This window comes from Gossypium raimondii, chromosome 4 (assembly GCF_025698545.1).
Source record: "Gossypium raimondii isolate GPD5lz chromosome 4, ASM2569854v1, whole genome shotgun sequence".
Classification (NCBI taxonomy): Eukaryota; Viridiplantae; Streptophyta; class Magnoliopsida; order Malvales; family Malvaceae; genus Gossypium; species Gossypium raimondii.
This window is the reverse complement of record NC_068568.1, coordinates 35,432,698-35,503,332: the sequence shown is the minus strand read 5'-3', so window position 1 is coordinate 35,503,332 and position 70,635 is coordinate 35,432,698. Positions and strand designations below refer to the sequence as shown.

The window sequence follows — 70,635 nt, the reverse complement described above, 5'->3', positions numbered from 1 at the left end:
TAAATTTTGAGTTTTCGACAATAAGACAAAAATAATCAATTTTACGGCCTGACTCTCTTGAACCCCTTCCTCCAGTGGAGTCTCCAAGCTATCGAAACCATCTTTTTGAAATTTTTAAGAAATGGAAATTGATTTTGAAAATGGAAATGGGATTCACCACCGATCTTTTATTAAGGTGTGATCGGTTCACCATTTAAAATAAATTTTAGGTCTGTGAAATTATAAAAAAATAGGTTCGGGAGTCGGTTACGCACGAGGAAGGGTTAGCACCCTCGTGACGCCCAAAATTGGTACCGAATTGATCATTTAATGTCTTAGTGTCGAGGATTTGAAAAGATTTTAAAATACGATCTTTGAAGTTTAAATTTGAGTAAATCAAATTGGATAATAAGACGGACTCATTTTTGAAGAAATAAATTGCTACACTCAGTGAGTTAGGGTGCAACAATTCGATCTTTGAAATTAAATATGCTCTCCCTTTTTTTAGAAAATCATGAGTTTAAAGAAGGTTTCTTGATTGTTTAAGTTAATCGAGAATTCAGAATCCAGTAAGTTAGGGTTCAATCTCTCAAAAATCGTAAACCTCAAATATTGCCCTTATTTAAAAACGAGACAACAAATTGTTGTATCCAGTGAGTTAGGATCCAACATTTTGTAATCTAAAGAATTTTATTATTCGTCGTTGTATAGTTTTATAAAAATGAACATTTGATGATCTAAATACATCGAGAAGAATTAAAGCCCAGTAAGTTAGGGCACAATCCTCTCGAGAACTTACGAACGCCAAACTTTTTAGTAGACTTGAAACAAAACGATTAAAATATTTTGATGAAATGCAATTCTCTCAAACAATATAATCGAGTAGCCACATATAAAGCAAATGATAAATAACAAATTAGATTTACAACATAGAGCAACCAAGTATATAATACATCAACATTGAATAATCCAATGAACTAATAATCAATCCTACAAATGACAAAACGAAGCGTAATTAATATAAAATGATCTAATCACAAGTAAAATATAGAGCCATAGTCTAAAATATATTATTGAGAAATATGAAATACATATTGAATTCTTAAAGTATATTAAGTGTGGTAAAATAAATAATAATGTAGCAAATGAGGAAAATAAAAGTATAAAAAGTTTGTAAATAATATTAAGACAATAGTAAAAATGTTTTTATATATGAATATAATAATAGATTTATTCAAAATAAAAAACTATGAAGGCAAAACAATATATGAAGGAAGCGTTTTTGACATTAAAAATAATAATTTACAAATTTAAAACCCAATTTTCAAACGAAAATAGGATGATAATAACGATTAAAACAAAACTAAATAATTTCAATAGATTCAAAATCTCGATATACAATGGTTTTGAAAAACAAAAAAAGCAAACTTAGACAATAATTTATTATCATTTGGACTATAATAAAAAGCCTAAATAATATCAAAATAAATATTATAAAATATTAAATACTATAATATGTAAAATAGGATTAAAACGACGTTGAATCTTGAAAGGAAAACTAAATTAGTATTAAAATAAAATTTATTTTAAAATGAAGGACCAAATCAGCAATTATGCGCAAATATTAAGATTATTTCAATTTATCATAGAAACGGCAACATTTAAAACTGGATTTAAATGAAAATAGGATTAAATATGATATACAAATTTCAACAAATTAAAGAAATCAAACCATAATCTCAACAAGCACTCAGGGACCAATACAACAAATAAACCAACCAGTCCAGCATGCGCGGATCCTGCCCCAGGTCGGGTCACCACCTGGATCTAATCGTCAAACGACGTCGTTTTGAAGCTATTGTGTTAGTAGCAAACGGCGACGTTTTGGTCCCGAGCTTTAAAACTAAAAGGCTAAAAAAAACCTAAACTTTCATTTCGGAAAATCTAAAGAGACCCCATGTTCCCTGCGCCGTTCCGCGCATTGAGGGAGGGGTTCAAGTGATTTCTGATTCGGACCTGTTCCCTGATGGCAACGGAGGAGGCCCGAATCTCGTCACAAGGTACCTCTTTTTCCTTTCTGACTGCTATTTCTATCTTTAATAAAAAAATAAATGGCTCAACGAAAAGGAACGAAATACGAATGGGAAGGAGAAAAGAAAAACCAGAAATCACCTCTTTGATCTCTTTTTTTGTATTTCTGAATGTGTTTCTTGTTTTTTTTTTCGTATATGCTTACAAAGGCCTCTTTTTGTGCTATTTTATAGGCCGAAAATTTCAAACAAAAAATAAATCGAAAAGAATACAATTTCCTTTTCCTCGTTGCGTTTTTTCATTTACGTTTGTTGCAGGTACGGCCTTACAGTGTCAGAGATGCGGCTTGCTTGGAGAAGGCGCGCATGGACCTGGTGCGGAGGTGCAGCACTCGCAGCTGGGAGGCGTGGTGGTGCACGCGCGAAAGGGGCCCGACCTGCCTGCGACGCAAATTGTTCCAGAAACCCTAGGGTTTCTGGATGTTTCAAACAAATGGGCCACTAGGGTTTGGGCCTGTTGTATTGGATCAGGGTTTAGGCTTGTATTTGGGTTTATGCTGGGTCTTAAGACTTTAGGCTAATTGGATCTGCTAGGATTTGGCCTTATTGATGTAAAGGACTGGACTGTGTTACTTTTTGGACTTTTAATTTTAATTTGGTTTTATTTTATTCATTTGTTTATTTGGTTTATTTCAATAATGGGTCGGGCAAATTGGGCCTATTACAAAGAGCATTTATAAGCTCTGTCAAAGGGATTGTTGATAAGTCCCTTGAATCCTCCAGAGAAGAAATTTTTGCTTCATACTTCTCTGGCAAGGTTGTTATGACTTTCTCAACTACCCTTTGATCACTAAATTCTTCGCCAAGCAACCTCATATTGTTGACAGTAGCCATAATTCTGTCAGCATACTGCTGAATAGTTTCTGAGTCTTTCATTTTTAGGTTCTCAAAGTCCCTTCTCAAGTTGATCAGCTACTGTTGCCTGGTCTTGTCTGACCCCTGAAACTCCTCCTTGAGTTTATCCCAGGTCTGCTTTAGTGTGTCACAGGCCATTATCCTTGTGAAGATAACATCAGAAACTCCACTTTGAAGGCATGACATAGCCTTGTACTTCTTGGCATAGTCTTCACTATGCTGCCTGATCTGAGCTATGGTCGGGTTGGCTCTCAATGGTGGTGGCTCAGTTTCATTAAGAACAATATTCCACAGGTCATGTGCCTGCAGGTATGTCCTCATTTTCACTGCCCAGATGTTACGATTCTCACCAGCAAAAATAAGTAGAAGAGGAGGTGTAAAACTCATTTTCACAGCAAACAAAAAACAACCTCTGCTTCTTTGTTTTAAGCACAACTTGCTTAGTGACAGTGCACAACCAAGGCCCTCAAAGACAACGAGCTCTTGATACCATTTGTTGGATTTTTCAGCAAGAGAAGAGAAAAACTAAAAAATGGAAACTCAACAAAGATGTAACTGAAAAACTTGAATAATTTTCATTCAAAATTTGAATATATGAGAGTTAGACAGGAAATTGGACAGTTACCTACTAGTTAACTGCTCCCACTTAATACATATGCAAAAAATAGCTTAACTTGTATACAAAAGAAAACTAGCATACTAACCATTACATCAATACAAATGAATCAAAACATCCTACTAACTTTGCTATCAAAATACAAAAGAACTAGACAAAGTTACATAGGAACAAATCACTCAAAACAAGTTGCTACATTCGGACCAGCTTCATTTCTTCACTTCTAAATAGTGTTGCTGCTTGACATTGCTGAATTTGTTGCTGTTGGTCTTTTGTTGCAATGCAAGCCAAAGCTCAACAACATCTTTGACTATATTACCACAAAAAGCATAATACAGATCTTTTGTGAGGTGTCATCTTACACTTTTTGCATTCGCTAAAAGGCATTGATTGGCTACTAACCAGAGGAAAACCCTTACTCATTCTGGCCCCTATGTTAAAACAGTAACACCAGTAATGATTATGTTGTTTATGTTTGGTCTGTTGGTCTGGTTAATTGTTTTCTATTGATTTATTAATTAAGTCTTTAGTCAAGGTTTAATTTAATCAGTTGTTTCTATTTTCTAGTTAAATGGTTGTTGAGTCTTTTGAGTATATCCCTAGTTTTCAGGATAGGGGTTTGTGTTAGCACAGAAGGATTAACTCGAGATTGCCGATAGAGAAGATGAATTGGCCTTTGAGATGTTGTGGTGAAAGAAATAAAAATTTTGCAACAAAGAATACAAGGATTTATAGTGGTTCGTCCCCAATTGCCTATTCCACTACCTTAGCTTACCACAACTAAGGTGTAACAACTCGTTTTTCAGTGGTTTCAGGGCCACAAATCTGACAAGTGAGTTCGTAAATATTATTATTTAATATTTACGAGTCTAATATAATATTATATTGAATTTTGATTTGATAATTTTTCGTGATTGAATTAATATTTAAGTACAAGTGGTTTGTTCCTAAAGTCAAGTGGTTTTAGAAAATGAGGTATCGAGACCTTATTTCTATAAACTGAGCCTGTAAATATTTAATAATTAAATATTTACAGAGCGATTATATAGGTATATTGAAATTTGATTCGAAATTTTGATGTTTTGATAGTCAATTAAGGAACAAAGGACTAAATTGTAAAGAATATAAAAATTAATCGTTTTAAGTTTATTTGTATTAAATGGTTATAAAGTATGAGATGAAGGTTTTCAAGTGTAAATAGACTTTAATTGTTATGATGCCCAGTTAGTGGGAGGAAAAATAAGAAATATTATGTGTTAAATGTTTTAATTAAAATATTACATGTTAAAATATTAATAAATGAATAAAACAAAAGTCATTTTCATCACCTTCTTCATTTTCATGGTTTTGAACCGAAAACCATTGTTGAAGAACATAAAAGCTTCGGTCAAGCTTTGCGGGTGTGCATGTAAGTGTAATTTTATCTCATTTCTTATAATTTTTATGTTTTTATGATCGATACAATTAGGTCCAGCTAACTCTGATGTTAAATTACAAAAATGTTAAATGTTTTGACTTGTTCAATTGTTGAATTTGTGAGATTTTTGAATTTTTATGATAGTTTTGTAAACTTGATAATTAAATAGGACTATTTTGTAAAGTGATTTTAGTTAATTTTAAAGTTTAAGGACTAAGTTGTTAAAATAGTAAAATTATATGAAATTATTATAAAATTTGTTAAATATGGGCTGAATAGGGATTATAGGAAATTGGCTAGCATGAATTGGGACTAAATGTGGTTAATTTGAGAGTTTTGGGTTTAGAAACTAAATTGAATAAAAGTTAAAATTTTAGGGTAAATGTGTAAAATGATGAATAAGGGTTAAATATATTTATTTTAGTATTTTATGATATTGAAATGGTTAATTGAATAAAATTATTATTATCTAGATCATGAAAAAGACCAATCCATAGACAAACGTGGAAAAGAAGAAAATTGTTTATTAGACTTTGGAGTCGTGTTTGCTGCAGAATCAATTTAGGTAAGTTCGTATAATAATTGAATTGGTTTATTTGCTATATTTTATGCCATTTGAAATATGTATATGTGTTTGATGGAAATCCTTATTAATGATTTGGTTGGATTGGTATTTGATAACATAAAAGTGTGTTCGGAATATAATGCATGGTTAGGATGTTGAAATGATACACACATGATAGGTTATTTGATGAAATTCAAGTAATGATTTTGATATTTTGGTGATGTTATGTTAGGAATGTGAGCAATGGTGTTATGTATTTAATTTGGTATGTTTTGACTATAAGTGTATAAATTGTATGATTCATGGTTTTGGAAGTGGTTTGAAATTGTGAAATTCTAGTTGAATATAGGTTTTGTGACTGGGGAAAATGATGCATTTGAATTAGATTTTAAATGTTGAATTATTGTACCAATGAGGATACATTGGTTAGGCACATAGGTTGAATGTGAATTAGCATAATTTTGGCATGTTTTGATGTGTTTTGAATGGGTATAAATGGAGGAAATGGTATGGTTTGGAACTTAAGATAAGGATGTTGAAATAGCTTAGTTTTGAAGTCATTTTAGGTACACACAACCTAGGACGGTCTGTCATATGGCTGTGTGCCACACACGACCACTCCACATGGCCGTGTGGTTTGTTTGATTTTAAGTGTAGGATTTTTCACACGTTCACGAATGTTACATGGCCTGGAGACACAGTCGTGTGACCCTATTTTTGAATTGTACTCGATTTTAGGACACGAGCATGTAGCTTGGTACCACACGGTCTCAACCATGTCACATAGCCTGGCCACATGGGCGTGTGACCCTTGTTTACATTATTTTCTGCATTATTTTCGTTATTTTTGTTTTTTTTAGATTAGTCCTTACTTGTTACTAAATTCATTTTTTTTAAAGTTTCGTAGGCCTGATTTAAGTTCTTTTTTTTGTATGAATGCTATGATTATTGATTGGACATTGATTTATGATCTTTAAATTGATTTTTGAATTGTGTTTAAATATTATCAGATATGTTAATCGTCATAATATCCCACGACCCTATTCTGACGAGGGAAACGGGTTAGGGGTGTTACATAAGGATTTCCCCAAATTCACTAATTTAGTAACCTTTGGGGACAATGTTTAACCTTATAATTCTCTTAAGATTAATGCCCCAAAATTTTAAGATTGCACTCCCTTAAGATTTCTACCCAAACCTTAAGAATTAACCCTCTCTCAAAGAGAACAAATAAGCAAACTAAGAAGTAATCCTTACAAGATCAAAATGTTTGCTAATTAAGCACTAATACAAAGAAGAACGCTTGAGCTAAATGAATACATTGAAAGCTCACAAGTGTTTACAAGAAAATGTATGAAAGAATTAAGCTTTTAGGTTGTTTTGATTTATCTTTAAGCTTTTCACTTGTCTCTATTTTCTTGTAGGACCTTTGGAATATGATATTTATACCCTCTAATTGATTTCCAACCGTTGTGGTTTTTGTGAGAGTGAATAGAGCCATTAGGATGAAAATATCAGTTCATTTAATTTACCTGCAGCAAAAGGTATCGATACTTTTTCTATAAGTATCGATACTTTTAGCATTTAATGCCTGATTTAGTAACCGTTGAAATTAGTTTACAACAACATCAAAGATAAATTATCGAAACCTGGTAAAATGTATCGATACTTTTTGTAAAGGTATTAATACTTTTTGTGTAAATTGAAACAAAATGTCAATTTGGTATCGATTTTAGAATGGGTATCGATATATTCAAAACTATCGATACTTGGACAAAAACTATCGATACTTTTTGTCCTAGAGTAATACTAACTTGTTTGAAAACAGTTAAAAGATAATTGAAAATTTTTGATTTAATTGAAACCATCTCAACTTGATTTTATCAATTTGTTCAACTTAACTTTTATTCAAAAACACTTTAATTTGTTATATCAAAATATATTATCAAATAAGACTTAGTTTAACATTTTGTCGTGGGATGTAAGCCTATATAAGGCATTCAGTTGGTTTTAGAATTTGATTGATCAGTTTTTTTCAACTTTCCTTTTTTTTTTGTTTCTGTTTCCCTTTATTATCTGTTGTTCGTTCTACATTTTGGTATAAAAGCTAGGTTTCTGTATCGTTTTTTGTGTCTCCTCTTAACAAAATGAGCGACCATGTCATTAGTGGAGTTAAGAAACTCAATAATCAAAACTACAACACTTGGTCTACATGTATGACGTCGTACTTGCAAGGCCAAGACTTGTAGAAGGTAGTGAACAGAATCAAAACCAAACAACCGATGACAGAGCCTACAAGTGATACGATGTGGAAGTGGAAGATTAAAGTGGGCAAAGCAATGTTCACTTTGAAGATGACGGTTGAAGAGGATGTTGGATTTGGTGCCCTAAGTGTAGTATTTTTGTCAATATACACTTGTAATTTTTTTTGAATAGATTGGTTAGTAAAAAAAATTTCATTGATTACATTAACATATTTTGTATAATTGTCCTCACATGGTTTTTGCACGCAAAGCAAAATGGAAGAAAATGTTACTCATTGGTTGTCTAAATGTTTAACTAATACTAAGCGGTATTACGTGGTCGGGTTTTAGTACGGAAAGATAACTTGTATTAGTAGACAAACATAAACATGCCCTTAGTCTAATTGAAAATGAGCAAACCGATTAAAAGACTAATACATCGTCTATCAAGTCCAATTGGGGAGATGCCTTGTCTTGGGCATCGGAGTTGATGACTCCCAGAAGATAGAGACACAGATGTAACTGACTGGACTGATAGTCCATCGGACATGACTCAAGCATAATAGATCTTGAATCTATTTATGGATTTATTAACTAGTGACGTTCATAATGTGACATACCTAAATCTTGAGTGGATGGTAGACTATGTATGCGTAACTTGTACACTTTGATGTAAATAAAAGCTTGGGTTCAAATAGATTAGGAATCGAAAACTAGTGTGTTGGGTGTATGACTTCTGTAGTATGTAGCGTCATTCACAATAGTGGAATTCATAACCCTAAACATGGATAAATGACATCATTTCATTGGCATTACATGGTTAATGAATAGTAAACGTGACCATGGGTCATCCGTCTTTGTGATGAATGACTTGATCACTATTCAGTAGTGATTCTAATGGTTACCATGAGATAAAATATAATCATATGAGGAGAACATTTTTTATCATAAAGAGATCGAAGATATCCTATGAGGGTAACACGCTAATGACAAGGTCATTGGACGAGCACAAAATAGCTGCTTTTGTAATGGTATGTCGTTGATGAGAGCTCAGTCATGATACTATAGTGGAATGAATTCGTGACTAAATGAGTTAATAATTAATAAACGGAAAGTCAGAACTCAATTACAAATCATTTGAGCCTTAACTACATATGTCCAATCGATCCTTCCACTAGCTCGTTGAAACTAGAAATGAATTGCGTGTTTGAATAGAAATGAACAAAATGAATAGAAAAAAAAAGAAATGGGAAACATTCAGGAATGATTATGGTTTTCTCCGAAATGGAGAAATTGAATCATTTGAAAATGAATAGAAATGTTATGCCTTTTTGTCCAGCTAAAGCCTTTACTCTTTGGCTAATAAGAATAATATTAAAATAAAATTTCCACTTAATTACTTAGGATATACTATACACCCACAAGTATACGCCAAAAGAAACAATGGGCGTATTACAATCTGCGAAACACAGGTTCTTTCACTACTATATGCCTTATCCTTGAACCCGTTTGAACTAGGGTATGGCATTTATATAGTCTGATTGACCTAAACTAGGTTACAAAAGCTTTCTTAAGGCTGTAAAACTCCTAACACACCAAAACACCTTTAAAGCTCAGTCAAAATATGGATAAACACATCGATGCAACAATGCTAAAGCTGAGGCGTAGGAGTTTTGGCGCAGAAGTGCACAAGCTGCGGCATTAGGGTGCACATATGGCTTAGAGTGCTAGGCTAAGGCAAGGGTGTTGGAACAAGGGTAGTAGGGTGGAAACGAAGGTGTTTCTCACCACGCGTTGGGGTGCTTGTAACACCCTGAATATTTCATTTATGTTTCTATAAATCTTGACACAAAATAAGTATCTGCTTCAGTGGCTAAGTGTTCTTGGTGTGTGTTTGAGATATTGGGTTCAAGTCTCACATTTGTAAATTCTATTATTTTTTGTCTTAGCCTGACCCCTATTAGGTGGATTTATGGAATATTGTTGGTAAACTCATATCAGAATGAGCTTATTGGTTCGAATGGTAAAAAGTTAGTGTGTTGGAGGTCCTGTGTTCAAATACTTGCGTAAGCGTAGGTGATAATTTTTTTTGCTTTGAGTGTCTGATAAAGGTTTGGAGGAACTAAAATTTTGAGGTGGTTGAGAGTTAGTGGGTTAGTGGGGAGTGGGAGAAAAATTGGGGATATGTTGTCATATCTATTTTTTTATTTTTTATTTGTTTTCCTTTCCATTTCCAAATTTCCTCTATTTCTGACGTTAGTTCTTCTCCTTTCTTCTTCTTCTCTGCGGTTTTCCTATTTTTAGTTCTTTTCTCTACTCCATTCGTCAACCAGTTGTTTCAAACGTACAATTTGATCCCGGTGGTTTCCATTCGTTTTGGTGAAGTTGGTGAAGTAATGATTTTCGCTCTAACAGTCTGATTGTGCGTGTGGTTGTATTAGTCGATGGTTTCAGGAGTCTTGGCATTGTTTTCCTAGAAAAAAAGAACCAAATGTGTACTCCTAAAACGAAAAAACAAGCTTAGACGAAAGTAAAAAATGGAGTCTGTCGACGCCACACGGGTGAGTGGACAGTTGTGTGGTTGGCTGTGTGCGAAACACGACCATGTGAATGACGAAGGCGTGGCCGTGCGTAAGACACGATCGTGTGACGGTGTGAATCTGGCCGTGTGGGCCACACGGGCTAGGCCAATCTAGGCGTGTGGGCCCACACAGGCATGTGGGCCCATAATTCTAAAAATTTCCCTAGGGTCGCACGGGTCATTTCGATCGACTGTGGACCTACCGTAGGGTCGATAAGGGCTAACCAAACCCTAATTCATGTGATCTGATATTCTGATAGTCTGATATTCTAATTTGGTTTGTAAAAAAATGTACAGTGAGGCTAAAAATTGTTTGTTTGGAATGGATTATCCTTCGGAAATCCACGATGCTGTAATTAGTGATGTTTCTTAATAAATTGGGTTGACCCTTGGGTCGTTTTTTGTTCAAAAAAAAAAGAATGTTCTATTTGAGTGTATATATATGTTATTTGTATACGAGTATGTTAGGCATGTTAATTCTGTTAATTCTATATTTTGTATCTGTGTTTGGGGTGGGATTTGTATATGTGGAGGAAGTGATCTGTACGGCGACCTTTCGCCTATATTCTGGTAGCTTGACTGCATATTATCTATTATGTGTCGTATAGACACTATATGGTGTGTAGAGATGGGTGGGTGTTTTAACCCCACATGGTGTGATGGGATGGCCAGAGATGGTGTGTAGAGGATGGGATAGGATTCTATATACCTGTTCTGTTTATCTGATTCTAATATCTGTATCTGTTATGGACTTAGGTCCAAACCTATATCTGATTGTATATGAAATACTGGGTATGATGCATGACTACTACTGTTGGGTTACACACTGAGTTTACAAAAACTCACGTCTGTTTGTCTGTACTGTTCAGGTAATCTACAAACATAGGCGGGTCGATGCGACGGAGGCTCAGCGGTGACCACTTGACGGGAAACTATTTTCATTATTATTATTTAATGGTTTTTACTGAAATTTCCAGCTTTCATGAGAGTTTTGTAATTTTTGGACTCTCTGGACTTTTTGGACTATTTGGTTGCGTTATGATTTCTAAACTGCGACAATTCGACAAAATATCGATTTTACGCGAACAAATGTTATTTTTTGAAAACATGAGCGTGATTTTGATTTAAACGGTTTTTCAAACTTCCGCTGCGAAATGATTTGGTTAACTTTAAAGGATAACATGTAACGGTTTCAGAAATAAATATATAAGAGAATATGTTTTATAAAACTTGGACGTCTTATCGAAGTATCATCGGTTTTAGAACCCTTCTTCATAACACTCCCGGATTCGGCCATAACGTCTAGGCCAAGTTTGGGGTGTTACAGTGCTGACTTACAGTAAAAGCACAGGGGCCTCAATTTTGGCCACGCCTTGTTTTGTTCGTCTTAGCTCCTCATTTTAGTTTCTAATGGTCTTCAAACCTGAAATTTAAGCACCCATATACCTCATTCAAGTTAGAAATCACTTAATTAAATGTCAACTATTAGGATCCTATAAAAATCAAACATAACTAAATAAAGATTCAAACAAATGTGAATGAGACACTAGATATGCAAAGTAAGCTAGGATGCAATATTTTACTTAAAAATCAAACAAAGTACTAAGTATAAGGACCTAAAATGTACAAAATATGAGCACTTAACACAAAACTTAGCGAATTAGTAACCCAATATTTACTTATACTTTTTCTTTTCCAAAATCCATTAAAATATGCATATAAAGAATACTAAATAATCACATAGAAATATTTATTTATTCATTCTATTTGAAAATTTACAAGTAGGTGATGAGGAAATTAATTGCACTCCTCCTAACGCCATATACTTGTAAAACTTGAATTTGAATAACTTTTGGGAAATTTGAAAATTGAATCTTGAAAACTCAAGAAAAACAAACAATAAAAAAAAACTCAAAATCATAAGATTGTTTAAAACATAATTTTAGTCCTTTTTCTTAATCTTTGATACAAATAGACTCCTACAACAAGAAAGCCCAAAGAACAACGAGAAGAACAATATTTTCTATAGTTTAAGCCAATATTTGGTTTAAGAAATGCCACATGGTATAGTTTTCAACACCACAAATGCATCTAACTACAAATTTTAGATAAAACCTTTTAAACAAATTTGAAAAGTTGATAATTTTAAAAGACTTAACCTAACCTAAAAATTTAAACCTTTATTTACATATTAAAAGGGTGGTGGGGCAAACACAAGGATGGAATAGTGTAAAAACCCAATATTATTGTTCGAAATTAGACCTAAAGCTTTAACGCTTGCTCAAAAGTTAAAAAAGATTAGGACAATAATATTAGGCTCCAAAACAAGACTTAGGTAAAAAATAATAATCTTGTTTAATATGTAGGCCGAGCTCAAGCTTTGATATTCAAAACCTGAATTTAACTTAACTTGGTCTATTTTTACATTTATAATATATTCTTTTCTTTTCTTTAATATATTATATGATTTATACCATATGGAAATTAAATTACTAAATATATATAAGGTTAAAATATGTTGTTAGTCCTTGTACTTGTATAGAATTTAAGATTTAATCCATATACTTTAAAAGTTAAAAGTTCAATCCTCCTACTTTTCATAGTCCAATCATTATCATCGTTACTATTTTTGTTAGAATTTGTTAACTAATCATGTTTATTGTATATCAATCACATGTCACGCTATATGATGATAGTCTAATCAAAATTTCAAGTAAACAAATTTTACTAGTAAATACTTAGAGTTTTAATGATGAACAATAGGTTTTAAATAAAAAAAGTAAAAGTTAGCTTCTAACTTTTTAAGTAGAAGTACTAACTCTCAAATTTTATCAAAGTACGGGGATTAACAACATATTTTGGCCTATATATAATTATAGTAAAATATTTATATAATTATTAAATACTATTGTTAAAAAATAATAAGGTAAGCTACTTGGGACCTAAGTTTTGGGTAGGTTATATTTTGGTCACCCAACTTCAAGAGCTTTTAATTTCATCACCAACATTTTCAAAATTTAAAATTTTAGCCACCGTCCATTAAATGCTTAATGGAAAGCTAACATGGGCCTTTTTATTTCCTTAATAACAAATTTAACCCTCTAATGTTTATACATTTTATCAATTTGATCCTAAATCTAAAAATTCAACGAATTTAGCCCTCAATGTCTACAAAATTTGTCAATTTAATTCTAATTCAAAAAGTTTTAAAAGGAAAAATATTTAAAATGTTATAAAATAAAGAGGGATGGAGAGAATAAAGAACAAAGAAAATATGAAAGCAATAGAGAATGTACTTTATTGATCAAAAGGGATAATTACAATGCTTCATCACAGTCTCTATTTATAGGCATAAGAAGTATAAAAGAAGTAGAGATCTAATTCTAATAACTATTAGAATTTAAAGTACATTAAAACTTTATCGTGATCATGATGGACATCCACTTAATAAGATATTCATAACACTCTGCTTTGGATGTCCATTGGTAGATAATGTGCCTCATTAAAACCTTATTAGGAAAAACCCTGTGGGGTAAAAACCTAATGAAGGAAAAAGAGTACACAATCTATAATACGCATAATATGCTACCTCATTAAAAACCTTACCAGGAAAACCCAATGGGACAAAAGCTCGGTTAAGGGAAAAAGAGTACAATGCGTATTCACTCCCCCTCATGAAAACATCACATACTTTCTCATATTCTACGTATTCAATATTGAATACTAGTTTTTCAAATGACTATTTGAATGTATTACTAAGCATTTATATTACCATTTTTTAAAAGTCATGAGTGAGAAAAATTTGGGAAATATATCTTGATATCTTCGGAGATTTAATGATAATCATAACAAACTTTAATCATGATCCTTCTATAAAAATACAAGTATGTATTTTGGATCATTTTATAATCCTCTTTCAACTACTATTGACTAAGTCAAATTTACAACATATGTTCAATTATTTCAATTCATATAAATGAATAATTTCGAGAATTTCAATATGCTTCTAGTATTCGAATCCTTCAAGGATTTTATTATAAACTTTACTATATAGTGATTTATAAAGGTTGTAACAACAACCATTAGACACAAGTTAAATCTTTTATGAATTGTCAAAATAATATGTCTAAAGGTTATTGCGTCCACCGTAAAAAAATATTATATCTTTCATAATCAATGTCAGTATTTAGCGAAAAACTTTACATTTTTATTCCGCTTTTGCAAAACTACTTCATTTGCACCATCACTGGCTTTATACCTTTAGATATGTGGATTACTGGTCCAAAAACTCCACGCATTTAATTGTACTTGAGTTGTGTCTTTCTATTTTGATCAATTTATTCCATATCTATATTTCTCTATAGATTCATTCAAGATCTCCCTTTTATTTCATTATTTCAATAATTATATTGCATGCAAAATCATTGTCGACCACTTTTATTATTCGGTTCCACATTTTCTCGAATTGACATGACTTATCGAGATTTCTTATTTTCATTATTTTAAAATTCAGATTCAGGTACCTGAATCTCTTCTGAAGTTTTACTTATTAGTTATGTATTGGATCTCTTCTAGAGCGCCCGCCTCCACTATATGACCATCTAGAAGAATTTTCATCTTTGGAACCGATCAATCTATTATTTATTCTAACTGATTGTCCTACTGCGATTTTGATTCAAATTAAAATATTAGATGATAAATAACACTTGGTTATTCTTATTAAGTTTGTAAATACATCTAACAGTTAACTTGTAATGAGTTATCCTTATTGAACTTCTGGTTCAAATTACTCTCCCCCTAACTCATTATAAGTTATTATTTCTCTCCCTCTAATGTCGGGAAAACTATTGAACCAAAATTGTAATCACAAATCATCTCAAATACATTCAAAACAACTAATAATATAAATAAACTTGTAATTAATTTATATTCCCAACTTTCTTTGAGGATTCACTCATATTTATGCATTGTGGTGGAGCAATTGGAACATATACGCACATATAGAAATTCAAAGATGAGAAATATTTAGCTCTTGATCAAAAACCAATTGTAATGGGAAGTATTTATAACTTATTGGCTTGATGCGCACAACAAGTAAATCAACATAATCTCATGTTGAAATAGGAAGTTTAATTCTCATAAGTAATGGTTTAGACATTAATCAGAGGTATTCAATCAATAATTTCTCTAAACCATTATGCGCAAACTTTTACAAAAGTTTTTCAAACTCAATCAATAAAAGATTGAGATATAAACTCATCAGTATTAGCAAGATAAATTGTCTTAATTGCATTATCTAAAATTAATTATTTAAACAAGCAATCTTGCAAACGACAAGTTGCAAATTGATAAAACATATGTGATTATTTTGTAGATGCATCTACCAAAATCATATAATATCAAAATCATCCACATGGTGGATTAATGGGCTTATATTCGTTTCAGAAATGTAAGACATTAAATATCAACTTTAGCTAGTGAGTTTTTAATAATCAATTTTCATTTTTCATAATTGTTATGTACTGCTACATTTACTTCAGGGAATGAAGCAAAACTAGTGGGAAGAATTTCATAGTTTTTCATTAGTAACTTATTATTTTGCTTAGCCACTAGAAGGTATGAGATCGTTCGAAAATATTGTTAAAGTCATTTTCACAATATTGCTACTGTAGGAGCACATTAGGTATTTCAATCATCTAGTGTAATGTATTCCTTCTGGGAATATATATAATACAAATACATGAGTATCTCATGTTATTTATATATATGGTTTTAATGTAAAACACATGAATGTTTTATTCAACATATATCTTCTTGATCTAAAAATAATATTATATTTTATAAAATTTTGCATCATAAGGAGCTAAAATATAAGCTCTTAAAGAGCACTTTTCAGTTTGATGCAATATTAGCTCTTCAGAGCATATAATCATTTTATTGTATAACCTTAATGAATGCTTAATTAATTTTAAATAAAATTTTATTTATTCATATAAAAATAAAATGAATAGGTATAAATAAAACATATATTAAAAGTAACAAATGATAAAGTCATGTCACTAATAAATCATTGTGGTTAGATAATATATATTTTATATATTGATAAAGATATGAATAGTGAATTATATAAATTGAACCTTTTAATAGAAATCAAATCAAATCTCAAAAGAAATTGATTAGATTGACTTACGTTATCATGGATGAGAAGTAATGATTATAACATCCTTTGTATTGAAGAAAATAGATCATCAAAAGCAAACTTTGAGAGTGAATCATCAAAAGTAAACTTTGAGAGTGAATCTTACTTCTCGATTTCATATAGATAACAATATCAAATCTTTCACCATCCTTAAGAAGAAAAAGTAAAATAATTTAATCAAAACAATGATAACGTATAATGAAAGAAGAATGAAAAATAATAATCGGATACGAAACATTACATAAAAGAAACTTCCTATAAAAACTTTGCATCTTGCCGTCAAAGATATTGAAAATCATGAAGGATAAATTTGATCGTTGATAAAAGGAACTATCACTTTGAGCAAGATCGTGGTGATAAAGTGTTATAAAATAAAGAGATAAAGAGAATGAAGAATAAAGAAAATATGAAAGCAATAGAAAATGTACTTTATTGATCAAAAGGGATGATTACAATGCTTCATCGAGTCTATTTATAGGCATAAGAAGTATAAAAGAAGTAGAGATCTAATTCTAATAACTATTAGAATTTAAAGTACATTAAAACTTTACATTGATTATGATGGACATCCACTTAATAAGATATTCATAACAAAAAATCATTTTGGATGAAAAATTGATAAAATGATTTTAAAAACCTAAAAGCATAAATAAATTATAAATTATAAATTATAAATCAAAAATCAAAATATATGTACTAAAAAATACAAAAAAGAAAAATATATCAAATAATTCAAAAAGAAATTAACACAAAAATAGATTGATGAATATTAGAGAGAGATGAAGTTAGACATTCCCATGGGACATGAAATCGACAAAGTTATCTCCCTTGGTTCAGTTGACTCATAGTTTCAATTCTTGGATTAGATATTTTGGGATTTTAGTCGTTTGACTGATGTACTTGGACTACCCAAGTTTGGAAGTTATTGATGACATGTCAAAGTTAGAAAAACAAGGCGAAATAAACAACTTTTAAGGTTTTCCATTTCATGAAAGACTTCACATTCCATTGTTTTCTCTGGTTGAAGATTAGGTTTTTGTAATATTTTTAAAATATGAAAAAAAATCAACATAATGGTTTCATTGTATCACCACATGATGGGCGTTTTGGTGAGCAGGTCCAAAATGGAAAACTTTTTGTGGGAATTTGAACTCAGGATTTGCATCTTTGGATGAAAATGCAATAGCTTTGCCTTTGCCCTTTTGGTTAGCTTCTCTTGGTTGCACCATTGCTGCAGGGCTTTGTCTAATCAGAAACCAAAGCCAAATGAACATATATGGAGAGAGAGAGAGGTTGGTGACTTTTGGATTAAATGAACACTAGGCAAAGGATATATAATAGAGACTAGTAAACCCGACTAAGAAATGAAATCATGGTATTAAATCTCATTTGTTAAAAGAAAACCAACAAAGGCGGGTAAGATATTTTACACTCTAAATTCGAGAATACATGTTCGAATCTTAGAGATGACATTGTTGAAAGGAACAACCATGGATCTTAAATATGAATAGTAAAACAAACACAAAATATAAAAAAGGCAGAATATATATAAATATAATTTGAGCACTTTTAAAAGAAATTGTGGCTTATATACTAATGTGGTCTCATGTTAAAAATACACAACTTTAATGTAAATGAAAAATTAAATTCCTCTAAAAATTAGCAATTCTTAAATTACTATAAAACAATTATTCATTTGGTTTTTTTCTTTAACATTTGAGATTTAATACCATAATTTCATTTCTTAGTCAGTCCAACACACACACACACACACACACACTCTCTCTCTCTCTCTCTCTCTCCCCATATATATTGACAAAGACCACCTGCAACAATGGTGCAACCAAGAGAAGCAAACCATGTAACACCCCAAAATAAGGCTTAGGTGTAATACCCTTAACCCGTACCCGTCGCTAGATTAGGGTTACAGAGTATTACCGATCAAACCAAAACATTTTAAACATAACACCATTCAATAATTTAATCATATCATAAACCATTCATATACATGCATAATGTCCCTAAATCGAGCCTTCGAGGCCCTAAAAATATCTTAGAAGCGAGTCAGACTAATTGGAACAATTTGAAAAGTTTAGGAAAAAGATTCAAAACACGCAAAACATGGGTCACATGGCTGAGACACACGCCTATGTATCAAGCCATGTAATCTTCGAACTAGGGCACATGGTCATGTCCTAGCTCGTGTCCTCACCTGTGTAACTCTCTTATTAGGGTCACACGGCCGTGTCACACGTTCATGTGCCAGGCTATGTAACTCTTTGAGTTGCCCCACACGCTAGTGTGCTAGGCCGTGTGTTAGGTCGTGTAACTCATTGACTTGCACCCTTTGAAATCCTCACATGACACACAATTATGTGCCTCACAAGGCTGTGTGCCTTACACGGCTGATTCACAAGCCCATGTGGACCCAAATTTACCTAAAATCAAGTCATTTCATGCAAGAACATTCAATCCATTCAAACATCATTCAAGGCACCCAAACATCACCTAAATACACATCAACATTCCATTTCAAAGGTCCTAATTCAACTAACCAAGATGCCATTCAAAAGGACCACAAGTATAACCAAAACAACACTTACCTAAACATGCCAATAATGCCACTTTTCATGCAAAACAACTTAAACCAAATAGATACTAAAACATACTATCAATTACCGACTCAAATCATCCATACATACCATAAAAAGGGCTTTATATACAAGCACATGAAAGTGATCAAAATGACTTACTTACATAAGCATGATAAGCCCATCAACCATAAATAAACATCAAGGCACAAACATACCAAATTACCATTTACATATTCATCAAAACACCATTTAAACTACCCTATACATGCCATTATAAACCTTGGCCAAAACGTTCAAAAACTACCAAATTGTTTGATGGGTAGTGTGATAGATCTCAGAGAGCTTCCAACCAAATCAAACTTTCGATAACCTAAAGAACATAGGAAAGAAATTTCGTAAGCAACTAGTGCTTAGTAAGCTCGTATAAACTAAAACTAAACTTACCATGTCATTATAACAATTCAAAGGTTATGCATAAATCATCATCAATGCCATATGCTTAGTAAAAGCCTATACAACATCACCATATGACAAGTTAGTGTACTTTCTCATAATACAAATGAAATCAACCATAAACTATATGAATTCCATAAATAAATGCATCATTTAACTCATAATTACTTTCCATAAGCCATGAACCAATCCATTCGCATACTTACCAATAAGTTCCCTTTTCTTGCCCGATGAACCATTTAGAACTACATCGGATACCCGAAAAGCTCACACGAAATGTGCCTTTACATATAACCTTTAATTTACATCATTGCTCACACGAGCTGTGAAATGGATCTACTCACACGAGCTATGGGTCGGAATGTAAGCTATATAATGCTCTCACATGAGTTGTGGAGTATCTACAACAAATGCAGGACCTCAGCCATCGGTAGGACATTCAAGACCAGCACCCAAAACATAAATCCCTAATGACATCTCATTTGTATCCTATGAATTCCTAAGGTTCAACCGAGACTAAATATCCGTCAATTCATCATAATATTGATAAGTTTGTAATTCAATACATTTACATTATAAATAGCATACTAATATTCAATTTGAATAACATAAACACGATAAACGTTCATATGAACTAACCTCAACGACTAGGGGCGTAGAAACGAAGTCGAGCTAATCCAAGGCTTTTACTTTTTCATGATCTAGGTCCGAATGTGGTTTATCTTGACCTAAATAGGTAACTTCAATAAATTAAATACTTCTATTATTCAATTTAATCCACATTTCATATTTTATGTAAAATTACCAATTTGCCCCTAATATTTTAACTTTTCACAATTTAATCCTTAAGATTATAACTTAAAATCTAATCATTTTAACTTAAATCCAAGTTAACCACATATACAAGGGACCTTGAAATAACATATATTTATCAATATTTCACAATAAAACATCAAATTTATACCTTTAACAAATTAATCCCTAAATGTCATTTTCATCAAAAATCACTTTTCAAAACTTATTTATTTTTCAACAAGGGTTCATAATATATCAATTAATATCAAAACCTACTCAAAAAATTCCATGGCATAACCCTCAACCTTTAACAACTTTACAAATTGACCGCCGGGCTAGCTAGATTAAGCTACAACGAACTTAAAAACATAAAAATAATTAAAAACGGGGATCGAAATCACTTACATGCACTAAAAGAAGCTTGGCCAAACCTATACCTAAACTTCAATGGTGAATTCCAATGGTGATAGGAAGAAATGAAGAAGATGAACATGTTTTCTTAGTTTGTTTTAGTTTGATTTACTCATTTACATTTTTGCCCTTTAGAACTATTAAAATTTCAATAAAACCTAATCCATATAAATCCAATAACTAATCAAATGGTCCAAATAATATTTAAGTACTTTAATTTAAGATTCCATGGCTATTTGGATCCTTTATCTAATAGAACTCAACTTTTACACCTTTTACGATTTAGTCCTTTTTACTTAATTAATCAAGCAAACATCAAAATTTCTTAACAAAATTTTAATACAACCTTACTATAATTACATAGACATTAAAATAATAGTAAAACAATAATTTACTTGTCAAATTTGTGGTCCTAAAACCACTTTTTTGATGTTATTAAAAACAGGCTGTTACATAAGGAGTTTTACAGGTATTTAGGGATTTTAGCTTTAGTGTGTTTGGAATTTTGCAACATGGTTTATCGGTAATGTTTTTTACTATGGTTTTTAGAAGATTAAATCAATTTCTAAAAATAAGTATTAAATACCTTTAATTTTGAAAATAGGACTGATTTGTAAAAGAGTCAAAACTTAGAGTTTTTAAAAGGAATTAGACCATATTTTAAAATCCAACCTAAAAACCCTATTAATATCTCTATTTTCATATTAGTCTTCTCCATCTTCATGCTTTAACCGTCCCTTACTCCTAAAGCTCATTTCTTCCACTTTTTGTTCTTCAAACCTTAATTCAATTAATTTCCATCATTCCCAAAGTATTAAATCTTCATAAACCTTCAAGAAAACAATTTAAAATTCCATAGATTTCATTATCTTCTTCGCATGTGAGTTTTTCAAGTTTTGAAAAAAGCTTATTTTTCTTCCAACTAAGGTAACCATTCGTCTTTCTTTTAGTTTTTAATGTTATCTAGTCTTTTAAATGAAATATTTAGCCATTAAATCGCATGATTTTAATAAAAGCCAAAAATTGGGTCGTTAATGGTGGATTTTGAGATTTTGAGTAAAAACGTGTTTTCAAAGTGTTTTTCAACTTGTTTTAACATGATTAGAAAGTTTCTAAACTTACTTTAAAGTTTCATTAAGGATTTCTAAGGATTTAATGAATTTTTGTAAAAATAGCCATAAACATGTCAAAAATTTCATATGATGAATTGAGTATTTTTGTGTAGTTTAAAGGTTGAGAATTAGTCGTAGGTAAATAATTAGATGAACAGAATCAATTGTAGGTGAAAAGATTAAGTATCGAGGAAGATATTTGAGTTTCAAGTTTGTTAGTCGAAATTTCGGTTTCATGAGGAATATAGCTTAGACTTGCATTTTTGGTTGGTTTAAGTGAGTCTTTGGTTGAATATTGATTGTATATATTGTGTATTTATTATGTGTAAAGCGTTAGAACCATTGGAACCTTCTTCGAGCAAGGCGAAAGGCAATGAAAAGCTAGTTTAAGCTTTCGGCTTTTCGGCGAAAGCGTAATTGGTAAGTGTTTGGAATCGCTGCTAGTAGACACAATTCATAGTGTTAATTGGGAGCTTAGGAATAGCCTAAACCCCTATCCTATATTTCGAGTGTAAGCTTTCTATTTCCCTTATTTTATTTTTGGTAAATTATGTAATTATAAGAATATTTATGGATTGATTATTATGATGCGATATTATGATATGAGACATGTGTGATGACTATTGTGAATTGTATTATGTTGTAGGCATATTAAATATGTCGGATAATAGTGATGATGTTGTGTTACCAATATAAATGTGTAGTGAAAGTGTGCAAAAACCCAGTAAGTATGTATGTGTTGAATTATGGAATGTAATGCTAATGTAACAGGTTATATATGTGATAAACTGATTTTAATGCACTTATATGTGGTTGGATACATTATGGCTCAATGAGTATTATTGTGGCACTTTAAGTGCAATTAAACATGAATTCAATAGGCATGCTTTGTGTACAAGTTTGTGATGTGAATTGATGAATATGAATAGAGATAATGTGCATTAAATCAGTAATTAAAATTGTCTAAATATTTTGGCCTTGTGACCTTATGAGATCATTGGATATAGTTGGCATGCCATAGGATTGTGACTACTCGCCTATAAGTGTTTTGTAATTTGGACATTGAGGCCTTGAAACATGTTGGAGAGATAAGGAAATATGAGCTAAGCTCTATTCAACGAGACATGTTTGGTGTGTTGGAGAGTGTTAGATTTATACTTCACTTTTGGGATATGTTGACTCTATGAGTCATTTGGTGTGATGAAGATCCATGTATCCGATGTGTGGTGATAGAACCCACTTTTATATTTATTAGTCTTGTCATAACGTTGACTACATAAGAGTACGGGGTCTTAGTAAGCAAAGTTAGACACAGAAGGCCTAAATTAATGTAAAGTCGCTACTAACCAATTAGGGCTAGGTTGGTTAGCCACCTATCGTCTAAAAGTCTAGAATTAATACTATGAAAAAAATCCTAAAAGTTTAGACTCAATCTCATCACCAAATTTTGGGTTCGGGAGTACGATTACGTGTGGAGAAAGTTTTAACATCCCTACAACGCCTATCCAGGGATAGTCCTACGATGTCTTAGGAGCTAGGTTTTTTAATTTAAGCATATTAATGTCTTAATATAGGCGAAAATCTTATGGAAATCTTAAATAAAAGCTCTAAAGAAAATGCCTCCGGTTTTCTTATAACTCAATTAAGATGTGTTCACCAAAGTTATCTAATATGAAACTTAAATTAGATATTTTTACTTGTAACGAGAACCCTAAAGGATACCTAAATAATTTTAGTAAAATACATTCAATTCCTAAAATTAATTCTATTTTAGAATTCTAAAAAAACCTAAAATTACCAATGAATTAAGAGAAATATTAAAATCCATCTATAACTTATTTGATCTTTTATTATTATTATTTAAAATATTTAATTAATAATGTTGAAGATATTATGAAAGTATCCTATGTCGATTTATGATTTATCTTACTTTAAAATTCTTGATCTAAGGTTTAAATTAGTCAAAATCCTAAAATAATATATCTTAAATAACATTTATTAGCTTTTTAAAAAAGTTTCTAAAATAAAATACTTAGAAAGACCTACTTATGATATACAATTCACCTACAAAAATATTTAGTTTTAATCTTGAGCAAAGTTCTAAATAATATTTACACATTAATTTAAGATTCTAAAGAGAAATCCTATACGATATTTAAAATTAGTTTAAAACCCTAAAAATATCCTACATATTATTTAGAATTTTCTAGGGCAAATGGTAGATAAGATCTTAAAAATAACCTAAATTCAAATGTAAAAACCTTATGGTTTCATTAAAATGTAACATCTACTTAACTAACTTCATGTCAACATTTATAGATGGAAAAATGACATCAAGTTCCTCTTGTAAAACAAATAGTAATAAAATAGGAAAATTAATTAAATTGGCTAAGTTAATGAAAAGTTAAAACTCTTTCAAAATGGCTATAAAAAAACTTAAATAAATGAAATAAATAAGACCTTGACATGATGATGATAATAATAAAATAATACACCTTATTCATAATACAATAAAAGAATCAAAGTAACATAAATAAATAATATTAAAATGTATGTAAGGAAATGTAAAAAACATAAATATAAATAGACATGAAAATAAATAAAGACGAAATAAGAATAAATAAAATTATACAAGTGTGAATAAATATAAAATATTAAAATAAAGTGCATAATTGACATTAATATATAAGGTATAAATGCAAATGAAAGGGAAGATATAAGTGCAAATAATTTATTAAAGATGAAAACAAAATGACATAGCTTGATTTTATGACTAAAAGATAAAAAATGTAGAAGACAGGACTGATGTAGCAATTAATTGGCTTTTAATTTTAAAATTTCGGATTAAATCGAAGGTATGAATAAACAAAAGAGTTACGGGTGTAAATATACCAGAGAGTGAGGGTGACATTGCAAAATACGAGGTATTTTTTGTAAATTTAAAAAGTAAAGGGGTGGGAATAAATTACCCATTTTGGGCACTTATAAATCGGAAAAAAAAAACTATTTATTCTTTCATTTTAAACCTCATTCAAAAAAAAAAAAAAAACTCTTCCTCCTTTTCTTCCTCCTTTTATGTTGGCCATGGCTCCACCACTAGAGAGTCCAACGGCTCTTCGGCTTCCGATGGTGCAGCCGTTGCATACAGTAGCCAAAATTTTTTTTTACAAAATCAAAGCTTTCTTTTCCAAAAAAATCACTAATTTTCTTAAAGATCAAAGTTTAATTTCGAAATAGTTGAAAAAGTTAAAAACTTTGTTTTAAAATTTTAAACCTTTCCTTTAAAATGACTAAAAAAATAGATTTTTATTCTTAAAATCTAAACTTTCTTTCTTTTCTTTTTTAAAAAATCACTACTTTTCTTAAAGATCAAAGCTTTTATTTCAAATAGTTGAAAAGAATCAAAACTTTGTTTTAAAATTTTAAACTTTCCTTTAAGATGACTAAAAATATATATTTTATTTTTAAAATCTAAACTTTCTTTTTTTTTTAAAAAAATTAAAAATTTTCCCAAGATCAATCCTTTTTTTTAAAAAAAAGAAACATTTATTTTAGAAAGGGGAAGAGAAAAAACTAAATTTTTGGGGCTCCTAGGGGCGGAGTACCGATGTTCCGGTGACGTCCCTTTATCGGAGCCCAAACCTGATCCTTCAAGATATGTATATGGAAAAAAAAAGAAGAAAAAAAAAAGAAATAGAATGTTTGTTGTTGTTGTTGTTTTTACCTTCTTCTTTTTTTTAAGAATAAAATATGAAAAACCTCTTCTTCTTTTTTTTCTTTCATTTCATTTCATCTATATATATTGATTTTCAATCTTGTTTATTTGTAAATAAAAAAATATAATAATAATAGTAGTAGTAATGATAATAATAATTTGGGCCCTTGACAGACCCAAAAAAGAAAGAAAAAGAAAAGAAAAATAAAGGCCTCAAATTTACCAAAATCGGGTGGGCTTCGAATGGGCCCAAGAGAGAACAAAAATTTAAAGGGAACAAATGGGCCTCCAATTGGGCTCAGACAAAAAATGGTGTCTACAAGCCTCAAGTGTCAAATTATCTTAAAATGTATATATGTGTAATGTGATATATGCCTAAATGAGTATGTGGTTGCTATGCAAATGATCATGTAAATGTGATATTATTTGTTGTGGTAATACAATGTGAGGTGAACACTTAAACATATGAATAATATGCTAAATGAGTTTATTTAAGTTTCATGAAAATGTTACTATGTTCTCATAGTAAATTGCGTATGTAATTGTGGTTTGGGTCATTTCCATTTAACTTGTGAATGTGTATGTGAATATATCAACTAGGTTTGCGAGTTATTAAAGCATGTATAGGTTGTTTAGTCTTGATGAAGTATTGTTAAATGAATTATATATAAGTGAGTTGAGTGTAATTGCATGTAAGAGTATATGCTAGTTTTATGACTTAATGAAACGTGAATATGTTATTTTGACTTGATTCGAATATGGTTGTGAACGTGTTGTGGTATGCTATTGTTTAACCTTTGATATTGTGTGTACATTATGGTTATTCTAAGAATTCACTGAGTTGGTTAAGCTCACCCACTCCTTTTAAACCATTGCAGATTAGTTGTGTGCCGGTGTGAGCGGTGTGGTTTCAGAGGGGTGATCCAAGCAAGACGTTAGCTTTATTTCGTAGGTGTTATTAATTAGTTTATGTTTTGGGGAAATAAAGACAGTGTGGTAGAATTGTTGCATGAATTTTGCCATGATATTTTGGATGTTTCCATAGTTTATTTGTTCTCGGGATTTAAAGGTTTGAATCGTGATGTGTTGATTATTGCTCGTCTTGATGTTTGAAACTATTATTATGACCATTTTGATGTTTATTTGATATGATAAAAGATATATGTTGAATAGATTCATGTTGGAATGGTCTATATGCTAATTTTTTATTGTATGGAGCAGAGGTATCAATATTCGTGTTTTAAAAACGACACCTCTGTGATTTTCAAATGTGCAGGAAGTCAGAATCGTAATTTAGTATCAATACCATATCATGAGTATCGATACTTGGGGCAGAATTACTGATACATTTGAAATGTAATGATATTTTCCTATGTTTCGATTTTAGGTGAGAAACAAAATACTGACTTGGTACTGATTCTTCAAGCAGTATCGATTCCATGTAAGAAAATGATTGAAACCTCAATTTCAGTATCGATATCTACGTGATTGTTTTGGAAATTTTGCTAAGTGAATCTAATGCATGTTTAATTCTCGTTTTAAGCGCGTTTGGTGAATGTTTATCATGTTTTAACGATAACTGGAATATGTGTGTCTTGTATTTATTATGAAGCTAAAATGAAATATGTTTACTTAATAATGAGACATTATGTATTGCATGTGATGTGTGACGGTGGTGTGGCATCCTGATATTCAGGCTTGGCGTCCGGGCCGAGTATAAGGTGGCAAAGACAAAGCTATTGCAGTTTCATCAGAAGATACAAATCTTGAGTTCAATTTCTCGCAAAAATGTTTTCATTCTAAACTTGCTCACCAAAATGCCCATCGTGTGGTGATACAATGAAGCAACTATTTTGATTTTTTTTCATATTTTAAAAATATATAGAGACCTAATCTACAAGTAGAGAAAACAATGCAATGTGAAATCTTTTGTGAAATGAAACACCTTGAAAAGTTTTTTTTTTCGCCTTGTGTTTTCTAACTTTGACATGTCATTAATAATTTCCAGACCTGGGTAGTCCAAATACGTTGATCAACTTATCAAAGTCATAGAAAATCTAGTCTAGGAATTTAAAATATGAGCTAAATTGAATCAAGGGAGATAACTTTGTCAATTCCATGTCCCATAGGGATGTCTAACTTCATCTCTCTCTAATACCCATCAATCTATTTTGTGTTCATTTATTTTAATCATTTGATATATAATTCTCTTTTTTTGTATTTTTAACACATATGTTTTGAATTTTTATTTATAATGTATTTTTTCTTTTTAGATTTTAAAAAAATCATTTTATCAATTTTCATTTAAAATAAATTTTAAATATTTTCCTTTTTAAAATTTTAGAATTTAGAATTAAATTGACAAATTTTGTAAATGTTCGTGCTAAATGTATTGAATTTTTTAACAATGAGGGCTAAATTTGTTAAATTTTTAGATTTAGGATCAAATTGATAAAATGTGTAAATATTGGAGGGTTAAATTTATTATTAAACCAATAGAAAAGGTTCACGTCATCTTTTGTTAAGTATTTAATAGTGGGTGACTAAAATTTTAAAATTTGAAAACATTGGTGATGAAATTAAAAGTTTTTGAAGCTTGGTGACCTAAATAGAACCTACCCAAAAGTTGGGTGACCACCCAGGTAGTTTACCTGTTGAGGGGATTTGGGTCTTGGACTCTCAAGTGAATGTATTGTCCTACTCAAAAGTTTTTTCTCCCTAACTCTGAGGAGCCCAACCGGGTTCACAGAGTTTAGAGTGCGCCTTGGTTGATGTAAATACGATCTGCAAGTTTACGAGAGAAGTGTCAATATTGTTAGAAATTAATTATGGAAAGTACATCTGCGGGGGATCGAACCATCAACCAAGGCTTTATATGCCTTACTTTAGCATAAGTGATAGCCAAGTGGTAGTGTTATCACCCTTTAAGACCTTTTTAAGGGCATAGGTTCAAGCCTCACCAAGACAAAAATGATAAAATATTTCCTTGATGGGCCCTAGGAGTTTCAGATAAACTCAATGAACCCCTTTAAGCTCTCCTCAAAGTTGGGAGACAAAACCTCGTGGCCAAAACCAAGCATAGACACTTGAATACAGTACTTCCACTGTTCGAGGACTAGATTGGCTGCTCAAAGGATGATACTTTAAAGACTTCCCTCAATAATAGAGTTGATTCCCCCTCATCACTACCCAAAATAATAATATAAGCAAACCTAAACAGGCTTGAGTTAGTCATTTATAAATGTAGATAGGTTTTGAAAAAAATTTAATATACATTCTTTATGTTAGATCAAATTTAAATAACTATATATAATATTGGTATCATACATAAACCTGAACTCAACCCATTCTTTGCATATACAGCTCTACTCAAAACCGAAAATTGACTTACTTTATATTATAAAATTGGCGAATTCAGAAGCTCTTTAGCCAATGTTACATGTGATTTTAGGATACTTCCTTTTAATTTTTCTTTTTTAAAAACAGAAATCATTGTCTATAGAGCTTTCACATGCATAATGAGCATTTAGTAATAATTTGTAGTCTTGTCCCCTTCAAATTACAAACCATCTTTAGCAAGAGTAGCTAATTCGTAATAAAAACTGAAAAAACATGATTAGAAGCCACATCAAAATTGAACATATCTTCTATTGGATTCAATTACAAATACAAACTTGAGCAGAAATGAAGTTATTTTTTAAAACTTTGGAACACGGTAAGAAAAAGTATGATAATGGCATAAATTTGAGCAGCAATAGCCCATGGCTTGGAAAAATAGTTATGAACATAAGCAGCACGCCATTTGGGCAACCATTTTCGGCAATGATCATTAAGTTGGTTGCATAGATCAGCATAATAGAAATCTTTCACGTAGGTGTCATTGTAAAGCTTGTTGAAGAAGTGCGTTGCATCCTCGGGGCTCAACCAATTATCCAAAACTACCTTCTTACATAATATTTCCATGTCATGTGGGGTGTCGATGAGGTTGTCCATGATCTTGGCGTAGGAAGTAAAAACAGGCTTACAATGGGGTAAGCATTGCTCGTAGCTGATGAGATTCCGGAAGATGGTCTCTGTTGTTTCTTGAATTAGCAAAGATGGGATTTCGAGTACACCATTACTGTACTTTATATCCAAAATGCTTTTCACATTCACTACTCTTCGGAATTTTACCCCTGCTTCATTCAGTCTTGTTGCAGATGGGATTGGTTGCCATTCCGAGGGTTGCTTATTTAACTGCTTTTTCCTCTCATATAACTCTACTTCTTCGGATGGTAAAACCAAAGACAACCTTAGCAGATCAAGGATATGTTTGATTTCTTTTTCGAAAAAGAGGGAAGGGTTTATAGGGTTTTCATATGAAAACATGGTTCTAAAAAATTGGAGGGCAAGTTCCACGAGGGAGTTGGCTTCTGTAGAGGCTTTGGTTTTGTCGAACAAAAGCTGCAACACCAGCCAAGGTATCTGGTTTTCTAGCAAAATCAAGTCATGGTTGAGGAATTGAAGCATACATGACATTGAAAAAATTGGGTCATCATCCTCTTTAGCCACCACATCAGCATCCTTCCGAAACAGCTCGACGATGAAGCAACCATCCACCACCAACATTTCAAGAAATTCTTCTTCTGCAAGATCAATGTACCCCGCGTAACAGTCACGAGCTTTTCCTTTGATTTCCTTGACGGAATTAAGGCATTCCCTTAACATTGCTTCTGGGTTGCTTGATCTGAGGAGGAGCTCTCGTAAATACTTGACCTTGATTTTCTCTGTTGCTTTCAAGTTTGGTTGGCAACGGTGAAAAGGCCCAAAGGCAAAACAATTGGGAATGTATGCGCTGGGGCTGTGCCTGGCGAGAATGGTGGGTGTTCTAAAGATACAGTAATCAGGTGATAAACGAAGTTGACTGCCCATCATCTTATTCTCCATGGAAGCTACCAATGATTCAACATCTACCACAGTGTCTGAAACCGGTATCGTCATCTTGCTTTCCTTGCGTTTTTTTCTTTTCCTATACGTAGCTGCAATTCCTTCAATATACAACCACAAAAAGTAAGAAAAAAATCATTAAAAAGAATTTAGGATATGAAATTAAAGAAAACATGATCCTGGTATCTGCTTACCAAGTTCAAATGCGTATAATTCCGGAGGACCACCACCACCTAAGTTTTGTTTTCAATGGGTCTCTAGAATAATTAGAACAAGGAAACAATAAATTATGAAAATTTGCTACTAAAAAAACATATTATCTCACAGCTTTATAATCAGAGGAAGTGTAGAATGATCAGAATTGTATCTCAAATTCTTTTAAATAGGTTTTCTTTTGTACTTATGTAAGATTTAAGTAACTCTTAGCTCAAATTGTTTGCTTACTCAAAGAATTGCAAACATGGTAAGAAAGTGGAAGAGTCATCTGAAATTTTAGAATAAAGATGGAAAGAATCCAAAAAAAGGAGGAGGTTAATTGAAGTCATGATCCATTTCTTTTGCTTCAAGGTGAGAGAAGGTACCTGAATTACTTTGTTAAAAACTGACGATCAATTAAGGTGAGAAAAGTTGATATCTACTCTTCTTCTCCCTTGGCAAGTCATCCTTTGCTTCAGCTTCTCAAACATATTTTCACTCTGCCTCATGATATGTAATTTTTCCAATACGTAATAGTTGATAGATTAACTTCCTTACTCGTATACTCTGCCAGGGATGGAACTGCATAAAGAGCAGGAGGGACCTGCCCCCCAAATTTTTATCAGTTCAATCACTAATTGGGTCCCTGTTAGTGTCAAAATTAGACAATTTGAGCCTCCCCTTTTGTTGGTTAAACACTTTTAGCTTCTACCAATTTCAAAATTAGGCAAACCTGACCCCTAACTTTTGAGTTTAAATAATTTCAAATCTAAATTGGGGTCCTATCCCAATTTTTAATTTTAAAAGGCTGGTATTATAAGCATGCTTTCATTGCTCTATTATATATATATATATTTATAAATTTCGATAGCATTGAAAGTTGTCGTTAGATTTCTTCATGGGCAGGCTATCTGAACAGGCCCAAAGGTTCATCTAAAAATTGAGAGAGTTTAGATAAAAATATATGTTTGAAATATGAGTTTGGACAAAAGAAACAAAGTTCGTTTTCTAAACTAGTCGGGTCTGTGGTAAACTTTTTTTGGCTCCGGGCCCGACCCGGATACCTTTACAAAAGTATCGATACCCTGCCTAGTATCGATATTGTTTTAAGGTTAAATATTTTGAAAATTAAAGAAAAATTGCCTAAATATCGATACCCTCCCTAACGTATGAATACCTTGTAGCAAGTATCGGTACATTCCCTAATGTATAGATACTATAGTTTTTAATATGGGCCGAGTCAATCCGGGCCTGGGTTTAGTATATATAATCTAGGTCAAGTTTGGGCAAAAATTTAGGCTCATTTTTCGGGTTGACCCCGGACCTATCAATCGGGCCTAAAAGTTTATTAGGACCCATAAAGTATGTTTAATATTGAGAAGTGAATTGGTGATAAATAATGTATAAATAAAAGAAAACAAGTTATAATAAGGTGTGAGTAACACACCAAATTGGGAAATTGAAATAGGAAATATGCCCTCAATATTTTGGTTAAATGGTTGTGGTAGTTTCAAGATTAGATAAATTGAGTCTTACCTCTCAAACTTTCTTTTTGTCAAAATGATGTTTCACCCCAACTCTTGAGTTTAGATGGATTTCAAATTGAGTCCTCCCTTAATTAAGATTTTAAAAATCCTCTCTTTAATTTTCGCTAAATTCTTCATTCTGTAACTTGTAATTTTCATTCCCCTCTTAAATTTTAGCAACTCTCGGAAGTCTGAAAATGAGGCTTTTTCTTAATTTTGGAAGGTGCTTTTCTTGATATTTACAAGCTCTCAAGGAGAAAAGTGTTGAAATTCACAAGGAACGTGAGTCACATAAAGGGAGTTTTAGGAATGTTTTTGTTTTCTTAGAAAATAGAAAATTTTGGTTGAAATTTAAAAAATGGTTTTTGAAAACGAAATACATGAAAATGAAAATGAAAAATAAAAATAAAAATTGTTTTTGTTTTTTCACTAAATTTATTTTGTAAAAGTGAAAATTTTAGAAAAAAATTGATGAAATTAACCTATGAAAAAAAACAAAACTTCTTTTTGCGATTCAGCACTTACTAACGTAAACAATTTGTCTCTGCTCATTTTACATTTTACTGTGTCTAATTGGAATCACTACACTATTTATACCTCTCTTCTTTTGCAATATTGAAAGAAAGAACAATTTAAGAAGGATATGGATCAAAATCATAATAAGACACTAATTCTTCTGTTACACAACAAATTTAAGAATGACATAAACAAGTATTGGAGGAGAAGTTCTTATTTGACGATGAAGTATACGGTTTGTAAAGTGGTGAGAGTCAAAATAATAATGGCAGACACTTGAGAAACAATACCCCAAGGTTTGCCAAAATAGTTATGCATGTGAAAAGCATGACATGTAGGCCACCAATGGTTGCAAATGCCAAGATAATGAAATTCCTTGACATAAGCCTCATTATAAAGCTGGTTGAAGAATTCGGGTAACATTGCTCGAAGCTAATGAGGTTGCGAAACTCGGATTCTGTCATTTCTTATCAGGCCATCTACGTTTGCGACAACTTGATCAAGTGCTCAAGTGTTGCTTAGTTTTTTGTTAGTGATGCGACAATACGAATCACCGTTAATGCTTCCGAATAAGGACTTAAATTTTACAATGAAGGTAGATGGTTTTTCATCGAGGATGCTAGCTCTGCCCAAGTCAAAGCGCCTGAAATTGGGTTTCAGCTGTTGGGTGGAGATAAGGAGGGGTGCATGCTTAGGCTTCCCCCTTATTCTTTTGCACCCTTTATCCACCGTTTCAATTGATTTAAACTAAGGGCTCCTTTGGTTTGTCATTGCATACCAGTGAGGTGCAGTTGGGGGGAGGGGAAATGGCAGCAACCTCACTGGTCAGCCCTTTGGTTCAGCATGCCAGTCCGGTGAGAAGCAGCCTCCACCACGCTGGTCAGCCCCAAATCAACTGGAGATTTTTGGTCCGGTAAAAATTTAGCAACTCCAGTTGCTTTTTCTTTTCCTCTTTTACCCATATTATTTCTTTTGTTTCTTCTGATGTTTGGTTACCCTTCTTCTCCCCTTTCCCCTTCCCCTTCCCTTTCCCCTTCCCCTTGGGTTGCAAATCAGTTTGGTCAAGGTGATGGTGGTGACTGTTTACGGGTTAACATGCATTTCTCCTTTTGCAGATTTCAACTATTACTGGTGAATTGAGATACACCGATGCCATGAAAATGCTGTATACCTTAGAGGACGCAACCAAAGGGTATGTTTTTGCTAAAATTTTCATTTTATTTTGATGACCCTTCTGTTATTTGGTTAAATTTCAAAAATAGTCCTACAGATAAATTCAGATCATTGTTTTGCATTCAGTAATCTTTCCAGAAAAGAAGGCTTCTTATGATTAATGTGCTAATAAGGTTTTAGGCAGTTGAAACTAGCAACTGATGCAATTTCTTTCTTTGAGCATCTAATACATTAATAAGTAGTGTCGTGAAATTCTTATGAAAAACTTCTAGTTTTTGTAAAAGACAATGTTAATGAAACCCCTGCCGAGGAAATGAATGGAAATCTTTTCTAAAATGTAAATAATGGGAAAGAAATGAGGTGAAGCACATAAATCTCTTCAAGTAGCAAATATATTGTGCAGTTGTTTTGCTGAAGAATATGTGGACTTACTGTTGTATCAATTGACTGAATTCATAGTTGGTAGCAACTTAATATTATGTTCGGTAATGATTTTCCAGTGTATCCATCGCCTAGTGAGCAGTCAGCAGCTGACGATGCTCAAAAGCAAAAGCTGGATGATGCCGACAAAAAAATTACTATTTTCTTATTCCATAATTCTATTCCTTTTAGTGCTGCTAAATCCATGTATTTGCATGTTGAATTTTATATAAGCAAATTAAGTGATCAGTTTACTAATGCAAGGAAGAAGCAGATGAGTTGTGCCGAACTCGGGAGGAGAAAGATGACAGTTCATGCACTGCCTCAGAAATGTTTTTTGAGCTGTTGATGTATAAACATTTTCCTTCTTTGAGCTAAATACTATTTGTTGTTTACTTATAAGTGATCTTTGAGCTGTTACCAGTAGTAATTTAGATTCTTGGTCTCCAAAATGTTGGTGTATAAACAATCATGAGAAGGAAAATGTTCGTTTTGCAGCTAACATAAATTTCATGGTTTTTATGTTTATTGATTGTAGGCAGTCAGAAAAGATAATAAACAACAGTTTAGCCTTCTTGAGGAAAATGGGGAGCTTCTGATACATGCAAACCAAGGCCACACCATCATGGTGATGAATCTTTCTTAAAAATTTATTAATTTCTTCATGCTTTATCTGAATTGTCACCTTAGATTATTTTTAGCTGTTGTTTTGAGCATCTTTATTTATGTCTATGCACTTCTAAGGAAGATATTGTATGTCACGTTGGCAGACAGTTGAGTCCGAAAGATTATTAAAACAAATCCTTTCAGCTGATGAAGTGCAATGTAAGAACATCATGTCTCTTAGATTTATGGACTTTCTTTATGCCTTTTATTTTGCATAATCCTCTTGATTTCCCCTGAGATGATTGTTTGCATACATGGAACCTATAAGAGGAATTTGGAATCAATTTTGGAGTCGGGTTTGAAGCGCATGAAAAGATTGCATGTTCACTTTTCAAGTGGCTTGCCGACTGACGGTGAAGTGATAAGTGGTGAGATATCATGAAATTTCTCTTTACTGTTCCTCTGAACTTGGACATACGAACTCCTTCGTTTTACTCTCTATTTTTAATATGCCAGCACGGTATGCGTGACAAACTGCTTTGGGGTGTTATTATGCTTGTTATCTGCATTTCACTATAGGATTCATTCTAAAGATTATGAAAGGGGATTACTAAGATGCCGATATATAACATGAATTTTAAGCGATAATGGGAAATGACAAGCACTAATCGGCATAAACTGAGTTTTAGTGAATCTAAATGCTGTACAGGGCTTATGATGATTTGTTCTTTTACCCTCTTCAGGTATGAGACGAGATGTTAAACGTTTTGATCTATCTTGATGTTAGAAAAGCTTTGGAAGGTAAGCATGCTTGCAGTTATTGCTTCGGTTCATAGAATCATGAAAGAAGCAAGTCATCTTTCTCACTTTTCTTTAGAGTCGTGGCCGAACATATATTGATTTGTTCTTGCCAAACTACGGTTCTTAAGTTGTCTTCGCTTGTTTTCTTGATGACTGCAGAAGGCATGAAGCTTTACATTTCAGACAACAAAGTGATATTGACTGAGGGTTTTGATGGGGTGGCACCTGTCAAGTGCTTTGAGAAAATAGAATCATGGCCAGACAGAAAACCTATATCTTTCTCAAATGTTTAAAATTGAATGATGAAATGATCAGCTTTTTTTTTTTTTTTACTTTCTTTTAAACCTGTGTGATGACAAATTTGTATTTATAAAAGATGACCACCATTCATATTTGTCCAAGTCGATTACAATAAGAGTACATTTTATCTATATAAATTGTTAATCCAAGTCTGTTCAATCTTTAGACAAAATGAACCTTGCTAAGCAAGTTATGCGTGCAATTTAGTTGGAGAGGTTTTTTGTTAGGTCATGTAAGACTTTTGTTGGTTAAACTATTAGAAATTCAAGAGCAAACTGGGTCCTCTAATATAAAAATAAGCAATTTAGTCCTTATATGCTTCGTTTTGAAGCAAACAAGTAACTTTTGAATAGTTTTAATATTTTTCTTATCTAAATACTCGTGGAAAAAATTGAAAATAGTCTAAAAGTTTAATCATAAAAAATCCATCTTTCTACAGAAAATATAACAAAAAAAGAAGAAGTTAAAATGAAAGAAGAAAACAACATTGAAGACCAAAATTGCTGCAATTCAAATCTAGAAACAAAATTGAAATTGAGAAAATAAAATTTACGTTCTAAATTTTAAGAGTTTGAAATTGTTGATGCACAAACAATAGAATCCTAATTTGTCAATGGACAGAAAATTACTGATGAGATGAGTTGAAAGGTGCTTTACGGTCGGAAATGGAATACATAATTGGGAATATGAAGAAAAACCCTAATTCATTATGTTGTTAAGTAAATTGAACTTGGGTTGCGATGGTAAAGTAACAATCATAAAATCAATATTCAAAGTCAAGTTCAAATATTTAATATTTGATAGAAGAAATTTATGAAGTTTGTTGATACAATCATTAGAATATTTAATACTAAGAATTTTATTAAATTATATATTTTTGTTAAATTATATTTAATAATAATTATTTTAAATTATATTTTATAGTATTATATATTATGATTTTAGTAAATTCATATAAGAATATTTAATACTAAGAATTTTATTAAATTATATATTTTTGTTAAATTATATTTAATAATAATTATTTTAAATTATATTTTATAATATTATATATTATAATTTTAGTAAATTCATATATTCTATTAAATTATATATTTTTATTAAATTATATTTAATAATAAATTTTAATCATTTATTAATTTTGTAATTGTTAAATAATTTTAAAAACTTCTATTATATATTATTTTTAATCTAATGTCCTTAAAGGTCATTTTCTATTTTCACCTCACCGCTACAGTTACGTTTGAATCCAAACACACATTCCACCGCTGTTTCTAATCTCACCGCTACAGTATCCAATCTCATCGCTACAGTAACTAATCTTACCGTTACTGCTATTTTTAACCTCACCGAAACTAAACACACCGCCCATTCAAACTAAGCCTAAGGCTCAGTAAAAGCTTTTCAACCTTTTCCTATGTTTGTTTGGCTGAAAATGAAATCCTATTATAAAATCTTTTCCAAAACACGGGTTTTAGGAAAACGTCTTACCATTTTTATTTCGGTAAGACATTTTCCAAAACTTTTCCATCCCCCTTCTTTGCCACACCAATTGTATTGGTTATTAGCCCCTTCCCCCTTTGAGAGACTTCGCCAAAGACAGCGTCCGCCTCGTCAAGTGTTGCCACATCCCCGATCGTAAAGGTATTCCCCCCATTTCTTCTTCCCGTTTCGATTTTGCCTCCTTTTGTTTTACACTTGGATCTGTTGGAATTTTTGGGTTTTCTTTTTTTGAATGTTTATTGTTTCATGTGCGGAGTTCACGAAGGTGGCTTTTCGTACAGCAGTCGGTTTCGTAGTGATGGGATTCGTCGTATTCTTCTTCAAGCTCATCTTTATTCCTATTAACAACATCATCGTTGGCTCCGCTTAGGTAATTTACTTTATCTGATTTTGCATCTGTATTATGCATGCAAGTTTCAATTCCAAAAAATGGATTTATTTTCTTTTCTTTTGGATGAATCTGAATTTTAGAATTTTATTGTGTTTATGGAAAAGGGAATTTAGTCAATATGCAAAGATTGATCAAATTTCGAAGCAATAGCCTTTTCCAAACAATTTATTGGTTTTTTAAAGCCTAACCCATTGGATTTAAGTGATACGTTATCAATACCTTTGTAATTTTAAAATATGTAATAGGCTTATTCATTCCCGACTAGACCATTGATGGGTTTGTTTAAATGCCATGTGTTTTGTTTCATGTGCTTGCAAAACTAGCAACTTCATTCCATCTTTGATAAACTACCATTTGACCTAAGTCTTGGTTGGATTTGAGGATTAATACTATTTCTAAATTCTAATTTCATTAATCTTTTTTTTTTACTTTATTTATCTTTGTTGATCTGTTCACACACACATATATGTATGTATTTGATATGTATTAGTGAGTCCTTTCTAGTTTCTATGGATAAAAAAAGTTTCTCTTTTGGTAGAATAAATTAGTTTATATAGGGACATTCCTTCTGAGATCCAGTTGGTGTTTTTCGTTACTTTTGCTCAATTTAACGCAGTTGGGGCTGTGATTGTTATTTACCTTTCATTTTCGGTCCTTGTGATATCATAGTTTACTTCTAATGTTTTAGGCTTTTAACTTAATGAAGCGTAGATGTTTTTGTGGCTTAGCAAAGTTTGTTTCTTGAGTGACTAAACATAAATACTATCCATGTCATCAATATGTTTTCGTCATAGTACTTCCTCTTACAAAACAATAGTAGTATATCTGCTGTGTTCTAATACTTGGCCTACTTTACTTCTCAGACATTCATGAGGATCAATCTAAATATATGTGTTTGGGTACCATCTGTCTTTGGTTTTCGTTTTCTTTACACACACACACTCACTTGTAACCTTCCTTAATGTTGTACTTCCTCTTGCAAAACAAAAAGTAGAGTCACAACATCCATTTGAATTTATAGTATATGTGTTGTGTTTGAATACTTGTTTATGAGCGGCGATCAAGTTTAAATCTTTATGTGTTGGTTTCTGGTACCATCTATGTCAAACCCACTTTCACTATGTTTCCTCTTACAAAACAAAAAGTAGTAACACGGCATCAGTACATAATTATATTACATATGTTGTGTTCGCTACATGGTTCTTTTTCTAGTTAGACATTCATGTTAAAATCATATGTTGTGTTTTGCTACTTGGTTCTTTTTCTAGTTAGACATTCATGTTAAAATCTTTACTTATTTTTGCTTTTGGTATAGGAATTGCAGGCTCGTAGAAATTGGTGGGGATATGACCGGTTGGCGTAGTTGCAGGTTCTCATAAAAAATGAATGTTAGAATGCAAAAGTTGGGGGGTGTCCCTCTTCCCTTCTCGTTTTACATTTTATTAGTTGAACTAATAGTCGTGAATCCGAAGCCAAAGCTTTCTTAACCAAAAGTATGAAGCATAGAAAAATTTGGCTTCAAAAATTTTCTCAAGGTTGAAGATATTGATGCTTTAATGTGGTGTAGGACTAATTATGTGGTATAATACTAGTTATGCACTTGGACAATGTTGTAGTTATTATGTGGTGTGCTACTAATTATGTATTGGATAATAATATTCATTTGTAATATTAATTGTGGTTTGGAAGCTAATTTATTATTATTCAATCTTTGGTTTGGAAGCTAATATATTTAATTTGATGTATTTATTTATAAATAAATCGTTGCAATATATGTAAAAACAATGTAAAATATAAATTTAATAGATATAAAATAAACTCAATTAAACAATGAAAAAATAATAAATTCTCAAATGTATGTTTGTTTCATTTAAAATAGTTTTTATGAAATATTTTTAAGAAATTTGCCAAACAATAGAAAATATTTTACACAAATTTATCCAAACACCAGAAAATATTAATTTTTCTAGAAAAGTAAATCATTTTTCAAAAAATCATTTTCAGTCAAACAAACGGGCTCTAAACTAGATTGAACTAAGTTAAGTCAGCATAGTTGGCCATTGTTTAACACTCCTCCTTGGTCAATATGCTGCAAACACCAATGTTTCTTTTTAGGCTCTCAAATCTATTAGCTCTGATGGGTTTTTTCAAGATGTTTGCAAGTTGATCTTCAGAACTGCAATGAACGAACTTCATTTCATTCATTTGTTCCATTTCTCTCACAATGTGATATTTGATCTTAAAATGTTTTGTCTTGCCATGGAAGACAGGGTTCTTTGCAATTGCAACAGCAGATTGATTGTCACAAAAGATCTTTGTTGCCTCCCCTTGAATCAGATTCAAATCATCTAATAATTTCCTTATCCCAATGGTTTGATTAATAGCTGCTGCAGCTACAATACACTCAGCTTCAACAGTGGATTGTGCAGCTTAATCTTGCTTCCTCGAGCTCCATGAAAACATAGCTGAACCAAGTGCAAAGAAGTAGCTTGAGGTGCTCTTCTTGTCATCCATTAATCCAACCTAGTCACTGTCTGAGTATCCTACAAATTTCAACTCCTCAGCCTTTTTAAACCAACTCTAAAGCTTAAAGTCCATTTTCTATACCTTAAGACCTTCTTGGTTGCCTTAAAGTGACTTTCATTGCAACCATGCATGAACTTGAACAACAAAGTTACAGCAAATATGATGTCAGATCTTGTTGTAGTTAAGTAGAGTAAACATCCAACTAGACTCCTATAGCTTCTCTTATTGACCATTCCAAAATCTGCTTTGCTAGTGAGTTTTTCGTCTTGAGCAATTGGAGTGCATGTTGGCTTGCAATTGTTCATACAAAACTTTTACAGGATCTTCAAGGCAAAACTCTTCTAGCTTATGAAGATCTATTGCTTTGATTGAGACATTTCCATACCAAGGAAGTAAGTCATATCTCTAAGACCAACATTTCAAATACTACTTGCATCTATTTCTTGAACTCTATTAGCAGCTTGTTACAACTTCTAGTCACTAGTAAAGCATGCACTTACAAAAAGACTATCTGCAAGGTTTCCTTTTCTTATTTATTCACATACAATGTAGGCTCACTGATGCTCTTCTCAAATCCCAAAATTGACAAATGTTTATCAATTCTATCATAACAAGCTTTAAGAGCCTGTTGTCGAAACCATTTTTTTTTATTTGAAAAACGGGGATCGACTTTGAAAATAAAATGGGAGTCGCCACCGATCTTTTATTAGGGTGTGACCGGTTCACCATTAAAAACGATTTTAGGTCTACGAATTTTGAGAAAATAGGTTCGGGAGTCGGTTACGCACGAGGAAGGGTTAGCACCGTCATGACGCCTAAAATTGGTACCGAATCGATTGTTTAATGTCTTAGTGTTGAAATTTGAAAAGATTTTAAAATACTCTAAAATCCTTTGAAAAGAAAATTTGAATAAAATGAATTGGATGATAAGGCTCATTTATTTCAAAGAGATAAATTGTTACACTCAGTAAGTTAGAGGGCAACATTTTAAATCCTCAAAATTAAGTTTATCTCTTGACTTTTAAAACCTATACATTTTGAGAAGGATATCTGATTATTTGGGTCAAATGAGAAAATCGAAGCCCAGTAAGTTAGGGCTTGATTTCACAAAATTCCTAAATATCGAATATTGCCTTTATTTCCATTTATTAGAAAAATTCTCGTCTCGAGAAAACAACATGTCATATCCAATGCGTTAGGACACAATGTATTAAATTCTCGAGAATGAGCTTTTTATTTATGTTTTAATTAAAAGAGATATTCTCGATTATTTAGATTCGACAAGAAAAATTGGAACCCAATACATTAGGGCTCAATTCCTTCAAAGACTCCAAATACCGAACTTTGCGTTATCTTGAAAGACTTTGAATAAATTGGTTTTGATACTTAAATGATATTTGATGTAACCTTTTAAACGAATAAAGTGAGATGGATTGATAATGGATGATGCAAAATAATAATTCGTAAGTTAAAATGTATGCTAATGAGAGATAAAGAATCAATAAATACAAATAAGCAACATAAAATATGTAACAATAAAACATATATCACACATTATGTGAATTCTAGCACTAACAATTGGAACTAATGAATTAAAAATTAATTAAAAAACAAGCAAATTAACAAAAATAAATACACAAGTCCTAAAATAATTGAAAAGACGATTAGCATGGTAGAAAGGAAATTATAATCGAGAAGCTACGAAAATAATAATATACACATACATGAGAATTTGAAATAAATCAAAATAGAGTTTAAAACAAAAACTACATAAAATAATAGCATCTAAATAAATTTTAAAGTAAATATTATATAAAAAGTAAATTAAAATACATATCAATTTTAAGTAAATAATACATGTGAAATGAAGATTTTAATAACAATGTGAATGATAATATATACATAATAATATATAAAAGGTTTTTTAAAGAAAATAATTACATATATATAGGAATAAGTAAAATATATAATAATATGAAATCGGTAATATATTATACGTACATGTATGTATGAAAATAGTTTAATATAACTCGTATGTATATATATATAGATAAAACATTGTATAAGAATATTATTGTATAGTGAATTTTAAAATGTATTATAAAATAAAACCATTAGAAAATGTATAAAATATATTGGATTAATAAAAAAGGATTAAACATTCAAATAATATTAGATTTTAAATTAAAAATATCATAATAATAAGTAATTAAATAAATAAATAAACAAGTGAATTTAAATCAACTAATAAGGATTGAATTGAATTTGAAATAAAATTAAAGAAAAAACAAAATAAAACAAAGCTGAGGGCCAAAATATGACACGCGGATAACATGAGGGCCAAATGGGAAATATTCCCTTCCCTCAAAACGCAGCGCCTTGACATGGACCAAATTGGAACACATTTCCAATGCGGAGGGACCAGAGGGACAAATAACCCATTTAACAAATAACGCGTGGATCCCCCATAGAGCAGGTCGGGTCGCGCGCGGGTCGCTGGGTTTGAACGATATGACACTGTTTTGACACCATTGTAAAAAGGCTCAAACGGTGCCGTTTCATGCTTTATAAAACTTAAAATAAATAAATAAATAAACAAAACCTAAAAACCTAAATCATCTAATTCCATTTCCCCCTTTCAAAGAAACCTGGGTATCAGCCCAAGGTACCGCGCCGTTCTTGCGTTTACGACCTTCACCCAGGCTCCGATTGTGACGGAAAGGGTCAGAGATCCGACGGCTTCCAACGACAAGGTACGACTCCTTCCTTTTCTCCTTTTTTTGTTGTTTTTCTTATAGAGAAAAAAAAACAGAAATGAAAAGAAACCGAGAAAAGAAAAAGAAAAAACCAAGAAAGAAAAAAAACTGCAAATCACCTTTCAAATATTTTTTGTTTGTATTGATATTCTCTCTGTGTGTGTAAAGGAAAAAAGAACCCCTTTACAGTGTTGGAATCGGTCTTATTTAACCGAATCGAAAAGAAAATAAAAATAAATAAAAAAACCCAAAATCTCTTCTGCTATTTTTGTTATTTCCTTTCTTTCCTTGCTATTTTGTTTTCTGCTTTTTTTTTGTCATTGCTGGTTGTTTGTTGTTTGTTGTTACAGGTGCGAGGCCGTACGGTGACGTGGTGCAGCTCGGTGTACGTGGGGAGAAGCGTGCTCATACGGAGGAGAAGGCGTGCGCGTATGGAGGAGTCCAGCTGGAGTGTACAGAGGCACGTGTGAGGAGTGGCACGTAGCGATGGCGCACGTGCGGAGAAGAGCCTGGCTTGACTGCGGCGCAAAGGATTTTAGAAACCCTAGGTGTTTCTGGAATTTTCTTCAAATCAGGCCATAGTGTATTGGGCTTGGGGTTTTGGGTATTTTAGGCTAAATTAGGTTTGGGTTAATCTGTATTGGGCCTAGAGTCTGTAAATGGACATTTAAAATGGACTATTTTCTATTTTTTTATATTTTTTGTTTATTTATTTTTGATGCGGGCCGGGCAAATTTGGGTTATTACAGCTGCCCCTCTTTGCTCGTTGTCGTGTAACGAGAACAAAGCAAAGACTAAAAAGCCCAATTTTGCCCGGCCGTGTTTGGACCTTTGGTGTTCTTCTTCTTCAAGTAGCTTCATTCCATCCTAGTGTATCTTTAGAGGTATAAGAATTGATGCTTCGATCCACTCCACTACAATGTTAGGGAGATAGGATTTGTGCCTTGTAACTTTTGGAAAGTAGGATTTGCCATTGTGGCTTTAATCTTTTTAACTGCAATGTCGGGGAAGTATGATTCACTGTTGTGGCTTTAATCTGTTCCACTGCACCGCCTAGGAAGTAAGATTCGCTGTTGTAGCTTTAATCTTTTTAACTGCATTTTCGGGAAAACAAGATTCGCCGTTGTGGCTTTAATATGTTCCACTACACCGCCTGGGAAGATAAGATCTGTAATTCTTCGGTTTATTCCACTGTAATCTCAGGGAGATAAGACCTGATGCGATCTACTCTACTGTAACTTCAGAGAGACAAGATCCTTTATTTTAATCCGCTCCACTGTAATCTCAGGGAAATAAGATTACTAGCTTCAATCTGCTCCGCTGTAATCTCAGGGAGATAAGATTCACCATTTTCGATTAGCTCCACTACTTCTTAGGGAGATAAGATCTGAAATTCTTCAGTCTATTCCACTGTAATCTCAGGGAGATAAGACCTGATGTGATCTACTCTACTGTAATTTCAGAGAGATAAGATCCTTTATTTTAATCCGCTCCACTGTAATGTCAGGGAAATAGGACTACTGGCTTCGATATGCTCCACTGTAACCTCAGGGAGATAAGATCTAAAATCTTCAATCTATTCCACTGCTGACCAGGGATATAGGGCTTGTGGCTTAAATCTGCTTCCTTACACTTGAAGATAAGATTTACTGTCTTCGATTTGCTCCGCTATTGCTTAGGGAGACAAGATCTATAATTTCCCAACCTATTCCACTGCTGATCAGGGATATAGGACTTGTGGCTTAAATCTGCTTCCTTACTCTTGAAGATAAGATTCGCCGTCTTCGATCTGCTCCGCTACTGCTTAGGGAGACAAGATCTGTAATTTCCCAGATCTATTCTCTGGGGAACATGACCTGTATAATGAACCTAATTATGCCTAATGGTTAGGATGGCATGATCAAAATGAATCAAATGCTCCTAACTAGACATGTGTGAATGGTATTTGCCTGAATGCAGAATTTTATTTTTCCGAGAATGATCCCGCTTAGGTTGTCATTACTCGAAGTTTATTAAGGCTTTATCACTAACGTGCTACAACGCCTTCTCGCTTGACCGGCTTTTTCAAAGAATCACTTAGTTAGATTGCCCCCACTGTAAACTTCAAAGTTCAATCTTCTGGGATGCAAAACCTGTACCATTTTTCTCCCACTGCAACCCAAGGGTGAAAATATATGGCTTTTCCTCAGTCCTTTCATATCACAATTCAAGGATTCAAGATCTAAGTCTGTCTGGTCCCTTACACCATTCCCAGGGTGTCGTACCAAAGACTTATGCGCAAATGAAGGCTCTCTTCTCCGAGGTAACCTCTTCCTATTGCTTGGTGATCATTGCTTGCTTGTTTATGGCATCTTCTCAATCAATACATTTGACAACAAAATCCAAAGAGAAAATCTAAATTTAGACTCTTCCTTCTCAAATTTCCATCCTTTAAATTTGGTGCGCTCTAAATAATAGTCCTGTTTCAGGTTCTCGTATTATTTAGAAACTTTTCAGAGTAATATGCAAAACTTCCTTTGTGAAATTTTTATTAGTCCATTGATCATTATTCCAATGCAACATGCTTGCAAAAAAGGGTTATGACAATGGATAAGAATAAAGTTGGTTCTAAGCATAGCTCAAAATGAATAAATTATCAAAAACAGTAAATAAGGATAATAAAGAAATTGATTGGGAATGTATTAGAGGTGCTCATGGTAGGCCTGCCCATAACAAATTTTCACTGGGCCCTACCCACCAAAATATGGGCTCGAATTTTGCCCGTGCTCTACCGCCCATTTTTTAATAAATACCAAAAATTTATTTTAAAAATTAAAAAAAGTATTTTAAAAATATTTTAAAATTAAAAAAAATTTAAAAAGTATTTTAAAAATATTTTAAAATTAAAAAATAAAAAAAGTATTTTAAAAATATTTTAAAATTAAAAAAATTTAAAAAATAAATATATTTATTATATCGGTAGAGCTTGGGCCAAAAAAGTGGTGCCGAGGCCCTACTGCTTTTCTAAACAGGCCTCGTTTTTTTGCCCAAGCCCATATTTCGGCCTATATTTTTACCCAAACCTCCCATATTTCAAGGTGTGCAGTCGGGTTCAGTCCAGCCGCCTACCTATGAGCACCTCTAGAATGTATATCTTGGAAAAGAAAAAAAAGTATTCTAAGAACAACAAATTCAATATAAATAATATGAGAATTGGGTGCCCCAGATATCACAGCTTGAACTTCTCTGTACAAACTTTCTGAAGACCATTCTGAGTTTAAAATGTGTTTAAGAGATCTACATTGCTTTGTCGATGCCCCAAAATGTCGCCTATCCTTTCTTGTTGATTCAGGCATAGCAAGATCACCACATGCCCCAATATGATCAAAATTCGAGTTGCTCTGATCACCTCATGCCCCATTTTAATCAATATTTGAGCCGCCCTTTTCAGGTTTTCAACTCAAATCCCCTTTGGCCTAAGGTGCCCTTTGCGGGTTTTCCCCTTAGTCTCTCCATCATTTTTTATTTTTCATTTTCTCTTTTTCATTTTTCACTTTTTTTGACTCGAAGTGCCATTTGTGAGTTTTCACCTTGGTCCTTTCCTCTTCTTTAAACGAAGTATTTCTTGACTGGATCTGAGTTTATAGGACTAGCAATCTCACCCAGGATCAATGCTCCTCTGGAAAAGGTCTTCTTTACAACATAAGGACATTCCCGGTTTGGCATTCATTTCCCTATAGAATCCTTTTGTTGAGGAAGGATCTTTTTCAACATCCAGCCCTCTCGTGGAATTCTCTGAGATTACCCTGTTTATTATGGGCTTGTATCATCTGGTACATCAGACCCTAATGAATAGCTTTTAACCCTTTTTCTAGGTCCAACTGATCACATCGCGATTGGATCCATTCTGCTTCATCCAATTCTAGCTCAATTAGTAACCGGAGAGAGGGGATTTCAATAGGTAAAACTACTCAATCCTGTAAACCAAAGAGAAAGGTGTTGCCCCAGTACAGATGTTCGACAAGCAAGGAGGGCAAATGGTAATTTCTCATGCCAATCATTACAAGTCTCTGTCATTTTTTTCGCAATTCAATACAGTGATGAACTATGGTATCTGATTTTGAATTGATCGCAGACCTCAGCTATCATACTAACATTCATGATATCGTCTTCTCTGTAATTCTATACCGGCATATGATGACATTGACGCATGAAGCAGCCTCTACCCGTTTGACAAAGTAACTAATGGTCTCAAAGATGAAGCAATGCCCACTAGAAACCTTCGATAATGGTGATGTCCATGCCCCATTTTGCTCAAAATTTGAGTCTCCCTTTTCAGGTTTTCAACTCAAAACTACATTTGGTCACAAAGCGCCCTTTGCGGGTTTTCGCCTTGGCCTCTCCTTTTCTTTTTCCTTTTTTCCTTCTCTCTCTTCTTTTTATTTTCATTTTGACTTTGATTTTGATTTTTCTTTTTCTTCTTTTTTGTTTTTGATTTTGCTTTTTTTTAATTGAATTGGATCTGAACTCATAGGATTAGGTAAGTCCTTGTTATCCCTTTTGACCAGAACCAATATTTTTCTTGATAAAGTCTCCCACATAAGATCTTCCACTTTCATCTTGTATGAAAAACCTTCTTTGGTATCAGATTTCTTTCATAAAGTTTTTTGGGGCGCAACTACGACAGAAAACTTTGGATCTTCCTCTTTAATCAAAGTAAAATCTAACAACATCTTGAAGGGATAGAAACTCGACTTCAAATGGGCAAAGCTATGCTGAGTCAACGAGAGAGGCATTGCCCCGACAAAGAATTGCATCGCTCATACTGCAAATTTCTGACATCGTGCTATTGTGCAGATTTCATTATCAGCGGTTAACCCGGGCATATCCTGGTATGACCATACAAAGACATCTTTGAACTCTAGAGGTCACTCAACAAGGTGTTGGTTCGTCTTTGAGGTCAGTTCAATTCTAATCTTCACCAAGCCCACAATTCCTAATGATTCCTTGTGAGGCAGGATCTGTCTATCCTCTTATTCAACCATCTCAACAAGTCCGGAGATAAGCTACAATCTATGTCATTTTCAAAGTCATGAGATCCCTCTAAAACATGCCTCGCTCAAAAGGAAAATCTTAGTCTATAGCAGCGTCATTCATGTAGTTGATATCTGGGGACCCACAGTAAGTACCGAAGAATATACAAAAGAATGTATAAATTCATGAATAATTATTTGTACCATATGATTATGAATGAATGAATAATAATTTAGAAGAAAATCCAAAAGAATGAAAGAATCTGGAATTATTTGTAAAGAATAAAAATATTGGCTCAGTAATAATTGCAAAGATGTATTTCATTAAAATAATAACGTTCAGACATGAGCCTATTTCACAAAGGAAATTTCTATCATTTTTAGGCTAAAAACAACGAAAATGTTCTGAACATTACTCTAAATAAGTTCTAAAAACTACAGGGCTTTCTTCCGCAGCCCAATTGCTTAGAACACTCCCAAATTTTAAGGGCGGATATCTAATAAGGTCCCTTCTTCAGTTGCTTTTCATTGATGTGAACATTTCCGACTCTTCTTCATGCATTGCATTCACCCCATTATCAATTATGATTGGGTAATGAATTTTCTGCACTGGAGTCATCAAACTAGACAACACCCATGTTAATGAGCCTTTCAACAAGCTTTTTAAAAACAGTGCAATTTTCTATCGAATGTCCCCCAATTCCCGCATGATAATCACACTGTGCATTCACATCATACCATTTGGGGTACGGAGGTTGTAGGGGTTTTGAGTAGAAAGGGGCAATAATGTGCACATCGAATAAGCATTGATATAGCTCCTTATACGACATCGAAATTGGTGTGAACTGGAGCTTCTTAGTACTTGGTTTCACTCCAGATTCTTGTCTTAATGAACCTTGTTGACTAGCGACCCCTTTACCTAGATGACGTACTGACCTTGAGTAACTTATGTTATTCATCTCATCTTCTTTTCTCCTTGCGACTGATTTTTTGTTACTCTCTCCACCATCTATTCTTCTGTTTTTTATGGCATTTTCAATCATTTCGCCATTCATGATTATATCTAACAAACTCTTCGAAGCGCTTCCCAACATGTGAGTGATGAACGGGGCCTTCAATGTGTTGATAAAGAGCATCGTAGTTTCTTTCTCCAGGAGTGGCGGCTGGACTTGGACTGCAACCTCTCTCCACCCCTGTGCATACTGTCTAAAGCTTTCATTCAATTTATTTTCCAAATTTTGCAAGGTGATTCTATCAGGCACCATATCTATCACATGACTGTATTGCCTCATGAATGCTTGAGCTAGGTCCCTCCATGAACCAATCTTGGTGCGGCTCAATTGATTGTACCATTTTGACGCTGCTCCAATAAGGCTATCCTGAAAACAATGTATTAATAGCTGATCATTGTTAATATACCCAGTCATTCTCCTATAGAACATGGTGATATGGGATTCAGGGCAAATGGTCCCATTATATTTCTCAAATTCAGGCATCTTGAACTTGTGAGGGAGTACTAAGTCTGGAACCAAGCTCAGATCTTTTGCATCGATTCCATGGTGACTATCGACGCTTTCTAGGGCTTTGAATTTTTCCTCCAACCATTTAGACCTATCTTCCCATTGTTTTGGCAATTCCGTGTTCGCCTTTCCTTTTTCAGCTGTTTCATCAAAATCCGGGACGGCAAGATTAATTGTATTATCACCAGGGTTAGGACCTGATCTGGCTAGAAAGTTCATCGGTATTGAAACATCGGTCTGAAACCGCTGAGGCCCAATTGAAACAGAGGATCTGTCTGAACCTGCGCATGCAGAGGCGTAAAGCCTAGAGGATAGATAGGTCCATCCTTGTCTTCTTCTTCATCATTTACCATAGGACCTTTCCATTTATTTACTCCGTTAGTCAGTAGATGGGTCAATTCAGCCATTGCATCTTTTTGAGCCTTGATCAATTTTTCTATCATGTCTTCTTGGATTTTATCTAGCCGCTCTTGCATTTGTATTTGTAACCGTTCTTGCATATCCTTTTGCATTTGCTCCAATTTCTCTAATCTTTGATCCATTTCCTTAGTTTTACGATGAGTACCGTAAGGATGTTTGGTTGGTTGGTTTTTCCGATTAGCTGAAATAAATTTACTCAATTAGACTCTTTCAATGGATTTATGCATGTGATGTCATGTAATGCAAATGCATGAAATGAATGCCTAAAGAGACATTGATTCTGATTTAATTACATTTAGAAAACTTTACTAGAAGGAAAATTCCTTTACATAAAGCAGATGCATGTACGACTTCGCCCTTATATTTCACGAGACAACATCGATCTTTTTCTTCATCCGCATGTTTGAGATAATCTCGCCAATTTCCAATAGATGCCACTGCTAGCTCCTTTTCTTGATCTTGGTCGTGATCCATCATCTGCCCATCTTCATAAAGCTCGTCAGCTTCTTTAAGGGAGTTGAAACATCAAAGGCTCTTGGACAATCATCTCGAACTCTTAGGCCACGAAGTAAAGGTCACGAACTCTTCATCACCCTTCTTGTGTTTCTCAAAATATATTCAGGCGGTCGTATTGTTTTCTACTTTATCAAGGAATTCGTATTCCATGACAAGCTTTCTAATTTAGTAATCAGACTTCAATCAATATCTCTTTCCTAAGATGCAAATGCAATGCAATCATAATCAAAACACAACAAGAGGGGTTAGTACAAAACATAAGCAAACAAGGGAAACAAAAGGACCTAGTTAGGTAACCACTAAGGATTTGGAGTGGCTCTACCTAGGATGGGTTCTTAAGGTCTTCTACATACGGTTTGGCTCTAAAGTCAAGGTACCCGAACCAACAGATTCCTCGATCTTCACCCATTATAGGCTCATACAGACCAAGTTCGGTTCAGGGGAATACATTTCCCTATGGCTGCATGGAGATGAAAATCTCACGAAGACATAGGTATGGATGTATTCCGAAAGTGATCCACCATCCTGCACGGAGGTGAAAACCTCACGAAGGAGTAGCTTCTCACTCCCACTTAAAAGGGTAAGACTAAATAGACTTTATGCAATAGGATGCCAAAATATAGAGCTCAATTTACAGTAATCATGCAAACAAATGGAAAGAGAAGATCGTAATTTTTCAAATCAAATTTTTAATTTTCGACTATAAGACAAAAAAACAATCAATTTTACGGCCTGACTCTCTTACTGTCCCCAGTGGAGTCGCCAAGCTGTCGAAACCATTTTTTATTTGAAAAACGGGGATCGACTTTGAAAATAAAATGGGAGTCGCCACCGATCTTTTCTTAGGGTGTGACCGGTTCACCATTAAAAACGATTTTAGGTCTACGAATTTTGAGAAAATAGGTTCGGGAGTCGGTTATGCATGAGGAAGGGTTAGCACCCTCGTGACGCCCAAAATTGGTACCGAATCGATTGTTTAATGTCTTAGTGTTGAAATTTGAAAAGATTTTCAAATACTCTAAAATCCTTTGAAAAGAAAATTTGAATAAAATGAATTGGATGATAAGGCTCATTTATTTCAAAGAGATAAATTGTCACACTCAGTAAGTTAGAGGGCAACATTTTAAATCCTCAAAATTAAGTTTATCTCTTGACTTTTAAAACCTATACATTTTGAGAAGGATATCTAATTATTTGGGTCACATGAGAAAATCGAAGCCCAGTAAGTTTGGGCTCGATTTCACAAAATTCCTAAATATCGAATATTGCCTTTATTTCCATTTATTAGAAAAATTCTCGTATCGAGAAAACAACATGTCATATCCAATGTGTTAGGACACAATGTATCGAATTCTCGAGAATGAGCTTTTTATTTATGTTTTAATTAAAAGAGATATTCTCGATTGTTTAGATTCGACAAGAAAAATTGGAACCCAATACATTAGGGCTCAATTCCTTCGAAGACTCCAAATACCGAACTTTGCGTTATCTTGAAAGACTTTGAATAAATTGGTTTTGATACTTAAACGATATTTGATGTAACCTTTTAAACGAATAAACTGAGATGGATTGATAATGGATGATGCAAAATAATAATTCGTAAGTTAAAATGTATGCTAATGAGCGATAAAGAATCAATAAATACAAATAAGCAACATAAAATATGTAACAATAAAAACATATATCACACATTATGTGAATTCTAGCACTAACAATTGGAACTAATGAATTAAAAATTAATTAAAAAAAACAAGCAAATTAGCACAAATAAATACACAAGTCCTAAAATAATTGAAAAGATGATTAGCATGGTAGAAAGGAAATTATAATCGAGAAGTTACGAAAATAATAATATACACATACATGAGAATTTGAAATAAATCAAAATAGAGTTTAAAACAAAAACTACATAAAATAATAGCATCTAAATAAATTTTAAAGTAAATATTATATAAAAAAGTAAATTAAAATACATATCAATTTTAAGTAAATAATACATGTGAAATGAAGATTTTAATAACAATGTGAATGATAATATATACATAATAATATATAAAAGGTTTTTTAAAAAAGAAAATAATTACATATATATAGTAAAAGTAAAAATATATAATAATATGAAATCGGTAATATATTATACGTACATGTATGTATGAAAATAGTTTAATATAACTCATGTATATATATATATATATATATATATATATATATATAGATAAAACATTGTATAAGAATATTATTGTATAGTGAATTTTAAAATGTATTATAAAATAAAACCATTAGAAAATGTATAAAATATATTGGATTAATAAAAAAGGATTAAACATTCAAATAATATTAGATTTTAAATTTAAAATATCATAATAATAAGTAATTAAATAAATAAATAAACAAGCGAATTTAAATCAACTAATAAGGATTGAATTGAATTTGAAATAAAATTAAAGAAAAAAACAAAATAAAACAAAGCTGGGGGCCAAAATACGACACGCGGATAACATGAGGGCCAAATGGGAAATATTCCCTTCCCTCAAAACGCAGCGCCTTGACATGGACCAAATTGGAACACATTTCCAATGCGGAGGGACCAGAGGGATAAATAACCCATTTAACAAATAACGCGTGGTTCCGCCATGAAGCGGGTCGGGTCGCTGGGTTTGAACGATATGACACCGTTTTGACACCATTGTAAAAAGGCTCAAACGGTGCCGTTTCATGCTTTATAAAACTTAAAATAAATAAATAAACAAAACCTAAAAACCTAAATCATCTGATTCCATTTCCCCCTTTCAAAGAAACTTGGGTATCAGCCCCAGGTACCGCGCCGTTCTTGCGTCTACGACCTCCACCTAGGCTCCGATTGGGACAGAGAGGGTCAGAGATCCGACGGCTTCCAACGACAAGGTACGAGTCCTTCTTTTTCTCCTTTTTTTGTTGTTTTGCTTATAGAGAAAAAAAATAGAAATGAAAAGAAACCGAGAAAAGAAAAAGAAAAAAACCAAGAAAGAAAAAACCTTTCAAATCTTTTTTGTTTGTATTGATATTCTCTCTATGTGTGTAGAGGAAAAAGGAACCCCTTTACAGTGTTGGAATCGGTCTTATATAACCGAATCAAAAAGAAAATAAAAATAAATAAAAACCCAAAATCTCTTCTGCTATTTCTGTTATTTCCTTTCTTTCCTTGCTATTTTGTTTTCTGCTTTTTTTTGTCATTACTGGTTGTTTGTTGTTGCAGGTGCGAGGCAGTACGGTGACGTGGCGCGGCTCGGTGTACGTGGGGAGAGGCGTGCTCGTACGGAGGCAAAGGAGTGTACAGAGGTGCGTGTGAGGAGTGACACGTAGCGGTGGCGCACGTGTGGAGAAGAGCTTGGCTTGACTGCGGCGCAAAGGATTTTAGAAACCATAGGTGTTTCTGGAATTTTCTTCAAATCAGGCCATAGTGTATTGGGCCTGGGGTTTTGGGTATTTTAGGCTGAATTAGGTTTGGGTTAATCTGTATTGGGCCTAGAGTCTGTAAATGGACATTTAAAATGGACTATTTTCTGTTTGTTTTTTTATATTTTTTTGTTTATTTATTTCTGATTTGGGCTGGGCAAATTTCGGTTATTACAGCTGTTTTAGGGCATACAAGGCCTTTTTCAATCTGTACACCATGGATTCAATACCAGAAGCTACAAAACATTGTGGTTGTTCAACATAAACCTCTTATTCAAGAAAACCATTCAAAATAGAAAACTTGACATCATGTTTACGCAATTTCCAATCCATTTGTGTTGCCAAAGTTAGCAGCAGTCTAATGGTATCCAACCTTGCCACTAGTGCAAAGGTTTTAGAGTAATCCACTCCATACTATTGGCTGAAGCCTAGTACCACTAGTTTAGCCTTTAGGCTATTTACAAATCCTTCAACATTCAACGTTTTCATGAACACTGATATCACACCACTTCTTGTGGATTGACCAATCAACAAGTTCCCAACATTAGTTGCAGATACTGGACAACTTGTGTGAGCAGCACTGTGTAGCTACATTCTGACCAACAGCTTGTGTAAGCAGACCTAGGTTACCATGTTTCGGGTGCTGGTCTTGAATGTCCTGCCGATGGCTGAGGTCCGACATTATTTGCGAATACTTGATAGCTTGTGTGAGTAGCATCGTGTAGCTTACATTCTGATCGTCAGCTTGTGTGACCAGTGTGATAGCCCGAAATAAGGCCTAATCAGAATAATGGTTTCTTAACCACAAATCTAAAGTGAAATAGTTTAATTTTATAAAGTTCTATTAATTTTCGATTGATTGAAATATTGTGTGAAAATATGGATAGGAAATTTTAATGATTTAATGCCTAATTTAATTTTTAGGACTAAATTGAGAAAAATACAAAGTGTGTCTAATTAGTGATTAAATGACTTAATTGAATTATTGCATGAAATTGGAATTGTTTATGCGGCGATTAGACCATAAATTAGTGATATGGCTTAATTTTGCAAGAAGGGCATGATAGTCGTTTGGCAATTCACCCCGGTAGTGTAAAAATGTACAATGATTTGAAGAAATTATAATGGTGGTCGGGTATGAAACGGGACATCTCTGAGTATGTGACAAAGTGTTTAGTGTGCCAACAAGTAAAAGCTGAACACCAAGTACCTTTAGGGTTACTTCAACCTATTATGGTGCCGGAGTGGAAGTGGGATAGAATTACTATGGATTTTGTTTCTGGATTGCCATTGCACCGAAAAAGAAAGACTCAATTTGGGTGATAGTTGATCGATTGACTAAGTCAGCTCATTTCATTCGTGTACGAATGAGTTTTTCACTTGACAAGTTAGCTGAGTTGTATATTGCTGAGATAGTCCGATTACATGGTGTGCCTATGTCTATTATATCTGATAGAGATCCACGGTTTACTTCAAGGTTTTGGAAGAAATTACAAGAGGCATTGGGTACTAAATTGAATTTTAGTACAGCATTCGACCCCCAAACCGATGGACAGTTTGAAAGAGTAATTCAAATACTCGAAGACATGTTGAGATGTTGTGTATTGGAATTTGAAGGTAATTGGGAAAGATATTAACCTTTGGTGGAATTTGCATATAATAATAGTTATCAATCGAGCATAAAAATGGCACCTTATGAAGCGTTGTATGGACGAAAGTGTCGGACTCCATTATATTGGACTGAACTTAATGAAAATCAGTTACATGGAGTCAATTTGGTAAAAGAAACCGAAGAAAAAGTGAAGATAATTCGTGATTGTTTGAAAGCTGCATCGGATCGACAGAAGTCGTATGCGGACTTGAAAAGAAAAGAGATTGAGTTTCAAGTGGGTGGTAAAGTATTTTTGAAAGTGTCTCCATGGAAGAAAATTTTGAGATTTGGCCGTAAGGGTAAATTAAGTCCAAGATTTATTGGTCCGTATGAAGTGATAGAAAGAATTGGTCCAGTGGCTTATCGATTGTCTTTACCACTAGAATTGGAAAGAATTCATAATGTGTTTCATGTTTCTATGTTGAGGCGATATCGATCAGACCTATCGCATGTGATTTCACCGACTGAAGTGGAAATTCGATCGGATATGACATACGAAGAAGAGCCGATTCGAATCTTAGCACGAGAAGTAAAACAGTTGAGAAACAAAGAAATTGCTTTAGTGAAAGTGTTATGGCAACGACATGGAGTGGAAGAGGCAACATGGGAAACCGAGGAGGCTATGAGGAAACAATATCCCAACTTATTCACTGGTAAGATTTTCGGGGACGAAAATCCCTAAGGGGGAGAATTGTGACACCGAAATAGGGCCAAATCGAATAGTGGTTTCAGAACCAAAATCCGACGTGAAATAGTTTAATTTTATAAAGTTCTATTAATTTTCGATTGATTGAAATATTGTGTGAAAATAGGAAATTTTAATGATTTAGTGCCTAATTGAATTTTTAGGACTAAATTGAGAAAAATACAAAGTGTGTCTAATTAGTGATTAAATGACTTAATTGAATTATTGCATGAAATTGGAAGTGTTTATGCGGCAATTAGACCATAAATTAGTGATATTGACACAAAAGGGTAATTCTAGAAAAAAAAATCTAAGTAATGGGTCAAGAGCATTTTTGTCCAAATTGAGTAAAAGACAAAATAAAGAGGAAATAAGTGTCCATCTTCTTCAAAATTAAAAAGCTTGCTGCCGAAACTTTCATGCTTCAATAGTTAGGGTTTTTTATTTTTCTAGGCTCAAATGTAAGTGATTTCTTGCCCCTTTTTTAATTATTTTCGTATTTTTGTGCTCATTGAAGCTTGAATTTCATGTTTCTACCATTTAATTTAAATGAAATCAAAGTTTAAAAATGGACCCATTCATGATATAATTGTAAATTGATTAGTGATGTTAGATAATGAATGTTTGAAGTGTTAATTACAAGTTTTACTAGATGAATTTCAATGAAAATGTTGAAAAAGGACTAAATTGTGAAAGATGGTAAAGTGTGCATGAAGTTGTGATTTTGTGAAATTGGGGCCTGTTATGAGCATGAAATATGATTTATTGAAGTTTGAAATTGAAGAATTTAGTGAATTTTATTTTTACGAGCTTTGGGACAAAAATGGAATTTTTGAAAAGTTATGGGAAAAAAATTTAAGTTCGTCAAAATATAGTGTATGAGTTGTATTTGAATGGAATATTAATAAAATGCATTAAATTGTGTTAATATAGATCAAGAAAGAAGAAATAGTGGAAGTGATCGGGGAAAAGAGAAGGTTATCAACTAATTTACAAAAATAGTCGTTTTGCATCCGAGGTAAGTTACGTGTAAATAATAGTTATATTTTTATAAATTGTGAATTATATTTGATATGTGAATTAATATTGAATGTGGAAGGAAAATTATTATGAATTGTTCAAGTGATAAAGTGTTTAAAATAAAGTGTTAAGTGTAAATTCCCGGTTGAACTTAGGAATAGAAGTGGATACAAGTGACATGTCACTAGAGACCAGTGTTACAGTGTTACAGTGTTACAGTGAGTCCCGGGTGCTGGGTGATCTAGCATGTGTTGCAGACACCTGACAGCTTGTGTGAGCAGGCCCGTGGACATTTCCAGTGTTATTGATCAGTGGTAGCTTCTGCTACATTTCAGTGGTAGAAGCACATATCAGTGGTAGCTACGGCTACATATCAGTGGTAGCTTCAGCTACATATCAGTGTGGCACTTATGTGCTAAATCTCTACGTATCTGTGTATATTACGAGTGTTCAATGGGATTATTAATGAGTTAAGGTGAATATGAAATGAAGTGTGTATGCAGGTACAATTGAAAAGAATGAGCATAAGTGATAAAGGTTAAGTGTGAAAATGTATATGCAAGTGAATTGGTAAGATTGTGCATGTGTAAGTGATTGAAATTGCTAAGAAATGTTTTGAATAGTTATAAGTTAGAAGTGTTAATTATTAAATGAGTATTATTGTTTACATGTAACATACTAAGCTATTAGTAGCTTACACCTTTCTTCCTTTCCTTTGTTTTATAATGTTTTGAGCTTGCTCGAATTGGGGATTGTCGGAGCTTGTACCACACTATCACAGCGATCTCGGTATTATGTGTTTTCAAAAAGTTTAAAGTTATGGAATGTATAGAGTCTTAATCATATTGAGTATGTTCATATGATATGGCTAAGATTAGCTATTGAAATGGTTAGTAAAGATTATGTTTTGGTGTTATGTATGTGGAAATGGTAGTTAAAACAAAGAAGCAGTTTCTTTGACAGCAGCAGTAACGTGAATGTGAAAAATCACCATAAATAGTAGAAATCGAATTACAGAGTGAATAATATATAGAATTAAATCTTATCAAGTCTATTTTTACATGAAAGAAACAGTGTAGGCAAAAGAATTTTATATTTTGAGATATTTGAATTTTAGTGTGACAGGGTCAGAATGGTTTTGAGGTCCCTGTTCTGACTTTAGAAAATCATTATAAATTTCACAGAAATAATTATTGGTCATAATTTATATTTCTATATTTCTTAGTGAGTCTATTTTCAAAAGAAACTAATTATAACCTTATACCTTTTCTGTATAATGAGAAAATTGATTTTTAGTGCCAAGAGGTCAGAACTGTCAAGTAGTGAAACAGGGGATAATTTAATGAATAAACTGTACTAATTTGCTTAACCAAAAATTATAAAAATTTTATGGTAAGAAGGTATATGAGTCTAGTTTCAGGGAAAATTTACGGAATTAAATTTTGAGTTTTTTAACTCAAGATACAATTAAATTAGTAACAGTCGCGCAGGTGGACAGTTTTGTTGTAAATAGTGAATTTAATTTTTAAAGTAAATTTTTATGCTCCGAATTGGTAAGTTAAATTGGATGACATCTCGTACTCGACTCCGGCGACGGTATCGGGTAAGGGACGTTACATTTAGTGGTATCAGAGCTACGGTTTAGTCGATTCTTGGACTAACATATCGAGTGTAATAGACTATCTATACATGCCATAATTGAATAATGATAGTGTGACGACTCTTGACATCTTAAAATGTTTGTTTTTTTATAGTAATGGATCCTAATCGAGATACAGCTGATGATGCTCAAAGTAATGTGCCTGTTGAAAGTCAACCCGAGACTCAGGGTTAAGGAGATGAGGCTAGGGAAGGTTTTCTCCATATGATGAGCAAGTGGTATACTGAGTTTGTTAGAACTAATCCTAATGCTCAACCTCCTCCGCCCCCTCCTATTCCTCAAGTTGTTCCCATAGCTCCTCAACAAATTGAAGTGTTAAGATTGTCAAAGCCTCCAATGGACAAAATTCGAAAGTATGGAGCCGAAGAGTTCCGAGCTAATGTAAATGATGATCCTGAAAGAGCAGAGTTCTGGCTTGATAATACCATCAGAGTGTTGGATGAATTATCTTGTACTCTAGAAGAAAGTCTCAAATGTGCTATCTCATTGTTGAGGGATTCGGCTTATAATTGGTGGAAAACTTTAGTGTCAGTGGTGCCTAAAGAGAAAGTTACATGGGATTTCGTTCAAGAAGAATTCCGAAAGAAGTATGTAAGTCAGTGTTTCATTGATCAAAAGAGAAAAGAGTTTCTTGAATTGAAACAAGGGCGCATGACGGTAGCCGAATATGAATGAGAATTTGTCAAATTAAGCAAGTATGCCCAAGAGTGTGTATCTAATGAAGCTACATTGCGCAAAAGGTTTGAAGATGGATTAAACGAGGATATCCGATTGTTAGTGGGAATCCTTGAAATTAAAGAGTTAGTGGTACTAGTTGAAAGAGCTATCAAGGCTGAAGAATTGAGCAAAGAGAAAAAAAAGGTGGAAAGTGAAGCAAGAGATGCAAGAAAAAGATCAATGGGCAAGTCATTTCTGTCTCAAGCGAAGAAGTCTAGAGAAATGAATACTCGATCGAATGCTTCTAGTGTGAATTTTCAAAGAGATCAAGGAAGACAATATTCAAGTTCTAAAGCTCAAGCGACTTCTATGGCAAGTGTAGGTAGTGTTAAACCTACTAGACCGGAATGTCAATATTGTGGAAAACGAAATTTAGGGGAATGTTATTTAATCAGCCGAGCATGTCTTAAATGTAGATCTCAAGATCATTTTGTGAAAGATTGTCCAGAAAGAGAAGAGATAGAAAAGTTTCAGAATGTGAGATCGAGCAGTGTGACTACTAAAGGAAGACCACCGAGAAATGTGGGGATTGGAACTAGTGGTAAAGGTGTAACAGAAGACACAACTGTAAGATCTAAAGCGAGAGCTCCAGCGAGAGCTTATGCCATCCGAGCTAGAGAGGAAGCACCTTCCCCTGATGTGATCACTGGGATATTTTCTCTTTACGAAACTAATGTTCTTGCATTGATTGATCCTGGTTCTACTCACTCGTATATATGCATGAATTTAGTGTCTGATAAGAATTTGTGTGTTGAATTGACTGAGTATGTGGTTAAAGTGTAGAATCCTTTAGGCAAGCATGTGATAGTTGATAAAATATGCAAAAATTGTCCTTTGATGATACAAGGTCAGTGTTTCCCTGCCAACTTAATATTGTTGCCATTTGATGAATTTGATGTTATTTTGGGAATGGATTGGTTGACATTGCATAAGGCCAAGATAGATTGTAGTCAAAAATTCTTGAGTTGAAGTGTAGTAGTGGTACAGTTCTTCGGGTTGAAACAGATAAGTCAAATGTAATGCCAATTGTGATTTATGCCATGTCTGCTCAGAAATGTTTGAAAAATGGTTGTGAAGCATATCTTACTTATGTGTTGAATACAAAAGTGTCTGAAATAAAGATCGAATCAGTGCCAGTGGTATGTGAATATTTAGATGTGTTCCCAGAAGAGTTGCCAGGTTTGCCTCCGATTAGAGAAGTAGAGTTTGGTATTGAAGTATTGCCAGGTACTGCTCCAATATCGATTGCTCCCTATAGAATGACACCAACTGAATTAAAAGAATTAAAAGTGCAATTACAAAAGTTGACAGATAAAGGATTTGTAAGACAAAGTTACTCTTCGTGGGGTGCTCCCGTGCTATTTGTGAAGAAAAAGGATGGGACATTGAGATTGTGTATTGATTATTGTCAACTTAACAAAGTGACAGTGAAGAATAAGTATCCATTGCCCCGAATAGATGACTTGTTTGATCAGTTAAAGGATGCCGCAGTGTTTTCCAAAATTAATTTGAGATCCGGATATTACCAATTGAGGGTTAAAGAGTCAGATGTGCCAAAGATTGCTTTCAGAACCCGATATGGCCACTATGAGTTTCTTGTAATGCCTTTTGGTCTGACTAATGCTCCAGCTATTTTTATGGATTTGATGAATCGGATTTTTCGGCCCTATTTGGATAAATTTGTGGTGGTGTTTATAGATGATATTCTTATTTATTCTCGAAGTGAAGCTGAGCATGCCGAACATTTAAGAATTGTGCTACAGACTCTGCGAGAAAAGAAATTGTTTGCTAAATTTAGCAAGAGTGAATTTTGACTCAGTGAAGTTGGATTTTTGGGACATGTTGTCTCGGGAGATGGCATTCGAGTGGATCCGAATAAGATATCGGCAATATTTGAATGGAAGCCTCCAAGAAATGTATCTGAAGTTAGGAGTTTTCTAGGATTAGCGGGATATTACCGTCGATTCGTAGATGGTTTTTCGATGATAGCTTCACCGATGAAAAAATTGTTGCAAAAAGATGTTAAGTTCGAATGGACTGAGGCACCAGTGTTAGTGCAACCCGAGTCAGGAAAGGAATTTGTTGTTTATAGTGACGCGTCGTTAAATGGGCTCGAATGTGTATTGATGCAAGAAGGAAAAGTGATAGCGTATGCTTCTCGACAGTTGAAACCGCATGAACGAAATTATCCTACCCATGATTCGGAGTTGGCTGCTATTGTCTTTGCTTTGAAGATTTGGCGTCATTATTTGTATGGTGAGAAATGTCGTGTTTTTACAGATCATAAAAGTTTGAAATATGTTATGACACAAAAAGATCTGAATTTGCGGCAATGAAGATGGTTGGAATTGATGAAAGATTATGAACTTGTGATAGATTATCATCCGGGAAAAACTAATATAGTTGCTGATGCTTTGAGTAGAAAGTCTCTCTTTGCTTTGAGAGCTTTGAATACGAGGTTAACATTGATTGAAGATGGATCATTGTTTGCAGAGTTAAAAGCTAGACCATTGTTTCTTCAAGAAATTTGTGAGGCTCAAAAAGTGGATAATGAATTGCAAAGAAGAAAGACTCAGTGTGCAGTGGACGATAATTCTGATTTTCGGATTGATTCAGATGGATGTTTAATGTTTCGTGACAGAGTATGTGTTCCGACAAATGTTGATTTAATCCAGAAAATTTTGCAAGAAGGGCATGACAGTCGTTTGGCAATTCACCCGGTAGTGTAAAAATGTACAATGATTTGAAGAAATTATATTGGTGGTCCGGTATGAAACGGTACATCTCCGAGTATGTGACAAAGTGTTTAGTGTGCCAACGATTAAAAGCTGAACACCAAGTACCTTTAGGGTTACTTCAACCTATTATGGTGCCGGAGTGGAAGTGGGATAGAATTACTATGGATTTTGTTTCCGGATTGCCATTGTCACCGAAAAAGAAAGACTCAATTTGGGTGATAGTTGATCGATTGACTAAGTCAGCTCATTTCATTCATGTACGAATGTGTTTTTCACTTGACAAGTTAGCTGAGTTGTATATTGCTGAGATAGTCCGATTACATGGTGTGCCTATGTCTATTATATCTGATAGAGATCCACGGTTTACTTCAAGGTTTTGGAAGAAATTACAAGAGGCATTGGGTACTAAATTGAATTTTAGTACAGTATTCGACCCCCAAACCGATGGACAGTTTGAAAGAGTAATTCAAATACTCGAAGACATGTTGAGATGTTGTGTATTGGAATTTGAAGGTAATTGGGAAAGATATTTACCTTTGGTGGAATTTGCATATAATAATAGTTATCAATCGAGCATAAAAATGGCACCTTATGAAGCATTGTATGGACGAAAGTGTCGGACTCCATTATATTGAACTGAACTTAATGAAGATCAGTTACATGGAGTCGATTTGGTAAAAGAAACCGAAGAAAAAGTGAAGATAATCCGTGATTGTTTGAAAGCTGCATCGGATCGACAGAAGTCGTATGCGGACTTGAAAAGAAAAGAGATTGAGTTTCAAGTGGGTGATAAAGTATTTTTGAAAGTGTCTCCATGGAAGAAAATTTTGAGATTTGGCCATAAGGGTAAATTAAGTCCAAGATTTATTGGTCCGTATGAAGTGATAGAAAGAATTGGTCCAGTGGCTTATCGATTGTCTTTCCCACTAGAATTGGAAAGAATTCATAATGTGTTTCATGTTTCTATGTTGAGGCGATATCGATCAGACCCATCGCATGTGATTTCACCGAGTGAAGTGGAAATTCGATCGGATATGACATACGAAGAAGAGCCGATTCGAATCTTAGCACGAGAAGTAAAACAGTTGAGAAACAAAGAAATTGCTTTAGTGAAAGTGTTATGGCAACGACATGGAGTGGAAGAGGCAACATGGGAAACCGAGGAGGCTATGAGGAAACAATATCCCAACTTATTCACTGGTAAGATTTTCGGGGACGAAAATCCCTAAGGGGGAGAATTGTGACAGCCCGAAATAGGGCCAAATCGGAATAGTGGTTTCGTAACCAAAAATCCGACGTGAAATAGTTTAATTTTATAAAGTTCTATTAATTTTCGATTGATTGAAATATTGTGTGAAAATAGGAAATTTTAATGATTTAGTGCCTAATTGAATTTTTAGGACTAAATTTAGAAAAACACAAAGTGTGTCTAATTAGTGATTAAATGACTTAATTGAATTATTGCATGAAATTGGAAGTGTTTATGCGGCAATTAGACCATAAATTAGTGATATGGACACAAAAGGGTAATTCTAGAAAAAAAAATATCTAAGTAATGGGTCAAGGGCATTTTTGTCCAAATTGAGTAAAAGACAAAATAAAAAGGAAATAAGTGTCCATCTTCTTCAAAATTAAAAAGCTTGCTGCCGAAACTTTCATGCTTCAATAGTTAGGGTTTTTTATTTTTCTAAGCTCAAATGTAAGTGATTTCTTGCCCCTTTTTTAATTATTTTCGTATTTTTATGCTCATTGAAGCTTGAATTTCATGTTTCTACCATTTAATTTAAATGAAATCAAAGTTTAAAAATGGACCCATTCATGATATAATTGTAAATTGATTAGTGATGTTAGATAATGAATGTTTGAAGTGTTAATTACAAGTTTTACTAGATGAATTTCAATGAAAATGTTGAAAAAGGACTAAATTGTGAAAGATGGTAAAGTGTGCATGAAGTTGAGATTTTGTGAAATTGGGGGCTGTTTTGAGCATGAAATATGATTTAGTGAAGTTTGAAATTTAAGAATTTAGTGAATTTTTTTACGAGCTTTGGGACAAAAGTGGAATTTTTGAAAAGTTATGGGAAAATAATATAAGTTCGTCAAAATATAGTGTATGAGTTGTATTTGAGTGGAATATTGATAAAATACATTAAATTGTGTTAATATAGATCAAGAAAGAAGAAATAGTGGAAGTGATCGGGGAAAAGAGAAGGTTATCGACTAATTTACAAAAATAGTCGTTTTGCATCCGAGGTAAGTTACGTGTAAATAATAGTTATATTTTTATAAATTGTGAATTATATTTGATATGTGAATTAATATTGAATATGGAAGGAAAATTATTATGAATTGTTCAAGTGATAAAGTGTTTAAAATAAAGTGTTAAGTGTAAATTCCCGGTTGAACTTAGGAATAGAAGTGGATACAAATGACATGTCACTAGAGACCAGTGTTATAGTGTTACAGTGTTACAGTGAGTCCGAGGTGCTGGGTGATCTAGCATGTGTTGCGAGACACTGACGACTTGTGTGAGCAGGCCATGGACATTTTCGGTGTTATTGATCGATGGTAGCTTGGCTACATTTCGATGGTAACCGGCTACATATCAGTGGTAGCTACGGCTACATATCAGTGCTAGCTTCGGCTACATATCAGTGTGACACTTATGTGCTAAATCTCTACGTATCTGTGTATACTCCAAGTGTTCAACGGGATTAATAATGAGTTAAAGTGAATATGAAATGAAGTGTGTATGCAGGTACATTTGAAAAGAATGAGCATAAGAGATAAATGTTAAGTGTGAAAATGTATATGCAAGTGAATTGGTAAGATTGTGCATGTGTAAGTGATTGAAATTGCTAAGAAATGTTTTGAATAGTTATAATTTAGAAGTGTTAATTATTAAATGAGTATTATTGTTTACATGTAACATACTAAGCTATTAGTAGCTTACATCTTTCTTCCTTTCCTTTATTTTATAGTGTTTTGAGCTTGCTCAAATTAGGGATTGTCGGAGCTCGTACCACACTATCACAGCGATCTCGGTATTATGTGTTTTCAAAAAGTTTAAAGTTATGGCATGTATAGAGCCTTAATCATACTGAGTATGTTCATATGATATGGCTAAGATTAGCTATTGAAATGGTTAGTAAAGACTATGTTTTGGTGTTATGTATGTGGAAATGGTAGTTAAAACAAAGAAGCAGTTTCTTTGACAGCAGCAGTGACGTGAATGTGAAAAATCACCATAAATAGTAGAAATGGAATTACAGAGTGAATGATATAAACAGTGTAGGCAAAGGAATTTTATAGTTTGAGATATTTGAATTTTAGTGTGACAGGGTTAGAATGGTTTTTGAAGTCCCCTGTTCTGACTTTAGAAAATCATTATAAATTTTACAGAAAGAATTATGGGTCATAATTTATATTTCTAGATTCCTTAGTGAGTCTATTTTCAAAAGAAACTAATGATAACCTTATATGTATTCTGTATAATGAGAAAATTGATTTTTAGTGCCAAGAGGTCAGAACTATCAAGTAGTGAAATATGGGAGACTTTAATGAATAAACTGTACTAATTGGCTTAAAAAAATTCTAAAAATTTTATGGTAAGAAGGTATATGAGTGTGGTTTCAGGGAAAATTTACGGATTTAAATTTTGAGTTTCATAACTCAAGATATAATTAAATTAGTGTCAGTCGCGCAGGAGGACAGTTTTGTTGTGAATAGTGAATTTAATTTTTAAAGTAAATTTTTATGCTCTGAATTGGTAAGTTAAATTGGATGACATCTCGTACTCGACTCTAGCTACGGTCTCGGGTAAGGGGTGTTACAACCAGACCCATTTTACAGCTCATATGAGCTTCGACTATATGTTTAACACACTTTGTGTGAGCTTTCCATGTATCCGATATTAGTTTAACTGGTTCAACGAGCATAAAAAGGGAAGGAACGGTAAGTATTCAAATCACTTATGTCATGAATTTATAAAAAGAAATGAAAAGGTAATGTTCAATGAAAGTATGTTTACACTCATGAAATTGAAGATTTAAAATGATGTTGTTCATGTATATGACTTACCTTATGTTACGTCAAGTGATTTATGAGTTGATGCTCTAACATGAGTTGTGGATGATGCTTAGGCTTGTGCCAAGCTTATGATTGGATTATATCATGCTTAGTCTTAATGAAATATATTGAAACAGTAAGTGTTCAATTGGTAATATGCTTATGTACATGAAAAGGTGGTATAAATTAAAGTATGTAATTTCTTATTAAATGGCTTATTATGTAGTTGATTCCAGAAGAGCTATGTTAAATGCACTAGCTCGTAGTCATGGTTGATCTTATGCTTACATATTGTGTTATGCATATGAAAAGGGTATGAAAAGCTAATGAAAATGGTAAGTTCATAGTTAAAATGAAATAGGATGAAATAAAAATGAATGATGAGTTGAAAGATGTACTTGTATGTAAGAAGTTTTTGTATGCTATGGATGAATATACCTAGTTCATGAAAAATATGCTAATTAATAAATTGATGTTGTTATTTAAGCAAAAGTAAGTAAATGAAATGGAAAGTAAGTAAATGGAAGGGTTCAAAGTCTTATGAAATCCTACTATGCTAGGAATGATAAGTATATGTAGTGTTGATAGACTTATTCCATTGTGAGTTGATGACTATGGTTCGATAAATCTTGAGGCATTGGTATAGGTTTATATTTAATCTATAAAGTTCATTATTGAAATGAAATGATATGTTTAAAGTTTATACAAGCTTACTAAGCATTCATTGCTTATGTGGTTATCTTTCTCTTACTTTATAGATTACCGGAAGCTCGATCGGGTTGGAAGCTAGTTAGAGATCCATCACACTATCCATCGATTTTATTGGTAGATTTTGATCGTGGTTACAATGGCATGTATAGGTGGACTAGGTCTAATGTTTAGTTAATGATATTGGTATGTAATGTTGCTTTGAATTTGTGAAACTTATGTTACTTTGATGCATTAATGGTTGGTGTTTATATGATCAAATTGATGCATAGTTTTATGGGCAAAATGGTAAGTGTTGGCATGTTTACAAAATGATCATTTAAGGCATGATTTGATATGGAATTTAGTCAACTATAATTGGTTAAATTATGACCCATTTAGTATGTTTGAATGTGATTTTGGCATGTGGTCAAATATATATAAGTTAGGTATATGTATATTTGAGATGCATGAAAATAATGGTTAAATGATAAGTTCTAATGACATGGTATAATTTAAGTATGGTATGTTTTAAAATGGTAGCAAGGTGACCAATTATGCATATGTGTAGTTAAGTTGAGTGCTTGCTTTTGAGGTGCCTTATATGGCATATTGGTTGAATGAAATTTTGTTATTCGAATTGGTCTTATTATCCATGTTTTAGGTACGTTTTAAGGCTTTGTGTATATGTGCAAGTGGCTTGTAGGTTTGTGTTTTAAAGGGTGAGGAAAATGGCTTGATTTTGGTCATTTTCTTATCCACACAGCCTAAGACACAGGCGTGTGTCTCAGCCGTGTGTGACATACGGCTATGTGAGATGACCGTGTGTCCCTTGTAGGTGTTTTAAAAGGTTGCATTTTAAGAGTTACATGGCCTGACACATGGGCGAGTGGCTTGGCCGTGTGAACCAAGTCAAAAAATTACATGGGCACGGACACGGGCTGGGACACGACCGTGTGTCCCTACTTCGTACGGCCACACGGCCTGAGACATGGTCTTGTGTCTCAACCGTGTGAGTCACACGGCCATGTGATCCTTGCAGTGTGAAATTTTCTATCTTTTTCCATAAAATTCAAAATGCTTCTGATTTAGTCCCGAATTGTTTTTAAAGTGTTTCTAAGGCCCCGAGGGCTCGAATAAGGGATGATATGCATGTTTTTGAATAAAATATGATATGATTCATGAAATTTTTTAGAATGAATGATTTTAAGTTACGTTTTTATAGTAATGCTCTGAAACCCTATTCTGAAGATGGATAAGGGTAAGGGGTATTACAAAAAGCTAGTGCATTGTGTGTATGACTTCGGTAGTATGTAGTGTCATTCACAATAATGAAATTCATAGCCTAAAACATGGGTAAATGATATCCACTCATTAGCATTACATGGTTGATGAAAAGTAAATGTGGCCACGGGTCATACGTCTTTGTAATGGATGACTTGATCACTATTTGATAGTGATTGCTTTTCATGAAGGAAGATGTAATGGTTACAATGAGATAAAATAGGATCATATTTGGAGAACAGATATTACCCTAAAGAGATCAGTGATATCCTATGAGGGTAACACACTTATGAAGAGGTCAATGAACGAGTACTGAGTAGTTTTTTTCACAATGGTACATCGTTGAGGAGAGCTCAGCCACGATACTATAGTGGATGAACTTGTGACTAAATGAGTTTATAATTAATAGGAAAAAAGCCGAAACTTAATTATAAATCATTTGAGCCTTAACTACATATGTTTAATCGGTCCCTCCGTTTGCTCGTTGAAACCAAAAAAGAATTGCGTGTTTGAAAAGAAATGAATAGAAAAAGAGAAATGGGAAACATTCAAGAATGATTATGATTTTCTCCAAAATGGAAAAATAGAAGCATTTGAAAATGAATGTAAGTTTCCAAATATGGAAATTCGCAATCCTATATAGGATTACTTAAAAAATGATGGAAGAATGAGTTTATATTTTTGGATTGTTTTGAATCCCGAAAATGAAAATAAATCATTAGGTCATAATAAACATGTTTTGTTGTGACATATTGAACGAATTTTCGTGAAATTGTACTAGGGATAAAATCGTCAAAATTTTATTGGGGTAAATTTGGGATGACAAAATTATTTAATATTTAAATATTAAAGTTTATTTTTGAAAATAAAAAAATTAAATCTAGCTGGATCATATTACAGAGTACTGGGTCAAAAAGGACCAAGAAATAATCATAATTAGACCCGATGTGAGAAAGGCCTAAAACCCCTCATGTAAGGAGGTGGGGCGGAAAAACCCTAGTATCATTAACTAGAGTTGCCGCCCCCTTTATCCTAGTTATAGTTTTTATAGTGGAAATAAACTTTTACAACTCTACAAGGGTTATACCTTCTCTTTCTATAAATAGATGGCACCGGTAGAGCTATGAAGACAACTCTTGAGAGATTGTTATTTTGCCGAAAAATAGAGAGAATTTATTCTCAACTTATAAACATATTTTTCAGAATAACAATTTTTATCGGTTTATATTAAAGAAGAGAGAATTATCGTTTTGACCCCAAAAGGAAAACTTTTTCTAGTTCTGTATTTTGATTTAATTGGTTCGAGCCCACGCTCGAAGAAAATCATGGTACGAGAATAGTGGAGAAGATCGTTTGATTCAAAATTGAAAAACATCAATGATTCACTTATCCAAAAATACATGTACGAATTTGGTTAAGGTTTATTGCTATAAAAATCACATACCAGGTCAGTTTTTAAATTTTAATTTTCTATTGTGTAAGAAAATTGTTTTCAAATTGGGTTTTTCTCAATAGGCTTGAATCTAAACCAATCTTCAAAGGATGTCATCCCTTTCACAGCTTTGGTTGGCAGCCTATTGAGCAAGTACACAGATGTGTTGACAGCCTTTGCCTAAAAATTATTTGGCAGCTTCTGGAACGCCCTGAATAATTTATTTTTTCTTTTGTAAATACTTAACACAAATGTGTATTTGCTTTAGTGGCTAAAAATTCTAGATGTGTGTAAGAGGTCCTGGGTTCAAGTCCCACCTTTAGCAAATTTTGTTATTTTTCTAATCCTAGCCTTACCCTATTTGAGTGGGTTTATATAACACTTTCTGTTAATTCATATCAGAATGAGCTTGTTGATTTGAGTGGTAAGGGAGTTAGTGTGTTGGAGGTCCTATGTTCGAATCTCTGTGCGAGCGTGGATGTTATTTTTGCTCCGGTTGTAAAATTGAGAGTGTTTGGGTGGGGTT

At 33.1% G+C, this 70,635-nt stretch overlaps 2 protein-coding genes, 1 long non-coding RNA gene and 1 pseudogene across 4 annotated transcripts; 3 read left to right on the top strand and 1 right to left on the bottom strand.

Moving 5' to 3' along the window:
* Positions 1-29,253: 29,253 nt before the first annotated feature.
* LOC105780535 (UPF0481 protein At3g47200) lies at positions 29,254-31,276 on the bottom strand. Of its 2 annotated transcripts, XM_012604923.2 has the most exons (3): positions 31,133-31,276; positions 30,746-30,808; positions 29,254-30,652 (listed from the first exon to the last, which is right to left on the bottom strand). In XM_012604923.2, the coding sequence occupies exon 3, from the start codon at positions 30,603-30,605 to the stop codon at positions 29,316-29,318; it is 1,290 nt and encodes a 429-aa protein (XP_012460377.1). In that variant the 5' UTR covers positions 30,606-30,652; positions 30,746-30,808; positions 31,133-31,276; the 3' UTR covers positions 29,254-29,315. The 2 variants fall into 2 exon arrangements, with proteins under 2 accessions (XP_012460377.1, XP_012460379.1); XM_012604925.2 differs by lacking the exon at positions 31,133-31,276 and having other exon boundaries at positions 30,746-31,026.
* Positions 31,277-33,987: 2,711 nt separating this feature from the next.
* Positions 33,988-36,225, top strand: LOC105780536 (uncharacterized; annotated as a pseudogene).
* Positions 36,226-37,561: 1,336 nt separating this feature from the next.
* LOC128040568 (uncharacterized) lies at positions 37,562-39,690 on the top strand. Its single transcript, XR_008195284.1, has 3 exons — positions 37,562-37,732; positions 37,848-37,961; positions 39,298-39,690. It is a non-coding gene; the product is annotated as an uncharacterized LOC128040568 (long non-coding RNA).
* A 20,390-nt stretch (positions 39,691-60,080) lies between these two features.
* Positions 60,081-60,683, top strand: LOC105778976 (uncharacterized). Its single transcript, XM_012602731.2, has one exon. The coding sequence runs from the start codon at positions 60,081-60,083 to the stop codon at positions 60,681-60,683; it is 603 nt and encodes a 200-aa protein (XP_012458185.2).
* The last annotated feature ends 9,952 nt before the right edge of the window (positions 60,684-70,635 follow it).

Excerpts from the sequence above, each read along its gene's own strand:
- LOC105778976 (XM_012602731.2), top strand. The coding sequence starts at position 60,081 with ATGGGCAAGTCATTTCTGTCTCAAGCGAAGAAGTCTAGAGAAATGAAT.
- LOC105780535 (XM_012604923.2), bottom strand. The coding sequence starts at position 30,605 with ATGACGATACCGGTTTCAGACACTGTGGTAGATGTTGAATCATTGGTA.